General features: G+C 32.2%; 5 protein-coding genes and 1 long non-coding RNA gene across 8 annotated transcripts; 3 read left to right on the plus strand and 3 right to left on the minus strand.

The window, feature by feature from the left end:
- The first annotated feature begins 4,158 nt into the window (after positions 1 to 4,158).
- LOC130824011 (cyclin-T1-3-like) lies at positions 4,159 to 8,878 on the plus strand. The gene is made up of 7 exons (XM_057688874.1): positions 4,159 to 4,297; positions 4,519 to 4,745; positions 5,907 to 5,988; positions 6,118 to 6,252; positions 6,904 to 7,079; positions 7,162 to 7,313; positions 7,500 to 8,878. The coding sequence occupies exons 2-7, from the start codon at positions 4,519 to 4,521 to the stop codon at positions 8,543 to 8,545; spliced, it is 1,818 nt and encodes a 605-aa protein (XP_057544857.1). The 5' UTR covers positions 4,159 to 4,297; the 3' UTR covers positions 8,546 to 8,878.
- A 5,582-nt stretch (positions 8,879 to 14,460) lies between these two features.
- On the plus strand, positions 14,461 to 19,538 carry LOC130824206 (cysteine-rich receptor-like protein kinase 44). The gene is made up of 7 exons (XM_057689107.1): positions 14,461 to 15,395; positions 16,756 to 16,896; positions 16,992 to 17,110; positions 17,606 to 17,816; positions 17,904 to 18,135; positions 18,433 to 18,583; positions 18,969 to 19,538. The coding sequence occupies exons 1-7, from the start codon at positions 14,588 to 14,590 to the stop codon at positions 19,299 to 19,301; spliced, it is 1,995 nt and encodes a 664-aa protein (XP_057545090.1). The 5' UTR covers positions 14,461 to 14,587; the 3' UTR covers positions 19,302 to 19,538.
- A 5,334-nt stretch (positions 19,539 to 24,872) lies between these two features.
- Positions 24,873 to 25,724, plus strand: LOC130823454 (cysteine-rich repeat secretory protein 38-like). The gene has a single exon (XM_057688074.1). It carries the CDS (start codon positions 24,873 to 24,875, stop codon positions 25,722 to 25,724), a length of 852 nt encoding a protein of 283 aa, XP_057544057.1.
- A 7,633-nt stretch (positions 25,725 to 33,357) lies between these two features.
- Positions 33,358 to 33,876, minus strand: LOC130823455 (uncharacterized mitochondrial protein AtMg00820-like). The gene is made up of 2 exons (XM_057688075.1): positions 33,759 to 33,876; positions 33,358 to 33,686 (listed from the first exon to the last, which is right to left on the minus strand). The coding sequence occupies exons 1-2, from the start codon at positions 33,874 to 33,876 to the stop codon at positions 33,358 to 33,360; spliced, it is 447 nt and encodes a 148-aa protein (XP_057544058.1).
- A 24,429-nt stretch (positions 33,877 to 58,305) lies between these two features.
- On the minus strand, positions 58,306 to 61,151 carry LOC130824145 (uncharacterized). Its single transcript, XM_057689035.1, has 4 exons — positions 60,581 to 61,151; positions 59,718 to 59,823; positions 58,922 to 58,978; positions 58,306 to 58,420 (listed from the first exon to the last, which is right to left on the minus strand). The coding sequence occupies exons 1-4, from the start codon at positions 61,120 to 61,122 to the stop codon at positions 58,319 to 58,321; spliced, it is 807 nt and encodes a 268-aa protein (XP_057545018.1). The 5' UTR covers positions 61,123 to 61,151; the 3' UTR covers positions 58,306 to 58,318.
- Positions 61,152 to 65,614: 4,463 nt separating this feature from the next.
- LOC130824186 (uncharacterized) lies at positions 65,615 to 71,215 on the minus strand. 3 transcript variants are annotated; one of them, XR_009046685.1, is made up of 5 exons: positions 70,824 to 71,215; positions 70,597 to 70,721; positions 68,541 to 70,489; positions 66,919 to 67,126; positions 65,615 to 66,634 (listed from the first exon to the last, which is right to left on the minus strand). It is a non-coding gene; the product is annotated as an uncharacterized LOC130824186 (long non-coding RNA). The 3 variants fall into 3 exon arrangements; XR_009046686.1 differs by having other exon boundaries at positions 65,618 to 66,634; positions 66,919 to 70,489; positions 70,619 to 70,721; XR_009046684.1 differs by having other exon boundaries at positions 65,618 to 66,634; positions 66,919 to 70,489.
- Positions 71,216 to 72,089: the final 874 nt, after the last annotated feature.

Consider the following 72,089-nt stretch of genomic DNA (forward strand, 5'->3'; position numbering starts at 1 on the left):
CCAGCAAAATCCGTCCCTACAAAACAACACCGAATTGAATGCCGCTTTGGCGACCATGACACAACAAATCCATGATCTTCGAACTATGTTCGTTGACCACAAAAAGGCTACACCTGAACCTAAACGCCAGGCCCTGGAGGAGAGTCATCAATCTCACTCTAAGGCTGAAACTTTCAAAAAGACACTTTCCAGAAGAGAGACATCTCATGTCAACATCTCCAAAAAATCAAGGAGTAGAGACATGAGATCTCATCTTAACCAAATTCGGCGGGAAAAGAACAATAGTGTCCAAAGCTTTATGGACAGGAAGAGAAGTCGAAGGTCCCAAGGAATAAAGGACCATGACAGTTCATTCCATGTGGCGGATTTATCCGCCCCTCAATGTCTCATCCAAGGGAATGAAGCGCCTATGTTGCTGAATTCTCTTTTATATGCGAACATCCTAGCCACACCAAATCCCGCCAAGATTAAGATCCTGGCAATTACTCCCTTCTCGGGCACTGAGTGCCCCAAAGAACACATGATAGCTTATAAGAATCTGATGGTATTGATTACCACAGACCTTAATAAACGGCATAAAAGCTCCCAAATTGAAGTTTCAGCTTTTGGAAAATCAAGTTAAAACCTATTCCGAGGCAATGAAGCAAGCTAAAAGTTTTGTCACTACCTCCGACATCTGCCATCAACTGGATCCTAACTCCAAGGAAAGGAAGAGTAACAAAAGCTGCAATAGAAAGGAAATACCCACCACGAGAACTCAGAGATGACGAATATGACGCAAGATTTAACCGCAACAGAAAAGACATTTTCTATGCCATTAGAGATGAATTACCTCCTCCTACAGCAATCCCTACACCTCAAAACCGAAGAAACATGGATTTGTGGTGTGAATACCACAAGGAACATGGGCACACACTTCCTAATTGCCGTGAATTGAAGAGAATCCTTGATCAATATGCTGATGAAGAAAAATTGAATCGATTTCTCCACTGTAGTTCCTCAGAAAGGAGGTATAATCCTTAATAGTGATGTTGATCTTCCTATGCCTCAACAACCGGGTTTGTTTATTTGCACACAATACATCACACAACTTGAAAGCAATGAATCTACTCGCAAGTCTATACAACTATCATTGGTTTCTGATGATACTTCAGCTAATTGAATCTCTTTTTATTTTATTATTATATAATCAATGTATCCTGTTCATTGAAAATTTTAATTAGTGCTTGAGAAGAAAAGGACGCGGATAAAGAGTCTCTCGGCTCGATATTTTGTTAATAGAGATTCAATGATATTAAAAATATCATGTATTTTTACGTAAACAAATTAAGAACTTCATGTACTTTTTATTATTATTTTGGATAATTTGATTGAATCTTTAATTTTAGTATGAAAATTTCTTAACAAGTTATTAATTGATCATTCTTGTTTTCTTTCAATGATCTCGTTTTCTTCATAAAATCCATTTCAGTGTATTATAAAATGAAAATGTGGTATTAAATGGTAATAGAAATTTGTGAATAAAAAAACTATTTTATGACCAAGGTTTATTATTATGTCTATAAGATGATACATTTCATGAAAATTTACACAATAAATCATTCTCATTACCATAATTTAATACCAACAATAAAAGCGTGTAAAGTTTCAAATAAAAAATTATAAATGCTGGCCGAGTTAGAGACTTATATATATCTAGACTAGATGCTTTCACATACAAAGTTACAGTATATTAGTCGCCAACTTAATACTGTAGTAAAGTATTTCTGGAATATTATTTTGATTGTAATTGATTGTATATATTATTCTCTCATTATTTTGTTTCCTAGAATAATTCATAGTTCATGTATAAATAGGAGACTAAGTTTTACATAACAATTAATACAAAATCAATATTCACTGACCATACACTTTATTTTCGCATTATTATTTTCTTCAAATCTTCTATAAAATCTACTAATGAAGAAACAGGACTGACACGTGTCAGACTTTAAGCGAAAATTTTTCCGTTTATTTTTACGTTGACGTGACAGCTGAATTTGTAGTGAAAATCATCTCCTAATATAGACAATTTAGTGTGCAGAAGAAGATTTGGTAATCAGTATTATTTCAGTATTATTTATCTTGGTAAAATAGAATAACTTTTTCATATAGCAAAATAAAACGTGACTAAATTTGTAAACAAATATTATTTTTCAATATTATTTCCAAAATAAAAGAGAATAATATCTTGATATAACAAAATTATTTTTCAAGATTATTTACAAGCTGTAGAATATTTATATCTTCATAATTACTCTGACATGCAAATTCTGTAATTGCTACTTATCTACTTCATTTCCTATTTTCTTTAAAAAGTAGTTTTATTATTAAATAGTAATTTCACCTATAAATAAATATTTTTTAAAAAGTATTGTGCGAACGGTAATATTTTTTCAAGATCTTTAAAATGAGACCAAATTTGTAATATTTTTAACTCTTTTAAACACAGTTCAAAACATCATTCAATTATTTAAAAATAAAATAAAATTTAGCTTTATTATAAAACAAATTTATTTGAATTTATTAAAAAATAAAATAAAATTTATTTATGTAAATATAGTAATTAAAAAAATAATACAAGATCTCACTATTATACAAGTACAAAATTAACTCATTTTTTTTTTCAATCTCCGTGCATAGCATGGATATGTATCTAGTACAAATTAAATCGGAATAAATGAAAAATTGAAAGGGCAAAATAAGAAATTTAAATTAAGAAAAAATAACTTAAGGAGTACTAGGGGTGTGCAAAAAAACCCAATCCGAATCACCCGGTATCCGGTTTTCAAAATCGGATAATTTACCCGGTTTTGCAAAGCGGATAATCCGGATCCGGTCACATATTTTTGGAAACCGGGTACCCGATATCCGTTTTTTTTTATAAATAAAATAATGATGGTATCTATTAAGCTAATTTTGGGTTGAATCTTAATATAATTTTTCTCCCGTAGATAATTGTTTTTTGTATAATTGTTCTTACTTAAACCAATGTGTGACAATATTATTCTTTAATTTTCTTAATTTGTCTTTTATGACTAATTACGCTAAATATTTTTAAAGGGTTAGTATTTGAATTTTATATAAAAAAATATTTTAAATAAAAATAGAGATAAAAACGCATAGTTGAACGAAAAAAGACAAAAAAAAACATTCTAAGAAAACCGGGTATTCGGTTTCCGACCCGATTTAAACCAGATACCCGAAATTTTAAACCGGGTCGAACTGGATCACAATTTTAGTTACCCGAAAAAGCGGATACCCGAATTTCCGGATCCGGGTCGACCCGGTACCCGGTTTTTGAACACCGCTAAGGAGTACCCAACCCTAATAGATCGTACAATATTTTCGTCATCAACAATTGGGAGTTTAACCGAATGCTCACTTAATGAGAATTTTTCTAATGATTAAAATTTAAAAGGCAATATTCTCACCCAATGAGATTTTTAATTTGGTGGTGAATAACAACTTTTCAAAAATAAATCATAAATAATAATTCAACTAAGTCATAATATAATTATTAGGTATATTGTTTTAGTTATAAATTAGAAAGAAAATTATTTAGAATAATCCAAACTTTTTATGATTTTTCTATCATAATCCCATCTATTGATTAACCCCGAAAAATCTCAACTTTGATCGGTATTTTTCTGTAATAAACCCGGTACGGATGACTTGTTAGATAAAGTTTTATTTTTTTTTTTAAAAATAAACTAAAATAAAATGTCAAAATAAATAAAAAAAATGTTGAAATAAATTTTGATTTTTTTAATTATTCATAATTTTTTACGTAAATTTTCAAATTTTTTTCTAATTTTACATTAATTTTAAGTTTATTTTTTTTAGTAAATTATCTACTATAGGCTATAACAGGTTATCGGATTACCAAATCTTACTTTAGGCAAATATCCCAAAAGTTAAGATTGTTTATAGTTATCCATACTAAATTATTGTAAAAAAGTCATAAAAATATTGAATTATTATAGGTAATTTATCTTAAATTACCACAATTCTAAATAATAATGTCATGTACTTGATTTTTACATATTTTCCGGCTTTACTTGGCTTGCCATAAATATAAATATAAATAAGTAAAAATAGAGTAACACAACAATTCCACTCAAAAAAAAAAAAAAAGGACAAACAGTATAGTATATACATAAACATAAAAGTTGAAGTAATAGAATAAGGAGTGCCGCCGGCGCATTTGTTAAAACCCTAACGGGAATCTCTAAGTCTACAACCGCCATTGGCGACGGTAAGCTTTCTTCCTCTTTCTCTCTTGTTTTTCTTCTGCAACTTTTGTTAGGGTTCTAGTTTCTGTATTTTTTCTTCTTCTTAATACCAATTTTGGATTGCTCAAAAAGTTCTGATTTTTAATTTTTGATGGCGATCTGGGACTCGTTTCGTGTAATCATGAGCAATATACACTGGTTATTGGTCGCTTTGCTAATTTAATTGGTTCTGTTTTCGACCCAGATGGCCAGTTTACTTTCTGGAGATTCCTCGTATGTCGGACCTTCTGAAGTGGTTTCGCGTAGAATTTCCCAAGAGAAGCCTGAGGATGGTGGCCGGTGGTACTTTTATAGGAAAGAAATTGAAGAGAATTCTCCATCTAGGCGTGATTGTATTGATTTGAAAAAGGAAACCTACCTGCGCAAATCATACTGCACTTTTCTACAAGATTTAGGGATGAGACTCAAAGTGTGAGTTCTCTTTGTTTTTAGCTGTTTTGACCCAGGTTCACTATTTCTTGCCTTTTGTCTCAATCATGGTAAAAATTTTGGTTTTATTTGCCGTTATTGTTCTTAAATTTCTTGTTAATCGCCCATGCGTCCCATTGAAAATGCTACAATTGACTTTTGTATGTGAGAGCTTTTGGGGTCAATTGTAGCAATCTCAATCATCCTTCCATAGGATTTATTGATGCATTAGATCATATTTGATTAGGGTTATGACAAAAAGTAAGGATCAAAGGTTGATGAAGTAGAGTTCAGTGATTGTGACTGCAAAGAACTTAAGAGGAGTTAACTATATTTTGTGAACACTGCAATCTTATAGCCCTTTCTGACTTGTGATATTCCTTTTCTTGCAATAGAAACATATAAACCTTGCTAAGGATTAGTACCCCCCACTCGTAAAGTTGATTCAATTTTAGTTTCATGGCTATAAAAAACCAGCATTTATCTATCTATCCAGTTGTCTATATGCTTTTTTCTTATCCTTGTCAAATGCATGGTTTTCAAATGTTGTAAACTTGTAATTGAATTGGACTTTTAAAGCTTATTTTTAAAATGCTTTTGGATTCATTGCTGATATCCTGGGAGAACTGTTTATTCAATCATGTCACTTAGAAATTTTAGGTTATTGGATAAGTAGGTTGATGTGAACTTTAGAACTTCTCATACCAGGTTCCAAGAAAAAACTTATTAGTGAGCAGTTTATGAGGATACGAGGATATGGAGGCTAGGGCCTAGAATAGAAACTGAAATAAGTGAAACTGTAGAGAAGTACCCTGGTGAAAATCTTAGGGAGCTGAGGTAGGATACCACGAGGACAACATTGAGGTAAGTAAACTCTAAGGATTAGAGGTTGATGAATGTAGAGTTGGTGTGATTCTCATGTAAGTTGATGGTGGATGGTTACGATGTTGGTTAAAGGCGTTGATCATGGCGGTACCTCTTGGTGATGATGATTATTGCTAGTGCTAGTGGAGTGTTTACAATGAGATTAATGCTTCTTTATGGAAGGGGTATCACAATGTGCATTTTTTTATGTAGTCTTTATTATTGTAACTGTTTTCTTCTATATATTCATTCAATCATCCAATAAGACTAATCCTTCTTTGGTTTACATTATGAATATAGACCTCAGGTGACAATTGCAACAGCTATTATTTTTTGCCACCGGTTTTATCTCCGTCAGTCCCATGCGAAGAATGATAGAAGGGTATGCATCTCTTGATTTTTTTTCTTGCTATTCATTTAAGATTTTCAATAACCTGATAGAAAAATACATCTTTCGCTTCACTTTTAGTATTTGAGACTGCATTTAACTTGAACTGTCATTATGCTGCAGACGATAGCGACAGCTTGTATGTTTCTTGCTGGGAAGGTTGAAGAAACCCCACGCCCATTGAAGGATGTCATCCTTGTTTCCTATGACATCATGAATAAAAAGGATCCTGTGGCTGTCCAGAAGATTAAGCAAAAAGTACTGTTTGCAATTTTTTTTGCCTCTCTTCCTGTTTTTTGGACTCTACTAAAGATTTTGGTTTCATATTTTAATTATTATATGTACTTTGCCTTTCCTTAAAACTTAAATAAATCTTGTTCAGTAAGAAGCTCAGAGCCCTTTCTCTTATCCATGCAAGTGTGATTTTGGAATTCCTGTTTAAAACAAATGTTTTTGATCAGGGAGTCCTTTTCGGTAGTAACAGTTTGAACCACAAAAACCCATCTGGTATATTTCTTATGTGTTACCAGCTTATTGTGATGCGACTTTTGAATAGTAATTATTGTCCACATGATTTATGTACATTAAGTTTGGCTTGTATTTATCATTTTTAGCTGGTTTGGCTTCCTGTTTTCCTGCTATCTCTGATGGACTACGTGTTTGAAAGTGAATGACTTGCTTTTTATTGGCTATCCTCTAGAAGAATGGCATGGGCAGATATGTAGCCCTTGGTCATTAAGTGACTGTTCTTGATTATATTGATGTTTAGCTTCATTTGTATCGTATTCCTATAGTATTTCTATCCTCTGGCTTTGATCGAATTGTTTTCATATAGTAGAAACATCTAAAACTGGAATTTACTATCTATGAGTTATTGTTTTGATTCTTTTTTGTTTGATTAACATTCAGGAGGTATATGAACAACAAAAAGAGCTAATTCTACTGGGGGAAAGGGTTGTACTTGCAACTCTTGGTTTTGATCTTAACGTGCAACATCCATATAAACCTCTTGTTGAGGCTATAAAGAAATTCAAGGTTGCACAGAATGCTCTTGCCCAGGTTGCATGGAATTTTGTCAATGATGGGTATGATGCATTTGAAATCTTGTATTATGAAATGCATCTATTTCCTCCGAACCTGTATTTGACAATAAAGTTGGCCATGTAGGCTGCGGACATCTCTTTGTTTGCAATTTGAGCCCCATCACATAGCAGCAGGTGCCATCTTCCTTGCTGCCAAGTTCCTTAAAGTTAAACTTCCTTCAGATGGAGAGAAGGTCTGGTGGCAAGAGTTTGATGTCACCCCACGTCAATTGGAGGGTTGGTTCCTTTAATTTAGGTGCTATTGATTCATAGCAGATAGTTTGTAGTTTTTTTTTCTTTTCTTAATCTGTTATAGTTTGTAGTAATACCCCTCCCTTACCAAATATACACTCGCTGCAATTAGTTTGTCATCAAAAGACTATTATGGTTCTTGCATTTATGTTCTTTTTTCTACTTTTGCAGAAGTCAGCAATCAGATGTTGGAATTGTATGAACAGAACAGAGCACCACAAAACCAAGCTAGTGAGGCTGAGGGAAGCATAGCCGGAGGTGCTACAAATCGACCAATGACAAGAAATTCAACTGAAGAGCAATTACCAACTAGCAGTATTTCTCAAGCTGAAGTTTCCATAAAAGCAGGAACCTCGAAGCCTCCTAACACTCATCAGTTGTCTGATCATTCAAATAAACCCTCTGGACCCTCTACAGGCTCCCATAATCGGAGTAATGACTATGGAAATTCAGATCACAAGCTCCATGGAGAATCAAGGGCTGTGGAGCCCTCTGTGTACCGGGAGAACTTTATGGAGGGTCAAAATACGAAAACTGGCTCTGAGTGGAACAGTAGTGAGGATATCAAAGAAAACAACAATGGGGGAAATAGGGCAAGAGAAAGAGATTTGAAAGATAAATACCACATCAATAACGTAGAATCTAAAGAAGCTGGAAAAGCTCAGTCGCCATCCGAAATGATTGAGAAAATAGATACAAACAAATTGAAGGAATTGCGTGAAAAGAGAAGGAAGTCCCGGGGAGATGTGCTTCGCAAGAAAGACTTGATGGATGAGTATGATCCCATTGTGAAGGAGCTAGAAGAAGGGGTTGAGTTGGCAGCTGCTGAGAGCGAGAAAATAAAACAGGAAAAGAAGCAGAATTGGACTCAGCCCTCCACCCGACTAGATAGTGATAGTTCACATAATATTAAACCTCTTGAGACACCCGGAGACCGGCATCATTTGGGCTCAAAGAACCTGAAGTATCATGGACTTGATGTTGAGAATGTAGAAGAAGGTGAAGTGTCTACAATAGATGATTCTAACTGGGATTATGAATCACCAAAATCCAATGATAGGAAGAGAAAGGGTGGGAGCTCACCAGACAAAACAAGTGATGGAAAGAGATGGCGTGATAGTATGCCAGGGGATTTTCCTGAAGAGAAAAGGAGGATTGGCCACCTTGGTTATCCTGATAGGGATCATAAAAGACATGTTCCGGAAAACCATACCTGAATTTTGTTTATTTTCCATGAAGGTTGTTAGCCGGCCTGCATATTGTTTGTAGTAGAGGCTTAGATCAGCATGCAGCTACTTGATTGAAATATATGTACGTGCAAAATGCCATTTTTTTGTGCTGCTTCAAGTTGTTGATTAGGTTTCCAGCGAGCTTTATTTGTATTAAAAAAGAGAGAAAAGTCTGAGTCTCACTGGTCAAAATTTTGCTGTTAAGTTTATTATTTCTATGGCGTCTTTATCACATGTTTTCCTTTTGTTCTTTTGATTGGATGATTAACCATGGGTCACTATGATGATAATAATTGGAACAAGTTGTCTTGTGTGCTCAAATGTCCCAAATTTGTGAGAAATATCGGTTTGTTTATTTTGAGAACTTTTATAATGCGGTAGATGCTATGCGATGCGGTCTTATTTTTACAATATGAAGGAAAAAGTGCTAATGATTAAAGGCACTTGTAATCTACTTGGAAAATGAAAGTCATAAAATTAAGGAAAAATTTATATTAATTATTCAACATTTTACTCATCTGCCGTGAATAATTTCACTTTTAGATTTTTCTCGAATAATATAATATTTGCCCTTAGTTTAATGCGAATAATTCAATATTTGTTTTAGTTTGTTAGCAGCATACGTTGTTATCACTTATTATAGTAACATAGTATGTTGTGGGCAAATTTATCACAAGGGTTAGATTATTATAAAAATAGTCCAATAATATGATTATTTACAGCGAATGTGTAAAAAAATTAGATTATGCATGTCAATTTTTTCTAAGTTTAATTGTATCAATATTTAATTAGATAACTACACATATGATCTGTTCCTTTATAATTTGTTTCCATTCCATTTTACAGAGGCTTATAGTTTCCTATCTGAGACTCTTTGGTTCCTCTTTGTAGAACTTTTACTTCCCGTTTAAACTTCCTTGTACTGATTCTAATCATGTCATCAGGTGTGTATTGATTATTGAGATGTACTGTTTAAATAATGGCTTCATAGATTTTTAAGTAATGGATGTGTAGGATTAGAGTGATCACATTCATCAGCCACGGTACAAATCGTCGCAAATGTGTTGTTTTCTACTCTGCTTATCCGATTTTTGACCATACCCTGCTAATAATTTTCTATGGGCGTGATATTCTGGGTATGATGATAATGATGATTATTTGATGTCTGAACTTTTTCTGCTAGTTTGATGATTGATGCGGATGTAGTAGGTTTACATCGTTATACAACTGGCTGTTTACTTGTGCTCTCCAATTTGTGTTTCTTTTTGTTTAATTCTGCTGTCGAACTTATCTTGTTTCAAGAATGCAGAAGGCTGATCCATTAAGAAAAAATATTCGTTGTATTGTGGGTGAAGTTAGTCCCTTTTTTCATCATCATCCATCGCCCCTAAAATTGTTTAGTTAGCGACTGCATTAACTTTTAGTGTTACCGCAAATTAAGCTTTAACGCTTTCAATCAACAAAAAAGTTCCTAACTTTTGGAAAATTCGTTAACTAATTTTCTCAATTTAAGTGTTCATATTTTCGATGTCATCAATTACATTACAAATTATTAAAATTGTTTAGAAACAAGGAAAAATGAACTAGAATAATTCAATCTTTTTCTAATTTTTCTACAATAATTCTACATATTTGTTAACCATGAATAATCCCAACTTTAGAAGGTATTTTCCTAAAGTAAACCTGGTAACCGGATGAGTTGTTATAACAATTTTGATTTATTTTAAAAAATGATAAATTGTAACAAAATATAAAAAAAAAATGTTAAAAGAAAAATGTGATTTTTTTTAATTATTTAGAATTTTTTATGTAAATTTTTAAAATTTGTCTCTAATTTTACATTAATTTTCATTTTAATTTTTTTTGGTGAATTACCTATTGTAGCAGATTATCGGATTACCCAAGTTTACTCTAGGTAAATACCCCTAAAATTGGGATTATTCATGGTTAATCAATATGTGGGGTTATTGTAGGAAAATCATAAATATGTTGAATTGTTCTAGGTATTTTTTCATAGAAACAAAACCAGTCATAAATTTTGCACGCATGTACTTTACTTACTTGACGGATTAGAGTAGACTTGGAGTTTATAATTTTTAACATTTTGATCTCGTCTGTATCAAACCGTTTTATCAGGAGATTAATTCATATAATTAGTTTATTTTTCTATGTGATCACTTTAAAATTGTAAATAATCATTATAAAGCTATAAGTGATCACTTTAATATTATACTTTAAGACAATAATGTATAGTGAGCCAGCCTAATATTTAATCTCAATGGGAAACCGTTTTATATGAGACTTTATGAACTTTTAATTGAACCTCAAAAAGAATGCTCTACTTTATGGGTATGAGTTGTCGCCGTCCTTCTCTACCCAGACACTGTCCATTATTCTTCTTTATGGATAATATTATACCCTGTCCATTACATAAACTCGATGAACATGCTAAATTCTCTATATATGTGGTTTAACCATCTAATCAAGATCATTAGTAAGAATAATAAACAAACAAATATCAAACAATATGACTAATAAAACCTTCCGAACATCCCTAATATGTTTGAGAACAATAGTGATTATGAAGCGAATCTCAATACCTTGTTATATTATCTAGCCACCAACGCCATCAATCCTTCCAGTTATCATCAATCAAGTAATCAACCGTTAACGATAAAGTGTACGGTTATTTCCTATGTCGTACCTACCTTAGAACTTCCACTTGCCAAGACTGCGTAACTGCAGCCATCAACCAAGACATACCAATAAATGCCCGAATCGAAAAGTTGCAATCTCATGGTATAATGATTGTTTGGTAAGGTACTCCGACCAATCATTTTTCGGCATAATGGACGAACGCCCTTTGTATCAGCCTTTTAATTGGATTAATGTTTCGGGAAATGAGGTTCAATTTATGAAACGTCGCGAGCATTTGAACGACTTTATTGCTGTTCAAGCTGCCAAAGGTGGTGAGAATAAAGTCTCAGCATATTCTGTGAATTTTACGACTAATCAGACGATATATGGGATGGGGTTGTGTACACCAGATTTAAGGCCGGGTGATTGCATGGCCAACTAATCTCTTAAGAGATCGTCGCTTTGAAAGACATATCTCAAGCCCAACCCATTAAATATTAATGTCTATTTACCGTATTTTTAATGCCTACTTACATTATTTTTAATGCTTACTTATCGTATCCTTAATGCCTATTTTCAATATCTTAAATGTCTACTTTTATCATTTTTAATGTCTATTTATAATATTTTTAAAAATATATAATGAGCTGACCCAATTAAAAATATCTCATAAAGAGAGCATTTCTCACAAGAATTTGTATTATATGGCTTGTTTTGCAAATAAACTTTCAAAATTTGGAGCCTCAGAGGGTGCCAGAGCTATACAACCTAGCAGCTTCATTCAGTATGACATATCGCCTTTCTTTGATTTGTCTTTGTTGGCTCCGCCACCATTGTCACCACCATTGCTACCACGGTCTAGTGGTACGTCAACCTCCTTGTCTAAATATGGACTTAGTCTAGCTGTAGGCCTAAAGTTTTATTTTACTACTTTTACTATACCCTTTACCTGATTTTTTTATATACTCAACTAGTTAATAGTACGAAACGATTCGAATCGTTTAAAAATATTGGTCAAATATTAAAAAGAGGAAATGTTCGATTAATCCATAAAATAAATTCTATTTTTAATTTTTTTAGCGAAAAGATATATGTCGATATATTTCTATCCATCATTAATATTCCCAGAATTAATACACAACTTTTTCTTGAATCAACAAAAAACTGGATTGATAAATCCATTTACACTAATGAAAATGAAAAAAATCATGAAAGGCTTGAGAAAACAAAAAAAAAAAAATCGTTTATTTCGAATATAAAAAAAGCATTTTTGCTTTTTTTTAGTAATGACGAGATTAATAAGAATTCGAATATTTTTTCTAATTTGGCTTTTTTGTCACAAGCCTACGTATTTTACAAATTATCTCAAACCCCGATTTTTGACTTATACAAGGTAAGATCTGTTCTTTAGTATCGCGAAATGTCGTTATTTCTTAAAAATGAAATAAAAGATTATTTTGGAACCCAAGGAATAACTCATTCTGACAAACCCTTTTCATGCTTAATGCGAAATGTTTCATTTGAATTTGAAGGGTAGTTGAGATTCGAATTCGTGAAACCTTTTGTTATGTTGGCTTCTGATAGTTTCATACCATGTTAAGGAACTAACTCAACCAAAATCCTAAGCTGATGGTTAATTAGGTCTCAAAATATATTATATACTCTAATACAATCGACATAGATATTATATATTATAAACTAGTTAAGGTGCTTAAGGTGAAAAGATACAATATAACATGTGTTTGTGTTGGGGCTCAGGCCTCTAATGACCCCCTTTTAGCTTCGCCATGATCTAGACCATCTATTGACATTACAAGAAAAAGTTGTTTTTATGTGATCTTTCAAAAGACATACGCGTTTTAATTTATAATAGATGGTATTAACCAACAATAAATGACACAAAAAACATACAAATTGTTCATGTACATGTTAGTGTTTTAGAAAGAGACGTAAATTATGACAAAAAATTAAAAATATAACAAAATTATTAAAACAGAATAGAAAGGAAACTGGTGCAAATCATAGGATAGACAAATATGTTTACTCTTTGATTCCTCATCCATATTTTCCTTTTATTCGTTGTTGTAATCTAAGGCACATACGACCATGAAGAAAAAGCATCATCATCGTAGTCATCATCGCCATCATGATCATCATCATTAATACTGATAGAAGGGGGAGCAATTATATATGCTAAGGGATTTGGCTATTTGGTGTTCAAATAGTTCATGGTATCATTTATTATTATATAGCTCTATTATGATTTAAAGTTAGGGTGTATATGTTTAAATTTTAATTCTAAATAATAACATATTGTTTAAGTTATTTTTTGTAAATTTCTTTTTTTTTTTCACAATTGTCATTTATTTTTAAATATATAATAAGGTATCTATGCAACTTCAATCAAATAACAATAGATCTTCAAAGAGGTTTCCAATTTGAACACTCGAACTACAAAATATAAATTGGTTTAAAATAAGTACTAGCTTTTAAGTCAACAAGTGCATGCATTGACTTGGTCTTACCGTAAATTAATCTTTAGAAAAATCAGTCAACAAAATGTTCAAAACTTTGGAAAATTGGTTACCTGGCTTCTTCGGTCTTCTTATTTCGTTGTCGAAATTTAAGGCACTAATTGAAAAATTAAAACGATATATGCGCACATTAATGATGAAAAGTCAGTGAACAAAAGCAATGGAGTATCTTAGTTAGCCTAGTAGTTATACTATTTTTTCAATTTTGAATATTGATTTAATTTTTACAAATTATAGAAATAATTAAGTTTGTGTGAATAATATAGTCTACCTCTGAATAAAATAAATAAGTATAAATTTTTGACGGTTTTATATACTGTGTTGGGTTATAAGGGAGATTCTGAGCATGCTCAACATTTTCAACTGCACAGAAATTAAAAAATTTGTGAGCCATTAAAATATGTAGTATATGCTAAGTGTTTAAAAATACAAAGTTATTAGAAAAATATCATAATTTTTGAAAAAACACACGGTTATTAAAAAAATTTTCAATTTTTACTCCCCCCTTACTAGGTTAAATTTAGATTGCAGAACATACCTTTCAATAATTTTTAGTTTGATCGCTTAAGTTTGTCTTAACATTAATGCAAAATAAATCTCCGACCATATAAAAAAGATAATGAAACTTTGAATTGTTGTATTCAAATATTTAAATGTAATAAAAAGTAATGATAATGAAACTTTGAATTGTTTCAATGTCAAACATGACCCATCCTCATTTTGAAAGAATTGGTTTAGACCCTCGCTTCACGCCAAGATTAGATTAACCCAATCACCTTTGTTCATATATGTGGTTTTAGTATATCCAAGCAAATATTATAGACCAATATCATCAATCAAAAAATCAAAAAATTATCAAATGGCTAAAAAAATGATGCCATCTTCCTTAATCCATTCAATCTCCATCCTAATTATGTTACTAATAATTTCCGATTCAACATCAGCGTTAGATTTGTGGTGGAATTACTGCCCGAACACTACTATGTTCGGCAACAATACTAAATATGAATTCAATCTCAATAAACTTTTCAATTATCTAACAACCAATGCAACAACCCTTTCTCGCTATCACCAAGCAAGTGTTAACGATAGCGTGTATGGTCATTTCCTATGCCGTAGCGACTTGACCACTTCCGCATGCCAAAATTGCGTAACGGTTGCCACCACGCAAGACATACCAATAAAATGTCTGAATCGAAAAAACGTAATATTATGGTACGATACGTGTTTGGTCAGGTATTCTAACCAATCATTTTTCGGTACAATGGACGCATACCCAGGAATTGAATTTAATAATGTGAATAACATAACGGGAAATGTTACACGATATGAGGAAGTACTAGGGAATATGATGAATAATGTGATTGCTGTTGGAGCGGCGGCTGGTGGGCAGAGGAAATTCTCGATAGATTCGGTAGTTTTTTCAAGTTTTCAGAAAATATATGGGATGGGGATGTGTACGCCGGATATAAGTCAAATTGAGTGTAATGAATGCTTAGTGCGTGCGTTTGATTTAATAACAACGCACACTCAGGGTGGTAGAATTTTGGTGCCTAGTTGTTTCGTTCGGTATGAGATTTATCCTTTATTTGATTTGTCGTTGCTGGCTTCGCCACCACAGTCGTTGCCATCACAACAGCCACCACCATCACCACGACGGTTTAGGGGTATGTCATTATACTCATTATTTGACAAATTTTGTGATAGCCTATGCCAGGGGCGAACGAGATATTAGATTATATAACATATCCTAAGGCCTCAACTAAAAGTTTAAGCTGATGGTTAAGACCCAAGGATATATTATATACTATAATATGATGGACTTAAGGTGTTCCATAGTACATAGTTATATTACTTTTGCGTTAAATTTTAACTCAATTTGTTTACCTGTTTGGATCGAAGGAATTGAAAAAAAGAAAAGAGAGGAATTTATGATCTGTTTGGTAATCGGTATTAAATGGTGGGAATAAAAATGAAAATTACATGTATTTTGGTAGGAATCTCTTTACAAATTTAATGGTCATGTTTATTTTCCTTCAACAAATATATTTTCTTCACAAAATTCTTTGAAATTGTGATATTAGGTGCTAATGGAAAATTATGAACAAAGAAATTTTTTTAATAATGATACTTTCATTATACCATGGGAATTAAAGACATGATATATATCATGAAAATTTACACTATAAATCATTTCAATTCCCATTATTACATAGTACTAATTATCAAGTGAGTGATATAATTTTCATTGTATAACATATTTGAAAGGGTGAAATTTATTAGGAAGGGGGATGACCAAATTTCTCCAGCAATTGTGGAAAGGTTTGAAGGAAAATAATTTTTCTCTTCCATTTTTTTCTCTTCTTTTCATTTAGCTACTAAATTTTTATAGTTTAAGTGATTTTGTTATTATAGTTTAATATTAATATTATATTTTATAAATATATTTTAATAAATAGATGAGTTTTAATATAATTATGGGATGGTGTGTGTGCTGCTCAGACTCCCCTGCCCCCCGCCTCGCCCATAGTCCAAAAAATCAACTGATGGTCAGTTGGTCACGTTGCAATTAGTCTTGTTAAAGGGTTTGGGATTATGTATTCTTTTAAACACTGCCGGATTGATTTTGAGTCAAATTATTTTCAAGTCTAGTAGTTAGAAGTGGGGGTGTGTTGGCAGGTCTAAACAATTAAAATTGTTCCAAATAAATATACATATCAATTTTTGTATAGAAAATATTTTTTTAGAAAAAGGACGAATTTGTAATTATAATTGAATGCCACAACTAGAAAAATTGATTTAAAATATAAAAATTAACTAGTGATATAATGAGTCTAAACTAAAAAATAACATAAAGGAGAAACAAAATTAAAAAAACGCATCAAAATAATTAGGTTGATTTACGATTGAGTTTAACTCGATCTTTTTCAATATTTTCGTGTCGAGTCATTTTCAGAATGCCATCCAAAAAATTTGTACGCATAAATGTTGGACTGTTTAAATGACGTACAAAATGTTCGAGTGCAGAGAAGAAAAAAACTTCAACGAAGACGATGATCTTCTTCACAGTCATCCCTATAATGGCCCTCATACTAGCTTTTCTTTCAATCGCCATTGGTTATTTCAGATATAAGAACTCAAAGAAACATCAATTTTTGGTCGAACCAGGTAAGCTAATTAGATTAAACGCACATGATACACGAAAAAAGTAGAATTGATGATTTAATTTCCTCCTAAGCCATATTCTTTCAAACTATTTGTAGGTGAAGATTTTACTGATACGGAGATCTTTCAGTATGATTTAGAAACATTACAAGTTGCAACAAATAATTTTTCAGATGAGAATAAACTGGGTGAAGGTGGATTTGGCGGTGTCTACAAGGTAGCTTATAAATATAGTTTTCGACAAAAAATGAGATATAATTTTGCAACTTTAATTTTCCGTTTCAAAATTATACTTTTGGTAAATTTGCCATTTGAAAGGGTAGTTGACGTAAAAATGCGAAACTTTATTATTATTGTTGTGTTAAACAACTGTTTATAAATAATAATAATGCCACATTTATAATTATATCAATTGGAAGGGTATGTTAGGCAGTGACAATTACTCACGTAGGTTCAATTGTGTGGATATATTTACGGGGCACGTATATTCAGGCCCACAGACCCACGGTAATAAGCATCAACTTGCATTGACAATTGGTGAGGTTAGCTTTGATACCATGTTAAGGAACCAATTCAACCAAAAGCTTAAGCTGATGGTTAAAGTCTTAGGATATGTTATATACTTTAATATTACCAACCAAACATTATAAAATCGACAACCTATTATTTCAATGATGTGAGATATTTTTTATATGTGAAGTATTTTCAATAGGGCATACTATCAAATGGGCAGCAAATAGCGGTGAAGAGACTGTCTATGAACTCTACCCAAGGATTTGAACAATTCAAGAATGAGATTTCATTAGTAGCCAAGCTTCAGCATAGGAATTTAGTGAGAGTATTGGGATTTTGCTTTGAGGGTTCGGAAAAGCAACTAGTCTATGAATACGTTCCCAACAATAGCCTCGACAAATTTCTCTTTGGTAAATTTAACTTTAGTTCATTATAAGCGATCTTGTTTGATTCTATCAATTTAACATTTATAAGCTTCGTGATTATTATGATGTCAGATAATCGAGGACTATTAGACTGGACAAAGCGTTATAAAGTCATTAAGGGCATCGCTAGGGGCATGCTTTATTTGCATCACGATTCTCAACTTAGGATTATACACCGAGATCTTAAGGCAAGTAATGTTTTACTGGATGCTGAAATGAACCCTAAGATTTCAGACTTTGGTTTGGCAAGGATTTTTGGTATGGATCAAAGCCAAGAAAACACTAGCAGGATTGTCGGAACATAGTGAGCATACTTCCAAAACTCTTCCATGTTATTGAATTTTATGTGTCAATTCAAAGCACAATATCATACTTTACCCTAAATATTCTACATAATTGAGGTTTGAATAAGATCGAATTATATGTGTGACAGATTCTCTCTTAAGAAATTATCTTAATCAAACTTTAAGCTAACATTTTAGACTGCAAAATCGATTTTTTTTCTTTATTATAAGAAACAATGTTATCTATGACAAAATTAAGCGCTTTAATAATTGTTTAATTTGCTTTAATTAAGTTTCAAATGATATCTCTTGTACAGTGGATACATGTCTCCAGAGTATGCAATGCATGGAGAAATCTCTAATAAATCAGATGTATATAGCTTTGGTGTGTTGGTCTTGGAAATAGTAAGTGGTAAGAGAAATAACACATTTTATCAATCAGGCGATACAGAAGACCTTCTCTGCTTTGTAAGTCTTTCTGCCCTTTGTATGTTCATCCTCATCATTTATATATGGAATATAAAAGAAATAATTGATTTGACTCTTATGTTAACATCCTATTTAGTTCATCTTAAAAAAAAAAGTAATCAGTAAAAAATCAGTTTTAATAAGTAAAAATTAGTATTAGTCAGTAAAAATCAGTTACATCAATAAAAAAATAAGTTTAAATCAGTACAACTCAGTTATAATTTATAACTAAATTAGTTACAATCGTAAAAATCAGTTTCAATCAGTAAAAATCTTTTTTGATCAATAAAATTCAATTTAATTCAATTATTCTAAATCGGTTGAAAAATCAGTAAAAATCAGGTGAACTAAACAACGTATAATTAAATTGTTTTATAATTGATAGGCTTGGAAGAAATGGAGAGATGGCATGGTTATAGAATTCATTGATGAAACAATAAGGGAGTCATGCTCACATGATGAGGTTATGAGATGTATACACCTTGGTTTGCTTTGTGTTCAAGAATCAGCTGAAGATAGACCTTCCATGGCCACAATAGTGCTTACATTAGATAGCTACTCTGTCACACTCCCAATACCCGAAGGACCAGGTTTCTCTATAAGGTCTAGAGGGAAATCATCCTTCACTAAGGATACAATTAATTCAAACAACTCGTCGGGAAATTCAGCACCTTTGTCCGTCAATGATGTCTCAATCACCGAACCAGAGCCTAGGTAATATTTTGGCAAACAAATCACGACTCGAGTCTCGATTTGTTACACTTACCAAGAGGTGTTTATTGGGTCGGGATCAAAAAAGACCCTTGTTTTGATGATGTTAGAATTTACTTTTTACTTTGAAATTTGGAAAATATAACTTTACATCACCTAACCTATGTTATGATTGTTTGTGCTAAAACATCATTTAATACATATACTAATATGTTTGTTTTTGAGTTTGTTTATACGCCTTTGATTTTAATCCTTGCCTTAAAATCTATAGTTTAGTATACACCATTTGACCATATCTTCAATTTTGTCCACTTATATTATATTTGACAAGTTATATATATGAATTGGAAAAACTATAAGAGAATATTTGCTTCTAACATATAACATCAACACATTGCAATGTTGCATTATCAAATATAGAACATCATTCAATCAAAAATTTAACATTATTAGAAACACAGAATATTATAAGACATTATGAATTCTATCATCATATAATATCATGAAAGTTTCTCTTTTTATGTAAAATGTTAATTTATAATATATTACAAATAATGTGAAAGTAGAAGTCATCCACTTATCTGACACTTACTAGTATAATATTACTAAATGTTTAATATTTCTTTGATATTTTTTAGTCTTTTTTATTCATAACAATGACAATCTTATTAACATAAATCTCTAATTTTTAAGCGTGAGCCCTGAACGGTAGGCCCTTTGACATACTCTTTAGACCGACTCTGGGAGCATGTAACCTTTTTTCCTCAATTAGAAATAAGGTTATATCGGGTGCATGAGCTAATTTTATTTATTTATTTATTTATTTTTAACTGTTGATGTTTATTCTTGGAACTTTTGCTCTGAGTGAATCTTAAAAGTGAGTATTTCTCGGAATGCAATTTGGACTAGTTATGTTGCGATTTTTCTAAATAAGGCCATTTTTTCTGAAGTTAAACAAATCATTTTAGAAATCTGTAACCATTACTAAAATAAAACACGGCTGACATCATTATTTAATGAAATTGCTTACATGTTACTTTCTCAATAAAAGTTTTCCTTCTAAAATTCAATAATAATGTAATTGTTATTATGACTTATTTTTATATCTTTGACTTTACTACCATCTTATTATTATTTTTTACTTTTTAAGTAACATCATTTAATGTATAAGAAAATCATATATTTTATTTTATTTTTTTTAATTATTTATAAAAAAAATTTAATTTTATTTATTAAATATTAAAAAGTCATCGCAGGACCACTATCTAGTCTGTACTAACCCCAAATACAGGCTAAACTAATTAATGCTAAATTTCAAAATCTCACAATAACTAGAGCTTCAAGGAAAATTCCAATTTGCGGCCACTACTATTAAATAATGAAGTAATTAGCATGTCTGGTCAGCAATTGCATTGACTTAGACAATTAGTCTTACCGCAAATTAAGCTTTAAAACATTCTATCAATCAGCCTAGCTACGTCTATCTACTGGATTATCTATGTGAATGATAATTTATAATTAATTAAATAAATAGTTAAAAAAATTATTGATGATAATTCATAAATAATAAATCTATATTATCACTAATTCAGCACTATTGTCCCATTTCCATATTAGGTCAGCTTACTACTAATGTCCTATTTCCTATTTTAGTACTCTCTCTGTTCCTTTTTGTTTGTCCACTTTACTTTTTCACGTATTTCAAAAAAAATTTTGAGTCTCGATATCTCATAGTACGCATGATAAAAAATTGAAAAAAATTATGTATTAAAATTCTTTGCATCCAGATGAATCTAACAAGATCCCATATGAATATATTTTGTCTTGAATATATACTTCAAAACTCAAATTTAATTTCTCTCTCATAAAGTAAAAAAATTTAAAGTGGACAAACAAAAAAGAACATAGAGAGTAATAGGTTTTACTAAAGTTCTTCCTTTTGTTTACTTTTGCCTAATTATATCATCATCATCATATTCAGTATATCCCGCTCATAGAAAGCTATGGTCAGGGTCTGGGAAGGGAAGAAAGACGGCAGCTCATACCCATTTAGAGGCAAGTACAGTCAAAGAGTCTCTCGGCTATAGAAAGGTCTTCAAAGAGAGAGAAACCTAAAACTTACAAATAGAATAAATAGAATACGTACAAATAACTAAAAATAAAGATAAAAGTAAGGAAAGAAGTAAAAAGCGATAATTAAAGTTAAAGAACAGTAAATTGATAGGGGTTCAATTTTTATATTTTCAATATTTCAGGTTAGTAATTTAATTAAGGAAAAATTACCAGAAATAATACAATCTTTTGCTTATTTCCCTATAATAATACTAATTTTTCATTAACCATGAATAATACCAATTTAAAGGGGCGTTTTCCTAGAAAATTCCTAACTTATTAAAAATCAAACTATGCGTGATTATAAGACAAAAATTAGTTAATATACTAAAATTGGTATTATTCTAGAAAATTACCCCCTAAATTAGTATTATTCATGGTTAATTAATATTTAATATTATTATAAGAAAATTAACAAAAATTATATTATGCACGATAATTTTTGCTTTAATTAATCAGTGGACAAAGTTTTTCTATAATCAACTGAAAAGTTTGATTTTAGTAACTTTGTAAACTAGCTTTTCAGTGTTCATATTTTTGTTGTCATCAAGTCACGTTGAAAATTGATACAATTATGACTAGCTTACAATCCAATATCAAACAAGAAGAGCATAATTGTATCAAATCACTAGTTAAGTCCATTAAATCTTCATGCACTAAACCTACTAAACTTGCTGGTCATTGCTTGTATGAGGGAGATCATCCTCAACTTGGACTAAGCATGAACATGGAATCAAGGCAAAGACAAGTAGGAACAAAAGGAAGCCTCTCAACAGACATTAGGCTGAACAGAAAGCTGGTTCAACGCATTCAAGTAATAGAACAAACAGAACACCAACCTGACGACCAGCCCACCTTGCGAACCATGAAACGCCTAACCAGGTGCACGTATGAGCAAGGAAATCCAAGGGACGTCATCTTTAGACATGAAATAAGAAGCCAAGACTCAAAGGTAACACGGAGAGTCCTCACAGAGCCCACAAGAACAGCTGCAAGGTCATGTGCTCGCCAGTTTGTTGATAAGGGTTGATCAGTTGTATAATAGTGTATTTTTATGTTTCTGTTTAATCCTTGTATTACACACATTTTAATAAATAGGCACGGGGTAGTTAAGTTTGTTAGGCTCCCCAACTAGCCGTTAGAAAAGCTCTATATAAAGGGGCATTCTCATTGTATCAGGATTCAGTTTTGTTGATTAAGGAATTTTCATTCTAAGTAATTGTGAGCAATTACAATCCTGAGTGTTGTCTTTGTGAGTGAAGCAAAGGGAGTATTCAGTCATTTCCACGAGAGTTAAGGGAGTATTCATTCTAAGGAATTGTTCTTGTCACCCTTCTGTTTTCATACAAACAGGAGGTTTACTTGTTCTTTGTGTGTCAAGAGTGTTCTTGGCGTCAATCTTGAAGGTATTAAGCGGGTTCTTGGATTGTTCCACTCCATATTCGCATCAAAAATGATATTAGAGCACTATCTAGACTTTTTCAATCACGCAGGTGGTTAGCTTATTTGATGGGTTTGACGTATAGTCTGATTCAAAATAGATCTTTTTATTCGAAATTTTTAAATTAGAATCATTTCTATTACCTAAAAAAATTGAGAATTCATCATCAAATTTGTTATTAAAATATAATTATTTCATATCTTATTAGAAATTTTAATATAAAAGGAATATTTTATAATATTTTGTAAAACGTGTTCATAAATATTAACACTGTAATATAATAATTAGAAATCTTGTCAAAAAGTTAGATTTAAAATGTCTTCATTCAAAAAAATTAGTGCTCCTACAATTTAATGTTTTCTATCACTTAATCAAACACTTGTCCGCCGCCTATAATAATTTACTTACAATTATAGATGATTTCAATACTCTTTAGTTAAGCTTAAAAAAAATAAGTATTTTGTAAAAATAAGTTTTAATAATTAATAAAAAAAGCTTTAATCATTTAAAATCATCCACAATCAATAAAAATCACTTGGAATCAGGAAAAATTAATTTTAATTTATAAATAAAAATTAGGTAGATTAAGTAAAAATCAGTATCGTCAATTAGTAAAAAATCCGTATTTATCAGTAAAAATCAATATCAATCAATAAAAATCAATTATAATTAGTAAAAATCAGTTTTTAAGCCTCTTCAATTAATTCAATCAATTGAATAAGTAAATTTAAGTTAAACTAGACATAACCTTCATTAAATAGGTCTTGTGTTGGACCTTTTTATAGGCGGGCCGGGCCCTTCAAAATAAAATCTACTCGTATTACTAAATATTCTAATTTGGTCATTTAAAATTTATTTAATTAATTATTTAGGTTAATATTTAGTTAAAAATGACTGCATATATTAATATCCTAATGAACAAATAATATATTATATTATGCATGGTACACAGATTTATATGATAGCTAGCATACAATGTATACTACGAGTCTATTTTTAATTTAGTTGTTAGCCAGATTAAATTGATATGATCGATTTGCATTAATTAAGACTCTTATCATGTGACTTTATCATTAACGCCATGTAAGCCAGCAAAACGTCAGCTAAGTAATTAGTGAAGATCCTATTTAGCAATAATACAATTATTCGATCTAATAAATCTTAGTTGCTATATTGTACTCCTTGCTTTCATGATATCCTATGCATTATTTGTTGGAAAGACAAAAACCTTAAACTAATAATTTAAGTTTTTACATATATATATATATATATATATATATATATATATATATATATATATATATATATATATATATATATATATATATATATATATATATATATATTAAAAATGCTTGTAGTTTAATATATAGAGCATTTACATGTGGAGTAGAAGGTTTAGGGTTTAACTCTTATTGAGCGCAGGTATTAGTTGGGGGTTTCTTGACTGCGCGCATCTCTCTTTACTCCCTCCTTGGGGGAAGGAGTATAATTTGTCCTTTCATTACGTTGGGTCTGATACCATATCAAAAAATCAAGTCAATTAAAAGTTTTTTTTTTTTGAAGAAAGTCAAACAAAAGTTTATGATAATGGTTGAAGCTCCATTATATATTATATACTTTGTTTACTATTATATATTGGGCAAAACACCATTTATACACATGTGTGCTGAATCTATTCGATTATTATTCTCATGTTACACAATTCAATATGATTCAAATTTTTAATTAAATAGTTACTATTTTTTTATTTAATTATAAAAACTAAATTTAACGGTAGATACTTTACTTTGATAGTGAGGAATAAACAACATGTAATGCACATGTATCTAGCACATGGAAGTCAACCTTTGAGAGTTAAGCTTATTACACGACAATGTCACACTATGAAACGACATACCACGTTCCATCAAATGCATGTATTCTAAAACTTTCAAATCTCTACAAAATCCTCTTTTAGCTTCTTTGTGTTGACTTTTTCTTTCTCTAAATTTCTTAAGAGGCCAAAGCTTAGCCATGTTAACGATGGCATGGGGGCTATTTCTCCTTTTCTTTACCATTATAAGCCCAATTAGCAATCTCGCTAGCAAAACTGATGATTCCATTAGCGATTTTGCTAGAGTTTGCAACGATAACTTAACTTTTAAAACCAATTCCACAAATTTAAACTTCGAAAACAATGTGAATTTACTCCTATCAGTTCTTACTTCCGAGTCATCTCATTTACGACATCCACCATTAAAATTTTTCAATACTTCTGTGGGTAGAGTTTACGAAAGAGCTTATGGTTCTTATTTGTGTCGAAATGATTTAAGTTCTAAGCAATGTCACAACTGTATAGTAAACGTAACAAACTTTATGTTCGATCTAGAGTTTGGCTATTCAGATTGTATAGGATTTGATTTCACCATTCAATGTATAGTACGCTATGCAAAATCGTCGAAATTTTCATTATACGAGGAAGGTTTTGGACTCACGTATCAACCAATTGGAAACAATGTAACAAATTATAAAGAATACAACAAGGTGTTGTTAGATACAATGCAAAGTCTTGTTGAAGAAGCTCGTTATGGCAATTGGACAAAGGCTAATTTCACGACTAGAGAAGTTGAAGTCACAGGATATAAGGAGAAAATATATGTACTTGTTCAATGCACACCCGACATTTCTGCTATAAATTGTAGTAATTGTTTAAGCGAATTAAGTTCACGTGTTCCTAATTGTTGCAATAATTCTCAAGGTGGAGTTCTTGCCCATGCTAATTGCTTAATGAAGTATGATAATCGATCTTTCTTTGGTGAAGCATCAAGTAGTTTTATGCCAACATACATCTATGTGAGTTTCGTCTTGTTACTCAATATATTCTCATTTATATGAACACATCTTGTAAGTTTTAATTCTTTGATTTTGTATACTAAATAGTAAATAGTTCATTTATAAAATTATACATATTTTAATTAGGATGACAAGATATGAACTTTTTGCCTCTTTAGGATTGAAAAATTATAACAAGAACACTATGTAAATGATTAGCTTTTAAATAGGAGTATTAAAAATGTTAGAGCAACTAAAATTGGTGTGTAACTATTTATAGTAATCAATTACATTGGAAATAAAAATAGTTTAACTTTTGAACATTAATTAAAACAAAAATATACCCCTCTCCGTTTTTTGTTTTAATTTTTGCATTTTAGTGTCAAATTTTAGCAATGAATTCTTATGAATCAATATGCAAAAACATTCACGTGAAATACTAATAGATTTGTATATATTCTTTTAAATATTAACTTTTTATAATTTTTAAAAACTTACAATTAAAATTATTTGGCTTTTAAATTTACATCGAGATCTGAAAAAAGAGAATAAGAAGAACAAACGTAAATAAAGGCACAACAAGCGTGGCACCACCACTACCCAAGCCAATAAAAATACTACAAAGTTGATAATGCATTGTCAAGTTAATGAAAGAATCAATTCAACAAAAATCTTAAGTTGATACATGGTTAAGGTTGATTGAAATTCAAAATATGTTATATATTCTCAAACATTATAAACAAAGTCGAAGTTAGGCATACGCTTTTCCTATCCATCAATAATTTCGAGCAAATTTATCTAATAGAATACATAACATATTATAAATCTATAACAATAAAATTAAATACTCTTCGTTCAGGTTAGTTGACTCCTTAACATAATCTTGGAGCCTAATTTAATTTGGGCCTCTATAATTGATATTTATTTAAATTAGTCTCGCTCTAATACCATATTAAGTAATAAACTTATCGAAAAGTTTAACCCAACAGTTATAGCTTCATTGTAATGGTGAAATCAGATCATTTTTGCTAGCCATTATTATATATATAAGTATAAAATGAAACCTAAACATTCCACTCAATTTATATAATTTAGGTGAAAAAATTCTTACATTGTAATCATAAATTTTGCATAATTTACATAATGTTAATAATTAAGGGTTAATACAAAATTTTGCATAAATGTAGATAATGTTAATAATTAAGGGTTAATAAAGAACAATACTGTTAGAACTGTTTATTTTAGATATTTATCAATAATCTTTGGGGTTGAAACAAGTACTCCATACTATTTAAAGTAAACAATATTAACATTTGAGGCCACCTTATTTAGGAGAGGCCTTTGTGGCAATCCAACACCTTATACGTGCCTAAAATTAGTGTACCCTATCCGTGATTGAAAAACAGAAAACGAACATTTGGTCCTGATTTGTGTTATAGATTTGAGTGGTTTTGCTTTATACATGTTATTGATGAAGTGAAGAGCCATGAGTCAATAAAATTTAATCAGGTGTTTATGATCAGTTTATGCACAACAAAAATCAACTTAAAATGATCATATCTCCTAAACTAATTATCAAAAATTTGATAATTTTAAATAAAATAAAAAGAGAGATGATACTTACTCCATCCTATTCGTTCTAAAATTCAATAATTCCTTCTAAACCTTTTTCTAAGGACTCAATTAAACTTGTATACAACCTAAATATTTATTTTAGTACTAATGAAACCTTAAAAATGTAAAAAAGTTCAAATCTGAATAATTAATTTTAAATACGTTTTAAACTATTGATCTTCTTTCTAACTAAGTTCAATTTCCTACATTAACTTTTATTTATCCCTTTAAATATTTATACTAAATCGAAGCGAGCCTTAGTGTCAAACTCTTATCAATAAATTTTTATCAACTTGTGTATAAGAAAAAGAAATAGAATTATTTATAGTAATTAAGCATGCGATACAAAAGTTCTTATCATCATATTGTATTAGTACGAGCTTCTAAAACGTAGTCAATCTTATCACTGATTATTAATATAAGTGCCAAAACACTTAATAATGATGATGAATTTAATCACTTAATCGAACATGCCTTAGCTTGTACTTTGGAAAGGAATGATAAGGATGTGTCGTATGTGAATGACTTAAGGTTTGGGACGATCGATGAGGTGCTTAATGTGAGGCAAATGAGGCTTCACTAAAAGGTGGAACTATGCCTTGAACAAGGAAAGACATGGTATGAAGGTTGCTCAAACAAAGCAACATGAAAACTAAGTCAAAAGTGGACTAAAGAGATGTGCTTGTTCAAGGCACATTTTGCAGGTGGGTTCTGAACTAAGTGCTCATTCGAGCACATAGGGTGCTCGTTCGAGCACTTTGCCTTGGATTCCTTTTTGGTCAGTTTGGCCACTTGAAAGGCATTGATAGGTTGTGTAACTCCTTGTTTAATGCTTGTTTATTGTGATGTTTATTGTCATACTTAATTGGTATGTTAATTGTATGATGTAATTGTACTTTATGGTGCATTGAAGTGTGACTCTAAGAATGATACTCACCTTCCTATATAAAAGGGAGTATAATTCATAGAGCAAATGGCACCACAAATACATATTGAGAGTAAGCTATTACTTTGATTGAAACTTGAGCGTTCATCATTGTTTTAGCATTTTGTGATCTTGAGAGATTGTTCTCAAGATAAGGGGAAATTTATTACATTGTAATTGTTGAATTTCAATCTTATAAAACTACATTTGAGGGGGAGGTATCCAAGATACCTCATATACACTTGTATTCATATTTTGCATTTGTTTTTCATATGTTTTTCATTGTTGAATCTCTTCGAGGCTTTCATTTCACTAATTAATTCGAATTCTCTCGACAACTCCTTCCAAGTCACATGTTCTTAAGTGCTCATATGGAGGCTCTTGGTACTGCATTTTTAACACAAACCCTAATCAAACAATATACAATTATACAATTATAATACACATATATAGCATGATTATAAAGTGGAAATTTTATTTAACCACAAGCACGCGGTGTAAGTGTAGTCGCTGGTCGAACACAAGGAAGATAGGACAAGAAACATGCTAATTTCTACTAATTATATTGCTCAAAGAGAAAGATGTTTGGTTGGCTATTTAGCTAACAAACTAAAAATGCAATAAGAAGTGGGTTTAAACTATGTATGATGAAGAGATCTAGGGTGTCGGAAATCCCCTAAATTCTTGTATGATTAAACTCTTATTAGTGTCTATGAAATCTCGAATTAATTATGTGATTGAATATGATCTTGTTGAACTCAAACTCTCGCTCTGTTGATTAACTAATAGATTTAGACCCTACTAATTCAATTCTCACACGCTAGTTTCATTGAACAAATTAATAAGAATTTAACTAAAATTTACCCTAAAGCAAAGTTGATCCCAATCTCACACGCTAGTTCTATTGACTAGTCCAACAAAGCATATTTAATTTAGGGTTATTAGCACAATTTAACCACTTTAGTCCTAATTTCATAAACACTTTCAATCATTAGATCATACTTGAATTATAGGTTTAAACCCTAACCCTAGAAAATGGATCCACTCACTATTCATGGTGAAAGCAATGAGTACAAACCCTAAGATGATAATAAACATGAATAAGTATGATAATAATGAAAATTACAAGAGAAGCAATAATTGAATACCAAGGAACACAACAATTGAATCAAAGAGAAATAATCAAAAACAAAACTAATTATTATTAAAGGATGATTAATGACAATAATAAAAGTTCATTAATGGAAGATTAAAACTAGTACAAGGATTTAAAAGCAAAGAAAATTAAATGGTAAAGGAAAAATACTCACTGAAAGATTAATGGAAAAACTTAATGAAGAACTAAATGAAAGGATAAATTCTAGAGTAAAAACTAATGGAAAAGAGTTGAAAAAGTCTAAAGGACGATGGAAGAAGAAGGAGAGAGGAAATCCTAATCAGTATGTTAGGGCCTATTTATACTAATAAGGACTTAACCCTAAAAGCTAATTCAAAGATTAAAATGAACATCTCATGCAGCAAAACAGTGGCCCAAAGTCGAGTCGGCTGCCCAAAACTAGACAACAAAGCCGAGTCGACTTTTTGTGCTGGAAAATTGCAGCAACTTCAAACGGTCGCCATTTCTTGCTCAGTTGTCCGAATTGGACATATAATATATTGTTGGAAAGCTCTTGAAGTCTAATTCCAATGCCGCAAATCTTGAATTAATACGATCTTTCTATAAAATGTTAAAATCAAAACTTTTGCATTATAAACACTCTTCTACCCTTTTATTTATTTTATTTGTAGAACATCTTCAACGAAGCTAAAATCCTCTTACTAAACTACATCATCATTAAAACCATAAGAATTATGCTTAAAACAATCAAAACCACTCAAAATCAACATGAATAACCAAAATGAGTAATGTAGCATAAATCTTCAAAATAAGCACGAAATTACTAACAACGATCATCATTAAGGAGTATAAAATGATATAAATAAGTGCGAATAATTGCACTTATCAAAGTATATAACATATCTTGGAGCCTCAACTATTCATTAACTTAAGCTTTTGGTTGAGATAGTTTCTTAACACGATTGACCTGTCTGAAAAACTTATTACTACATCAACATATATGAGGCTTACCAGAAATTTCAGGAACTCTTCACCCTCCAAACTGACCACAAAACTTGCATTTTTTGGCTGAAAAAAAGTAGGAAGTGATTTGTGAGCATATCAACAATTACATTTTCTTTAAATAAATCTGTCAAATATATCAGGTTGAATTTAGTTTGTGTACAGATCATATATATAATTAACAAGATCATTATGATTTAAACACACTAAACTTAGTAACATTTTATATATAGTACTAGTAAACTCGTTCGTCTTATATTGTAACACACTCACAAACAAATTGAATCTAAAAATATGCAATTATACAAGAAAATTAGGCTTAACTTTTATTCTTACTTTCAAATTGGGACCATGCTGTTTCAAAGTACTCTATTTGGGTAAAATGAGAATTAAATTGGAAAGGAAGATTAAAAAAGTGAAATGATATAAATAAATGTTTAAGATGAAAAGAGATAATAAGTTCGTAGATAAAAAAACAATATATGACCATTGTCAAAAAAATGCAAAATCTAATGGGCAAACTAAAATAGAATGATGTAAGATCCACATACTTCCTACGTTCCATTTGCTACATTTAACTGTTTACGCAATTTAATGTGTTATATATATATATATATATATATATATATATATATATATATATATATATATATATATATATATATATATATATATATATATATATATATATTAAAAGAATTAGATTCATGCTGAAAAGGACTAACCTCCTTCATAGGGTTAACCAAAACCTTGATATCTACTTTAGGCTCGGCCATCTTTTGATTAGTCTGCAGCTCCCAAGCCATCATACGAAATATTATATCTTCAGTTCTGTAACATTTAACAAAAAAAGTCACGAATGACCCAATTGTTAATTCTTCCCCAAAACTAATATTATTACATTAAAATGAAAAACCCATAAAACTATTACAAGAATATGCAAGCAAAACCCACCAATATTATTATCATATAAAAATAACCCATTTTCTTTAAATCAAATATGAGTCATGACACAAAAAAATGATACAAAAAAAATCTTGGACATGAAAATACAAGCCCATGAAAATTAATTTACGAAACAAAAAAAAAAGAAAACAAATACAAGTAAAATACAAAACCCCAAAAATTTAGACAACAAAATGAAAAACCCGCAAAAACTAAAGATTTAAAGAACCCATTTAATTTCTTTAATTAAATAAAATATGAACTTTAAAAAAATAAATCGTACCCGTGTTCAATGATAAGTGTGGGTGTAGCTGAAGAATTTTCCGCTCGATTTTTTTTTTGTCGGACTATCAATTATTTGTCCATAGTCTTTACCTTGATTTGCTCTCTTTTTAAGGACTATCCGTCATTGGTACTGCAGGATTATCCATTGTTATTATTTCAAGAAAATGAATGAGTTGTACTTTGTATGTCGTTTTGATCGTATTTATATCCACATTCCTGCCTTTTTGGAAGATATACTTTTATTTTTAATGTTATTTTTTCTTATTTTCAGAAATTTAGAGGATGTTTAGTAAATGACTTGATAGCTGGTAATTGATAGCTGATTTAACGAGTTGATTTAGAACCTGCTGCTACGAGCAACTGATGGAGTGAGTTTGAAGGCTGATTTGCCGTGCCGCCTTTGATTGATTGCCAAAATATATTGTACAATAGAAGTTTCTGGATTACAATCATCTAGAATATTTGATCAATCAATTCCTATAATTAAGGAATGATTTTAGCTAAAGAAAATCTCCTAATTATGATAAGTAAATTATCCAAAATATTCCATAATCAAATTATCACATATAATATCCTAACACCCCCCTCAAGTTGGAGCATCCGGAGAGAAAATGCCCAACTTGGACAAAAGATTATCAAATTGTGACTTGCCGAGTGCCTTTATGAAAATATCGGCCAATTGAGTATGTGTAGGAACATATGTAGGATCAATAAGACCAGCAGTAACTGCATCACGAACAAAGTGACAGTCAACTTCAATATGTTTGGTTCGTTCATGGAAAACAGGATTCCGGGCAATATGCAAAGCCGACTGACTGTCACAAAATAATTTAATTGCTTTGGGGTGTTGAATTCCCAAACTCAAAAGTAGGCCCTTCAACCATTTTAATTCACAAGTAATTGCAGCCATGGAGCGATATTCAGCTTCGGTTGAACTGCGTGAAACTGTATTTTGCTTCTTCGTTTTCCAAGAAATTGGTGATTGTCCAAGAAAAACTAACCACCCTGTCAAGGACCTGCGTGTTATAGGGCATGCAGCCCAATCGGAATCACCATCCCTGCAAAGTCAAGTCACTATCAGATCTTAACAAAATGCCTTGCCCAGAAGTACCCTTTAAGTACCTAACAACCCGTAAAGCAGCCTCCCAATGCTCCGTTCTGGGTTCATGCATAAACTGAGACAAAATGTGTACTGAATAAGCCAAATCAGGCCTGGTAACTGCCAAATAAATCAATCGTCCAACAAGTCGGCGATAAGGTTCAGGATCCGAGAGGACTGCCCCAGTGGCTAGACCAAGTTTATGATTTTGTTCGATTGGACAATGAACGGGTTTGGAGCCTGATAAACCTGTTTCAGACACAATATCAAGAGTGTACTTCCTTTGACAAAGAAAAACTCCGAAAGTGCTACGGGCAACTTCTATACCCAAAAAATATTTCAAAGGACCAAGATCCTTCATATGAAAACAGTGAGAGAGATAAGCTTTAAAAGTCTGCAGGGCAATAGAATCATTCCCAGATAATATCAAATCATCAACGTAGACAAGAACATTAATTTGAATCGAGCCACGGGTATATGTGAATAGAGAGCAGTCAGAGTAAGATTGAAGAAAGCCGTAATCTTTCAAAGCAGAGACTAATTTAGCAAACCAACATCTTGGTGCTTGCTTTAGACCATATAACGATTTTTGGAGACGACATACCTTATTTGGATATGACGATTCAAATCCAGGTGGAAGTTTCATGTAAACCTCCTCATTAAGATCGCCATGTAAAAAGGCGTTATGAACATCCATTTGATGCAACTCTCAATGTTTAGAAGCTGCAATGGCAAGAAAGGCACGGACTGTGACCATTTTGGCCACTGGAGCAAATGTTTCATTGTAGTCAATGCCCTCCTTTTGATGATTACCCAAAACAACTAGCCTTGATTTGAGTCGTTCCACACTGCCATCAGACTTGTACTTAATGCGATAAACCCACTTACTGCCCAGAGCCTTCTTACCAGGAGGTAGATCTTCCATGTTCCAAGTACTATTATTTTCAAGGGCTCGTATCTCATCTTGCATTGATTTCCTCCAACCTGCATCCCGCATGGCCTCTTTAAATGAACGGGGCTCCTTGCCCGAAAGTATAGCTGCAATAAAGTTTCGGTAACGCAAAGAATAACTGTTACAATTTACATAATGTGCTATGGGATAGGGAGTACCTGAGGGATGCTGAGAAGTCAGAGTGGTCGGAGGAGATGAACTTTTCGTCAAGATAGTATGAGTGACAAAATCCTTATGTTTGACATTGGGATATTTGGTCCTGAAACCGCGGCCCATATTATTATGTTGCTGATGTTGGTTTTGTTGGTCGGTTTGGGCTGCTGGAGAGGTATTGGGCTGGTCCAATTCTTGGTGTTGTGTGTTAGGTGATTTGGATGCGCTTTGGAAAGAATTTGGGCCTGGCATATGTATTGGGGTGGTGCTGTTTTCTAGCGGGTGGTCTTGAATTGTTGAGTTAAGTGTGTTTTCTTGGTATGAAACAACTTGTGGGCCATTTGGTGAGGTAGTGGAAGAATTAGGAGGATTTTGTTGCTCTTGGTTGGGCCACGTAGTTTGGGTGGGTTGGTTTTGTGAGTTATTAATTTGTGAGGCCTCATTATTTTCAATTGTAGGTGGGGGTAAATGATTATGTAAACCAACATCATCAATAATACATTCTGAAAAGTCATAGTGTATATCTTCATAAATTGGCACAATATTTTCGGGATTAATGTTTGAAGTAGTTGGATCAAGAAAGGGAAAAATGTCCTCAAAGAATTTCACATCACGAGATACAAAAAATTGTTTAGCATCCAAATCAAAAAGTTTCCAACCCTTTTGGCCAAACGGTTATCCCAAAAAAACACATTTTCGACTTTTACTAGCAAACTTATCACCCTGTGTGTTTTTATTATGAGCGAAACAGAGGCAACCAAAAGTTCGGATTGTTTCGTATGAAGGTGGAGTTTGAAAAAGAATTTCATACGGGGATTTATTTTGGAGTAAAGGAGTAGGTGTACGGTTAATTAAATGAGCAGCAGCTAGAACACTTTCACCCCAAAAATAAATCGGTAAATTTGCTTGAAACCTTAATGCCCTTGCAACATTCAAAATATGTTTATGTTTTCGTTCAACTCGACCATTTTGTTGAGGAGTCCCAACACACGAGGTTTGAAATATAATACCATTGTCATTAAAGTAATCAAGTAAACAGTTAAATTCTATTCCGTTATCACTTTGAATGACCTTAATAGTCTGTGAAAACTGTCTACCAATCATAGCCACAAAAGACATAAACATACGAAACACCTCTGTTTTATCAATCATCAAATAAAGCTAAACAGCCCGAGAAAAGTCATCAACAATGGTTAAAAAATATCGTGCATCACAAGAAGAGGGATGTCTATATGGTCCCCATAGGTCACAATGGACTTTTTCGAAAATTCTAGAAGCTTTATTATCACTTAAATTAAATTTCTCCCTAGGGTGTTTAGCACGAAAACAAACTTCGCATGCTTTATTTAAACCACCCTTATAACTAGAGACAGGGGGAAGAAGTTTCACTACTTTTTCGGACGATAACCCATTCGCTTGTGCCATAAATCCAATGTTGAAGAAACTGCATTGACTGATATCTGTTGTGTGGATTTGTCACCGTCAAAGTAGAAAAGTCCATCCCTCCTAACACTCGTTCCAATCAGCTTCCTCGTCCGGTCCTGGATAACACAAGCAGTATTAGTAAATTGAACAGTACAATGTAAGTCATCAATTATTTGCGAAACCGAAATTAAATTGCAACTTAATTCCGGAACAAAAAGCATATGTTTAAGTAATAATTTGTTGGACAAATAAACGGAGCCCTCTTTTGTAGCTTGTATTGTTTTTCCGTTAGGAAGACCCACAGAACATTTAACATCATATACGTCAAAAAGCCATGAATTTGAACAAGTTACATGTCGTGATGCACCGGTATCGATTATCCACGAGTTACGATCAAACTCACCAGTTAATCTGTCATTAGAGACTTTGGTATTACCGATAAATCCGGCGGCAAGAATCTTCCATTGCTCTGGAGTAAAGATTTGTGAGAGAGGCTGTTTTGAATTATCGGGCTGCTGTGAATTAACCCCTACCGCAGGTTGTTGGAAATTGGAGCTGCTACTGGAAACTGCTGCGTTGGCCCTGGCGGAGGTGCTGCCGCGGCCTTTTTCGGTGAAGGTGGTCTGCTTTCCACGGCCAGCCTTGGATAAATTTGGCCACCAATCAGGGTACCCAATTAATTCAAAGCAACCAGAAATGAGATGACCTGATTTCTTGCAATGGGTACAGTGCAAGGTTGATCGATCGGGTTTGTCACGGTGGTCTGAAGCAGCCTCTGTTCTGCCACGGCCGGCGAACGTCCGGACAGCGAACCCAACGGCGTCAGCAGGCTTGTCTTCCGGCACAGTTCGTGATAGGCGGACTCGTTCATCTTGAACGACTAAATGGTAAGCCTTGTCGAGAGAGGGAAGGGGTTCTCTGGACAAGATATTTGCCCTGGATTGAGCGTGATATTCTGGGTATAACCCCATAAGAAATTGATGCAGTCGAGTGTTTTCCCTTCGCTTCTCATGTTCTAATCCGGCGGTGCAAGACTGGCAACACGAACAAGTAATTATAGGTTCGAAGTTGTTTAATTCTTCCCACAACGCGGTTAATTTACCAAAATATGTGGCCACTGACATATTTTTGGATTGCTCACACTTAGCAATTGTAGAATGAAGTTGTTGTATTCGCGGACCATTGACGATTGAATACCGTGATTTGAGAGTCTCCCATAATTTTCTAGCATCTTTATATTTGGAAAGCGTGGCCTTGACCTCGGGGTCAATTGTGTTCATAAGCCATGAAATTAATGGCATGAAGGGTATTCCAATCGTCTTGCGTACATGGGAATACAGGAGTGGTGATTGATCCGTTCAAAAAACAAATTTTCGTCGTGCTTCTAGAGCAGTTTGAATATCATTGGCCCATTCGTCATAATTATCGCCACGAAGACGAGTCGGTGTGATGAAATCTCCAGGACGATCATGGGGACCAAGATAATAAGGAGAAGTATGGTCTATGCGTGGTGGTGGTGGCGGCGGTTGAGCTTAATTACCGGCCATGGATGATTAACTGTATGTTTTGATATATATATATATATATATATATATATATATATATATATATATATATATATATATATATATATATATATATATATATATATATATATATATATATATATATATATATATATATATATATATATATTAATTGGAAGAATACACCCAAGCATCTAATACCATGATGGAGTGAGTTTGAAGGCTGATTTGCCGTGCCGCCTTTGATTGATTGCCAAAATATATTGTACAATAGAAGTTTCTGGATTACAATCATCTAGAATATTTGATCAATCAATTCCTATAATTAAGGAATGATTTTAGCTAGAGAAAATCTCCTAATTATGATAAGTAAATTATCCAAAATATTCCATAATCAAATTATCACATATAATATCCTAACAGCAACTTATTCAAAAACTGTTTATTCATATCAATAAGTTGATTTAACCAGCTAGTTCACCGCATTAGCTGGTTTGACCACTCAACCCTCTATTTATATCAAAATAAGCTAATATTGCTTAATAAGTTAATTTGCCAAAAACCCCCTTATTTTGTTCAAGTAAACTATTTTCAATAGTCCCGCAAACTATTATTAATTACTATTAATTTGTGTTATGTGAGATGTGAGTTATATTTCTTTATACCTGTTATTGATAATGAGACTTAAAACATGCAACTTTTTTATTTGTTTGATAATATGTGAATTAAGTCTTAATTAAGAACAAACATGAAATTAGTTGAAGTCTTGAAGCTTTTTTTTTTTTTTTAATTGATGACTTGTATTAATGAAAAACAATAAATATTTATTGCTAAAGTTTGGAATGAAGATTGGATTTTAAATATTCATACAGAGAAATGCATTACATTGCTATATTATATAAATTGAAGATGACAAGACTAAAAACAACATTTATAAAAAAGAAAAATGTACAAAGAGTCATAACAGAAAGTTGTTAGCTTTGCATGGCATGGCACAAGAAATTGAGGAAAAATCAGAAACTTGAGAAGAGCAGAAATCAAATGCATGGCAGCAGCATATCCTATGATGCACCTTAGCTTGTATATTATGAACATTTAAAAAAACTCAAAACCATGAACATAAAAAAACTCCAATGCGGAAAAAAACCATGATTCAAAGAAAAGTTGATTAGGTGTTTATGATGAGTTGATGAAACTAAGATCTATTTAAAATGATCATAATTGTTGAATTTTGGTGATTGTATTGAACCCAATTAAAATTGTGTATTGAAGTAATGGTAAAAATCTTTACTTAAATACATGTTTAATGAATTTAAATTAAAATCTTTATCAACCTATTAAATTTGGTTGGATTAATAATGATGTTGATTCAAGAAAATTAAACGCGAATTTAAATAAAATATTCTTATGGAGCTAGCTATGCAACACTTCTCGAAGTAAACAAACTATTCATACTTTTATTATTGATTTGAATTTATATTTTCTAATTTAATTAGAAATGAAAAGGTACGAATCAATTACAAGCTAATTAAGCTCTTTTCACAATAGCGAAATCCAAATATTTTTTCGCCAACAATTTTATTTATATCAAGAGATTTCAGTTCTTCATATGGATGCTTCAGGTCCTGTATATTAAATAATCATCAAAGTCAATTCACAAACCATCAAATAATATTATCATTTTCAATAAAAATACACAAAAAATTTCTAGAAAAGGGGACATTACTTCACACTATCTGATGCATTTATTCAGTGCTTAATATCTCTTATTATACATAACGAAATATTATTAAAAAATGGATATTAATAATCTTTGCATTGAGATGAATCAAACAAGATCTCACTTGACTATGTTTTAATTTATAGCTTGTGCAGTAAGATGCAAATTTACGGCTTTAACTTTACTTATTGTCTAGTATTGCAGAAATTTTTCTTTAGACGCATTCCTTTCTATAGGTACCACGATGATGTTGTTGGCTCTAGCTAAGTATTTATAATTGATAGTACAACACACTTACAAAATAACCTCAAAAAGCTTACCAGCAAAGAAACGTATGTCTTGAATGGAGGACCTAAGCTCTTGATCACGAAACTTTCTTTTCTTTTCTGTAACATACCAAAAGATATGAGATCTTCAATTTGACTCTCGGCTAATCCTCCAAAAGCTAAATAACCTCAACCATATATATATATATATATATATATATATATATATATATATATATATATATATATATATATATATATATATATATATATATATATATATATATATATATATATATATATATATATATATATATATATATATTCAAAACTAACCTTAATGACGACCTCAATTTTTTTACCACCAAAAGGTAATATCAGATCCCTTATCGCTTTTGCCATGGTCTCAAATATTGGATCTTCTGTACTATAACAATTAACATAGGGAAACAAAGGTAATTATATTGTGCAATATATCAATTCAACTCCAATTTAGTTTAGTCATCAACTCTTTTTTATGAAGGAGTCCGAAAACAAATATGTTGGAGTTGATCAAAAGTAGATAATATCATAGATATGCATAAAAATAAACAACATCATACTAATATACATCATTCACTATTTATTAGCTCAACAAAAATTTTGTTGAATCAACCAAGTTCACTTGAATGCATAATGAAAAATTTCTAACCCAAGAATAACATAAACTAGAAAATGCAAAACCCATATAATAACGTAAACTAGAAAATGCAAAACTCATATTATAAAAAAAAATGCAGAACTTATATAGCAATAAAAACTTAATAAATGCAAGCCATATAATAATATAAACAAGAAAATACAAAACCCATATAACAATATAAAATAGAAAATACATGACCCATATAATAATATAAACAAGAAAATATACAAAATCCGTATGACAATATAAATTGAAAAATACAAGACCCGCATATAATTAATAATATAAACAATGCAAGAAACACAAATAAAGTTGTAGTGTTTCTAATTCAAGATGCAAAACCCATATAATAAACACAAGAAAATGCAAAACCCATATAATAATATACAGTAAAAAGTGTAAAATCCATATAAAGTTCTAATTCAAAATGCAAAACCCATATAATAAAAACAAGAAAATGCAAAACCCATATAAAAATATACACTAGAAAATGTAAAAACACATAAAATATAAGCAAGAAAATGCAAAACCCATAAAATATAAACAAGAATAAATAAAACCCATATACTAGTATTAGTAATTATTAGAACAAAAATGCAAAAGCCATGATCAAAAGCAATAATATTATTACATAAAAAAAGAATTTAAGAGAGAATTAAAATAATAATATATAGATACCCGTGTTCAATCAAGACTGTTGATGGTAAGACGAATTCAGATTGAGGAGTTGAAATTTGACTAATAGTAGAATAACACGAAAGACAGAAAGAAATATTTTTGGGTAAAGATGGACCAGAAGCAGTCCAAGGCGTAAGATCATGACAATATTCGCATAAAAGAGTACGACGATGTACAGACATTATGGTGGTAGCCATATGAAGCTTTGTGTCGCAATTAAAACATATTGTATCATTTCTTGTTAGACATTGTTTACAGTTTATTGCCGCCGGCAAATTACATAAGTTGCAAACTACAATTTTCGACGTCGTCATTGTTTTGATTTTAGATTACAAAAAAATTAAATATGCTTTAGCACGAAGGTGTATAAATAGTATACTTATTTATGAGTGTGTTAAATGATAAAACGTCTCACCAAAAAATTCGTAAAAAAGTTAATCATATTTTTAATCTAAATAGACATTTTTGACCCATTTATAACATTTTGTAAGTCGTTTAATTCATTTTGTATGAGACCATTTAACCTTTAAATGGGTTTATAAAAAAGACTTATTAGTAAAAAAAAATAAAAAGAACAATGAGAATTGAATTTTCACTTGTACATGAAGAGTTTTTTTTTTTTTTTTAAATAGTTTGGACTAATTCAATTGTAATCGTATAACGGTGAGACGGTCGCAGTGTAAAATTAGTGTTTGTCATTTATTTTAATTTAAAGTAATGATTTTTAGTTTGAAAATGGCTTGTTTCTCAAATAATTAATGAGAAGTTGACTAATATATATTACATAATAGACTACTCCTCCAAATTAAAGATGAAATCTCATTGTATTTATGTCTAGTCAATTTTTTTCTTATGTGGGTCTCCATTTGTACAAGCCGCAAAATTATCATTCAAAAAATGGTTAACCACGACAGTGATTATAGCCGATCATTGATCCATTTATAAATTTTGTCATCGATTTTAATTCTAACTAATAATTTGTAATTAAAACCCACTGCATTTTAACTCAAATTTACTTATTGAGTTAGATTTTTTAATCCTTAAAGCGGTATGTTGATGAATTGATGATGATCATTTTCTAAATTTTTGTTTATATAAGATATAAGATCCAATAAAGCGCAACTAATATTTTTTGAAAAATAATATAAAAAATTTAAACTTTTAATTTGACTTGTTGAGTCAGTCCAAACATAGCTCGATTTGAATATGATTAGATTTGAAATAATTTGATAATAACTTAGTCTAAAACTTATCCAACCGACCATTTTTATTACATATTTGTTGATGGTGAAGTCAAGGTTGTTCATCAAATATGTAAAGGAAATTTATTAGTACATTCCATTCAAGCTATTAGTCTTATTTGATTTTTGATACTATTTATCAATCACTCTTAATTTATATTTTATTCTTAATCTATGACTATAAGTTATAACATAGTCAAATTCTGACCTTATTTGATTTATTTCAATGCAAAGATTAATAATATCAACTTTTAGCAATTTTTAATTATGCAAAATTAGAGATATGAGTGATAGGATTATTGGATCGGTAAATATGTCCAGTTAAATTGAACTATTAGAATGAATAGAAGAGAGTATGTTTTTTCTAGATTAAAGGTCAGTCTTATTAACAAGTGCTTCCAAGTCAATTTAACTAACACGATTCCTAGATTTTGTTGATTCTCTACGATTCCCTAATTTTATTAATAAGTACTTTCTTGTCAAGGTTTTTTAGCTCATCGTATGGGTGCTCCAGATCCTGTAAACACATAAATACCAAGGTCAATACATACCCATCATATCAAAATAACACATTAAAAGTAGCTTATAATATGTGATATTAAAGTTTAATTAATTATTAATAACTTTGTTATCATCAAGCAAATGTTTTAGAGTCCCATTTATTTTTACAATGTCTTTTAAAAATGGGTTTCTTTATTATATTAAAAAATAAAAAATATTTCACTTCAAGAAAAATAACTTAAGATGAATTATATTATAATATTATATCACTTTAAATATAAAAAAGGTTTACAAAACAAACACTTAAATTAAAAGTGTTACTCAAAATCGAGTTTAAATAGCACCCTTTAATATTTGAAAACTCGCATTTCTAAGGGCTTAAACGGTCGACTACTCCAAATATCTTAGAAACCGGCCATGCTTATCGTTATTACTAACAAGGCTAATGTTACATGCATTTCACTTTTTAATCCCTGGCCATCTAAGTGAAATCAATTGGGGCGCGGAACAGGCGTTGCCTCTAGAATATTTTTTGGGTCATTTATAAAATAAAAATATTTTATAAATCTTACAATAAAAAGGTGTCATATAGTGGTTAAAAGTATATATACAACTTAAAGAAGAGGTTTACAGTACTCCACCTAATTTTTGTATTTGAATCATAATTTTGGCTCAGTATAATTTAACAAGATTGGGCGCTGTTGGGAATCCGTTAAAAACATTTTGATGATAAAATTTTTTTGTTATTGTAATTTTAATTTTTTTAAAATTTTTTATTAATTAATTGATAAAAATAGTATACAACATAAATGAAGCCGATAGATAATAACTTACCAACAAACAGATGTATGGTGGACCCTCATTAGTACTGATTACAAAGCTTCCTTTTCTTGGCTGAAAAAAAAGTGTTGTGAGCATCTAAGAAACATATTTTTAATGAAATATAACATGTTAATTAAAATGATTAAAGTTTTTGCCTTATTGAAATATATGAAACTCCTCCTTTTTGAATAAATCTTATTGTTAATCAATATTTATAGTTAGTTTAGTAGCAAAAAAGAGATATTGTAATAACATGTTCGCTAAAGGTTGTTGCTAAAGATTGCACCAACTCGGTGACCTAAATTTTAACGAATTTTATATGAGACTAGTCATTGTGATACAGGTCTATATAACTATACTAGTAGTTTATTAATAAAAAAACATTAAAAACAGTAAAATCTAAATTTACGCGTATACAAATTAAATAATAGTTTTTAAATAATTTAAACTGACCCAAATAAAGTCATTTCAAGGAAAGACGAACTCAATAAAGAACTTGTGAAATTTCAATTCTATTTCACAAAATATTTGATAAAAAAATTCTCGCAAATTCAAAGGCACTAGTTATAACCTATATTTTTTATTATTAAGTACACTTCACTAAAAAAAACTCTTACATACAAGAATCAAGAGTAGCTATTAATAAAAAAACACGCGGTGATATTAATTTTTTTTGTTAACTTACCTCTGACATAGGGTTAATCTCGACCGTAAAATTATGATCAACAAGGAGGTATAAGCCGGTGGTTATCTCTTCGGCGGTTATCTTGAATATTGGATCTTCATTGCTGACAATTAAACAAGAAATTTAATCAAATCCAGATTCCAGATTAATTAACAATATATCAATCCATACAATTTCAACTTTAAAGGGATTTACGTAAACTCGGGTTACTAGATAACTTGTTATAGTTGGTAATTTACCAAATAATTAAACTGAAAATTAAAGTAAAATTAGAAAAAAAATTTAAAAATTTACATAAAAAATTATGACCAATTAAAAAGTCAGATAAAAATTTTATTATTTTATTCGACATTTTATTATAATTTATCTTTTTTTAAAAATAAATCTTATTATGAGAATCATCCGATTACTGGGAAGCAAATACCTCTTTAAGTTTGGATTATTCATAGTTAATTGAAAGGTAGGACTATTGTAGAAAAATCGTGAAAATATTGGATTATTCTAACTAATTTTTCCATAATATATATAATTAAGATAATTATATATCATACCCGTGTTCAATGATGATCGTTCTTGACGGCATATCATGATCATCAGTATCCTTTGTATCTAAACTCTTGATTAAACCTGAAAGTCTCTTGGCTTCAGCAGGTGAAATTTTAGAATGATCAAGATCAAGCAACGGATGACGATCTTGATCTTTAAGCAAATCAATTAAATCTTGCTTGGATGTTTTGAAATAAGCCATATTAGTCTCATAACTTTCTTTTACCCGTTGTGTAATAAAATCAACATTCCCTTGGGTTTTGGGATCACAAAAATAGCAGCAGGCCATAGATATGGGAAGTTTCGGACCGGAACCGTACCAAATCGATCTAGTCTGGCATTTATGGCATAGAACTTGTCGCATATGTTCCGAAACAGATGGGTTATCCTTGTGAACAATGGTGTCACAATCCCAACAGAAGTGAACTTTTTCTGATAGACAGTATGTCCATGCCGCTGATTCGCAATTCTTGCATTTTGTATCATACTCCATTTTATTATTTGTCCCACAAATAATAAGCTATTTCGACCTCTATATATATATATATATATATATATATATATTAGAGGTGTTCATGGGCGGGCTTGGGCGGGTATACCCGCGGGTATTTGCCATAAAATCTACCCGCGGGCAAAAATTTACAAAACCGCGCCCGCATTTGCGGGCATAATTTTTTGTCGCTACCCGCCCATTTTTTAAGCGTGCGGTACCCGCGGGTAGGCGGGTATTTATTACATAAATATCAAAAATATAATTGAAAATATAAAGTTGGGTTACTGGAATCTGGAGGAGTACCGCCGGGAAGCTTTAATGGAGATTGGAGATTGGAGATTGGAGAATGGAGAATGGAATTGAAAATGTGAAGAAATGAAGAGGGCAAGAAGTAAGACGGCGTACTGGAAAAGAGGGCAAGAGGCAAGACGGCGTACTGGAAAAGAGGGCAAGAGGCAAGTGAAATTTTAGGGTTACTGGAAAAGTGAAAGTGAAGTGACATTAAAAGAGGCGCTTAGCCGCTTACTTCCTTTTTATTTTTTTCTTTTTTTTTTTCTCTTTTCGGTTACTTAAAATTTAAAAATTAAATTGATTATTAAATATTTAATATATATTAAAGTAAGCGGACGGACGGGTATACCCGCGGGTATTTTTTACGTGTCGCTACCCGCCCAATTAGCTTGGCGGGCGGGTATTACCCGCCCAAACTTAAATTTTTTTTAAAAAAAGCTGTCCATGCCCGCCCGTTTTTCGAGCCGAGCAAACCGGGCCTGGCGGGTAGCCCGCCCATGAACAGCTCTAATATATATATATATATATATATATATATATATATATATATATATATATATATATATATATATATATATATATATATATATATATATATATATATATATATATATATATATATATATAATTGTTTTGACTTTTGACCGTGAATTATACATTCATTTCTAATTCTATTGTAACTTCAATTTATTTGCGTATTTCAAGAATTCATTAATACAATACGATTTGAAGGGATACAATGCCCAAGGCTACAGTTGTGCAAAATTAGATCCGACCGGTTCGGATCGGAATCGGTTGAGATAAGACCTAAGTCGGATCGGATCGGATCGGTTGTATTTGGTCCAGGCTCCAGGTCTTACTTATTATTCATTCTGATTTTCGATCCTATTCAGTCTAAGCCCGAAAAAATCTAGATTAGAGGGGATTAGACTCGATATATATATATATTTTAAAGAGGAATAATATTTACGATTTTTATGTATTTACTTTTCTAAAGGGCTTTATATTTCTTACTTCTAACACAAAATAATTTTTGCTAAATTATTTTAAATCTTCCATTTTTTAATTTATTTTTGGTATCATAAATTGCTTTCGGTTTAACTGGTCTTAACCCAGACTGAACCGGGAGAAAATCGGATTAGACTTGGTCCGGACCGGATGGAACCGGTCCGATCTTTGGTCTTAGCATATTTAAAAATCTGGTCAAACAGGTTCTAGCTGATCTGGTCCGGGTTTGAACCGGTCCAAAAAGTTTAGAATTTCTATAATAAATTATGTAGTACATATTAAGTGTTTAAAGATATTAAATTGTTAGAAAAATATCACAATTTTTAGCTTTCTCTCGTGTTGAAATAATAGTTTAGTGGCCGAGCGATAATGAGTCGTCGCTTTCTGCGACAGACAGCGATTATGTGTTTTGTTTTCGTTTTGCTTGTTCTCTTTTTAACCTTATTTCTTTGTAAAATGAGAGTTACTTTGTAAACCCTTCATTAATTAGGGTTAGGGTTAGGGTTTTTCTTGAACGGTGAGAAGAACAAGCTAAGTAAAGTGGAACTGTGAAAATTCAATATATTGAGAGCCACAAAATTGAGCGTTTTGATCTCAGATTTATCTTCTTTCTGTAATATTCATTAATTAATATTGAAATCTTGATATCTTATATTGTGCATAATTATAAATTATAAAAAGTTGATATTAATAATCTTTGCACTGAAATAAATCAATTAAGATTCCACTTGACTATATTTTAGCTTATAGATTAAGAAATAATATATGAATTAAGAGTAAAATATAAATAATGTCAATAAATCAAATGAGACAAAGACAAAATAAAGAGAAAGTATAAAAAGTTTAAACTAGTATTTTCTTAATTTACTAAATTATATTATCTTTCGTACTTCTTTCAATGAATGTGTGAGAGTTCTGTGTTGTTGACTCCCTTAGTCTTTTAATTAATATAATTAAGTAATGAAAGTCAAGGTTGTTTATCTAATATCAAAAGGAAATTTATTATTCTGTACAATTCAAGTTATTATACTATGAACATCCAAGAGGATATCTCTTCCTTTTAACGCTCTCTTTTCTTTTTAGAGCATGAACAATAAAAAGGATAAATATATCCTTTTTACAATTTTATCTTTTTTCTCCATTTGACACATTATTTTTTCTTTCTTCCATATTATTTTTCACTATTTATATCCTCTTTCTTATTTTTTTCCTTTAATTTGTCCAAAACATTCAAGGGTATACTCTTTCATCCTCTTTTCACTTTCTCTCTCCTACTCACATATACCCCACTACACATTATTTTTTCTATCCAAATTTAATAATTGTAATTTGTGTAATTATTGAATGATAAATATTATTTACTCAATTTTTGTATAATTAATTAATTAGCAGATTATTAGTCTTGCAACCCACAAAAAAATATTCATCATTTCATATTTTATAACTTAAAGAAACAAAGTACATACATTAATTAAATGTTCGGAAAACATAGAATTAAAAAAAAATACTACTATGTTTTTCTATTCGAAAATTAGTATGCATAAGAGCTTCTAAACTTTTCCCACATATGCTCTACCAAATCACTCTTCAAAGACATATGTATATGTCTATCATGAATCTCTTCTTTTGTAGCTAAGAGTGTCATAAAATTACGATCATCATATCGTCCGGGTGTGACAAAAAATGTTATACCATTTAAGCTTGATGATCCTGCTATATTTTCAGGTTGTTCTTGGGCGAACTCTTGTGGATCTTTATAATTAACATAAGTATCGCGCTCGTCTTCCACAATCATATTGTGAATAATGATACATGTCATCATAATTTTCCATAGCATTGGCACACTTCATGCTAAAGCAGGTTTTCGAATTATTGCAAATCAAGCTTGTAGTACATCAAAGGCACGTTCAACATCCTTTCGTGCACTTTCTTGACGTTGAGTGAACAACCTTTGTTTATGGGTTTGGGGAGCGTCTATGGCGTCAATAAAGGTTGCCCATTTTGGATAAATTCCATCTGTGAGATAGTACCCTTTGTTGTAGGTATTTCTATTCACGTCGAACTGGACTTGTGGAGCTCGACCGTTGAGAAGGTCATCAAAAACCAGTGAACGCTGGAGTACATTTATGTCGTTGCAAGATCCTGGTATTCCAAAAAAAGCATGTCAAATCCATAAATCTCTAGAAGCAACGACTTCTAAGATTACAGTCGCAATTCTTGATTTTCCTTGATACATCCCTTTCCATCTAGCGGGACAATTTTTTCATTTCCAATGCATGCAATCGATGCTTCCTAGCATACCTGAAAATTCTCTATCTTCCCCTTAAGAAAGAAAAAGAGTGCTAAAAGGAAGGGATATCCTCTTGGGTGTTCATGATCTTAAGGTTATCCTCTTGAATATGGAGAGATTATCTCAATCCTCTTGAAGACCGAGAATCAGCAAACGACCGTTTCAAGAGACACGCCTTATTTTAAGTTAAATAATTCGCCAAATATATATATTATAAGATCATATGAGCTCGTTTGTTGAACTTGTCTCACTGAAAAACAGTTTCTTACAAAAGTAATTGACTTTACATTAATTGACCTATATCATAAATTCATAATTAATCTACGCTTTTTACTCTCTACTCCACTAGCCTATCATTATGTTAAGGTTGCATTATTGCCTTTGCCTCTACATATGATTTTTTATGTACAAGAGAGGGGAATTGTATTTGATAATTTGATGAATTCTGGTGTTGGTTTTCGTGGAAAAAATATTCTGATATATTATTTCATTCCTTAGAAGCATATCATATATATACATGAGCATTTGTTCAAAATGTAGTAACTTCTAAGAACATGGGTAACTGCCTAATATGTAACTACCTAAAACAAATTAACTGTAATGAATAAAGAAAGTAACTGTAAATAAACTGCTTTCCAATACTCCCCCTCAAGTTAGGTCGTGGGATCACCGATGCCTAACTTGCATAAAGTGCTATTGAAGATCTGTGATGAGACTGCTTTTGTGAGAATATCAGCTAGTTGGTCTGTAGATCTAACAAATGGAAGGCAGATGACCTTGCTTTCTAGTTTCTTCTTGATAAAGTGTCGATCAATCTCTACGTGTTTCGTTCGGTCATGTTGGACTGAATTTTTGGAAATGCTTATTGCTGCTTTGTTATCACAATATAAAGGGCTTGCCTGTGCCTGGAGGAAGCCCAGCTCTCCTAGGAGTTTCCTAATCCATAGGACCTCTGTAATTCCTTTTGCTATCCCCCTGAATTCTGCTTCAGCACTGGACAAAGCAACCACCTTCTGTTTCTTACTTCTCCAGGTGACTAGATTACCCCCTACAAGGGTGAAGTATCCCGAAGTTGACTTCCTGTCGTCCCGATCACCAGCCCAATCAGCATCTGTGTAACCAATAAAGTCAAGGTTATCATTCTTTGCGTAGAAGACTCCTTTATTACTAGTTCCCTTTAAGTATCTCAGGATCCTCAGAACTGCTACCATGTGTTCCACTTGAGGTCGATGCATAAATTTGCTTACAATTCCTACTGCGTAGGCAATATCTGGTCTTGTATGGGATAGGTAGATCAGTTTTCCCACTGTCCGTCTATAACGATCTTGATCTGTTGCTTCTGCCCCTTCAATAATTCGTAGACCATGATTAGCTACCATAGGAGTATCTGCTGGCTTGCAATCTAACATGCCTGCTTCTGCTAAGAGATCTAAGATGTATTTCCTCTGATTGATAAAAATCCTCTTCCTTGATCTTAGGACTTCTATTCCTAGGAAGTATTTTAGTTGTCCCAAATCCTTCATCTCAAACTCTTGGAATAATTTGCTCCTAAGACGATCAATTTCCTTGGAATCGTTTCCGGTAATCACCATATCATCTACGTAAATCACGAGGCATGTAATTTGTTTTCCACTTCGCCTGAGAAATAGAGTATGATCTGAGTTGCTCTGTTTGTAGCCAAATTTCTTCATTGCTGTAGTGAATCTCCCAAACCATGCTCTAGGGGATTGTTTTAAGCCGTACAGAGCTCTTTTAAGTCGACACCCTTCTCCTTGGCTATACTCATTTGAATACCCTGGTGGTGGCTTCATGTATACCTCTTCTTCAATCTCTCCATGTAAGAAGGCGTTCTTCACATCAAATTGAAACAGAGGCCAATCTTTATTTGCTGCTACTGAGAAGAGGACTCGAATGGTATCAATTTTAGCCACAGGTGAGAATGTTTCCGAGTAGTCTACCCCGTAAGTTTGTGTTACCCTTTAGCAACAAGCCTAGCTTTATACCGCTCTAGGCATGGCCACGGGGCGGGTTACCCGGAACCGAACCGGTCCCGAACCGCTTGGAACCGGATCCGGAACCGGAACCGTTTGCAACAGGTTCCGAACCGCCTCGAACCACGAAACCATGAAACCGCCGGAAAAAACCGTCGTGAACCGGGTAAAAAACCCGCGGTTTGGAACCGGAACCGGTCCAACGGTTCCATGGAACCGGTTCTGGAACCGGAACCGGAACCGGCTCAACGGTTCCGTGGAACCGGAACCGGGACCGGTCCGGTTGAACCGGCCCACCGGTTCCATGGAACCAGTTCGCCAAAAGTTATCGTTTATGACCATTGAACTAGCCGTTGCATTTTTCATTATAAATACTCATCAATTTCAATCATTTTCATTCACAACTCATCTCTTCTCCTACTCTCTCTACTTAATTCTTTAATTACGCAATTATTCTCTTAATTAAATAATTAGTCTTTTAATTATTTCTTAATTTAGTTAGTTATATAATTAATTATTTATTTATTTCTTAATTCTATATTTCTATTATTACTTCAATATTATCAATCATGTCTTCATTTTTGAAAAAAGCCACAAAAAAAGTTACTAAAGTGGCAAAATCATTGGGAGGTTCCAGTTCATCCAAAAGAAAGGCCACTTCTACTCCGTCGGTATCAACAACACCTTCCATTAGTAATTATAATTATGAACATAATTATCCGGAAGGGTACGACCCGGAGTTACATAATTATGCAGAAGAAATGGAAAGAGAAATACAAATTGATGAAGAAGAAGAACAAGAAGAGGAACCAACGACCCCAATTGGGATAAATATATCTCGACAGTCATCAACAAGATCACATGAAGAACAAGGAGAACAACAACAACAAAGACAAGCTCGTGGTAAACGAGTCAATTTCCAAACTATCGGTTAGTTTTATAATTTTATTCTTCAAATTAATTAAACTTTAAATTATTTATTTATTTAATTATAGTTTTATAATTTTAAATTATTTATTTAGATGAAGATGAACCAGTAAGACAACCTTTTCCGGCAATGCCACCTCCCAGTGGTAAAGCTGTTTCACATGTGTATATTTCACAAAAGAACCAATCGAGAATCCAGATATTTTCTTATGCACTTGTCAAATTTGTGAAAGTCAAGGAGTAAAGCCCTTAGTTTCATACAGTTTCGCCAGAGGTAAATACTTTTTAAGTTTTTTATACATACTGACATACATAATACATTGATACATTATATATTCATATTTTATAAACATTTATTTATTGTGTTTTGTGAATACGTGTTAGGTGGTGGTACGGGATCTTTTAACAAACATTTGGCAAAGAAGCATGGAATCACAAAAGAAACTCATGCAGCAAGCGGGAGCGGGACCACAAGTGGAAGCCGACAGACACAATGGGACATTCCCATCACAGGTATGCCTTTTAGATACAATCGTAATGACATGATTGATGAATTTTCTAGGTATGTAATTTGTGATGAATTGCCTTTTAACCACGGTGAAAGTAGGGCATACGAGCGTCTCAATGGAAAAACTTTGCAACCACAATATAGAGCAATCCCTAGGAGCACTCTTAAAAGACGCACAATTAAATTATACGAATCAATGCGCTATGAATTAGTTGAAATGTTTAAATCGTTTAATGGTAGGGTTAGCATAACAACTGATATTTGGTCTGCTCCCCCACATTTAGAACCTTATATGTGTGTAAGAGCACACTGGATAGATCGAAATTGGATTATGCAAAAAAGAATAATTGCTTTTGAGACAATGCCAGAAAGACATACCGGTGAAAACATAAAATATAGATTAGTAGAGATATGTAGAGAATGGAACTTATTAGATAAAATATTTTGTTGTTCAACTGATAATGCAACCGCGAACATTAAATGTATAGAACTTTTGTTTAACGAACCTGCTTTTAGTTTAATCCTTGGGGGTAGCTTATTACACATACGTTGTTGTGCGCATATAATTAACTTATCTTGCCAAGCAGGCATAAAACAATTAAGTGATTTATTAGAACCAATTAGGGATATATATAGTGAAATGGCTTAGGATCGGAAAGATAAAAAGACGATATAAACAATTATGTGACCAATACCAACTTAAAAAAGTGTATTGGTCATTAGATACTCCTACACATTGGGGCTCAACCAACGATTTATTAAGAAAGGCGATTGCTTATCGCCCAGTAATAACACAACTATATAGTGAGTGTACAGATAGTTTCATAGCTGATGACACTTGGGAATTAGCTATAGGTGTACATAACATATTAGAAGCGTATGACCACGCGACTAAGATTTTTTCTTATGTTTATGAACCGAACGTTCACTTAGTAATAAGTGAATGTATTACTATTTTTTATCATCTCCTTAAATATACACATGAAGATACTAACCCAAAATTGAGGCCGATTCTTGCAGATATGATGGAAAAATGGCAAGCATATTTTACCGATTTTCCTTATATTTATGGAATCGCAACCATTTTGGACCCACGTTTTAAAACTGAGGTCCTTACTAAAGTAATAGGATTTTATTACCAATCGTTAGATCGCCCGTCTACTGATGTACATAATTATGTAGGAACATGTAAAAAATATTTAGCAGAACTCTATGATTTTTACGCTAGTGTATATAACCCGAAACGCGATATGTCTAGGCGTGCTAGCGTTTCGGCACGTCCCTCTTACTATAATTCGGTAATAGCTAACATAATGACTCAAGATGATAGTTTTGTAGGATCATCTTCTTCTTCCTCGACCTCATATTTAGAACTAGATAGTTATCTTAAACACCACTTTGAAATAGACCAAAGTATCTATGATATTTTGGAGTGGTGGAAAGAAAATCTGTTAAATTTCTCATTTTATCGAGAATTGCAAAGGATATCCTTGCAATTCCCGCGTCAACAATTGCGTCGGAGTCTGCTTTTAATGCAGGTAGAAGAGTTTTGGACGAAAAGCGATCTCGTCTTGCTCCACATAGTATTCAAATATGTGTTTGCAAGAAAGATTGGGATCAAGCGGAGATTCAAACACAAGGACTAAGGAATGATGATGATCAAGATGACGATGATGATCCATGGATGATGATGGATACATCTGCATCATCGTCAGGAGGAGAGTCAGCGGAAGCATCTAATCAACCACATGATGATGACGAAGACGAATAGGATCAATCCGACAAACGACAACGATAAATCAACATTCAACAACTATAAATAAAAGGTATGATAAAGAACTACGTGGGCTTTGATTCCTTCGGGATACGTAGGCAGCTTAGTATTCATTTGGGTACTAGGTTCAAGTCCATTTTCTCCCTCTTTTTTTATTAATCATCTTTATCGACATTATCATTGATTCGTTTCTTATTAATTTATTTTTTTCATTCTTTTTAGTAAATATTTCAATAACGATGACAACTTGACATGCAATGAATTTCGCTAATAATCAAGTAATCATCAAAGGTACGTTCGCGATATTATAGTATTTTTTTATTATATAAATATTTAAAGAAAAAATAAAAATGGAACCGATGGTCCGACCCACCCGTCCCGTGAGTTGGAACCGCCGGAACCGCCTCATGAACCGCCAAGGAACCGTTTGGAACCGCCCGGAACCGGAACCGTTCGCGACAGGTTCCAAATGGAACCGGAACCGGGTGGAACCGGAACCGGATGGAACCGGAACGGAACCGGACCAACCCGGACCGTGGCCATGCCTATACCGCTCAATGGATCCATCAGCATGATACCTGACTGAAAAAACCCATTTACAGTCAACCGTCTTCTTGTCACCTGGTAATCTGCAATTTTCCCAAGTTCGGTTTTTCTGGAGAGCCATGATCTCTTCATCCATAGCTTGCTTCCACTTTGGTTCTTGGAGGGCTTCTTCAATGGTTTTCGGAATGGCACTGGAGTAGAGAGATGCATTGAAGGCAACAGCTGTTTGTGATAGTTGTTCATCATCCGGTCTACCGATAGGATATCGGGATCTCTGGGATTCATACTCAGGATCATATCTCTTTGGGGGTATTCCTCTTGTACTTCGAGGGGACAAATTAGATTTCCTGGGAAAAAAAACCCTACTTGGCACAATAGAGTCAGTGGATACATCAATGAAAGGAGAAGTAGAACTCGGTGTCACCTCTCGTTCGGCTGGATGCTCGGGGCCAGGATGCTCAGGGACTGGAGTAGTAGTCTGAGGAGATGATTCAGTAACAATGTCAGTAGCAATATCGGTGGTAGTGCCTACTTGCTCCTTGGGATCTCGACTGTCAGCCAAGGGATGAGTCAACCAACTGAGATCCTCACTCATACTCTCCCCCTGAGATCGAGGTTGGGTGTAGTAGGGGGAGTGTTCTAGGAAGTCACAGTCCATGGTGGTATAAAGCTTGTGATGGATAGGATCATAACAGCGATAGCCCTTTTTCGTAGTGCCATACCCAATAAATACACATCTTACTGCCCGGGGGTCGAACTTAGTGCGGGCGCGTGATGGAAGATGGACATACACAACACACCCAAAGACGCGAGGAGGAAGGGAGTGAGAAGAGGGAACAGGAGTATACGAATGGAGTGTGGCAAGAGGGGTCTGGAAGTGGAGGGTTTTTGTAGGGAGCCGGTTGGTAAGATAGGTAGCAGTAGCAATGGCCTCAGGCCAAAAGTGTACAGGCACATGAGTGTCAAACATTAGGGCCCGTGCTACCTCAAGGAGGGTACGGTTTTTGCGTTCAGCCACCCCATTTTGTTGTGGGGTGTCGGGGCAGGAAGTTTGGTGGATAAGGCCATGGTCAAGAAAAAATTGTTTCATTGCCATTGAGATATATTCACAACCATTATCCGAGCGAAGAATTTTTGGTTTTGCATGGAACTGAGTGAGAATCATGTTATAGAATTGGACAAAGACATCAAAAACCTCAGATTTGTGCTTCAAAAAATAAACCCAACACATTCGAGAATAATCATCAATAAATAACACAAAATATGAAAAACCATGATTGTCAGTATGTGGTGCTGGGCCCAATACAACAGAATGTACTACATCAAAGGGTTTGGGAGCACGAGTATTTCCAGGAAAATAGGACTGCTTATGACTCTTCGCTAAGATACAAGTTTCACAATCGAGGGATGCAATACAGTTCTTGAGAGAAGGAAAGAGTTGTTTTAGATAACCTAAGGATGGGTGACCCAAACGCCGATGCCAAGTACGCAATTGGTGAGCAGGAGATCCATGAGCAAGCATTGCACCACCTTTTTGAATTACCTCATCAACATAGTATAGGCCACCTCGTTCAGTACCACGCCCAATGATCGTCCCCGTCCGAGCATCCTGTACAACACAATGACCAGAGGTTAAAAAAACAGTACAGTTTAAGTCCTTTGTTAACTGACTGACCGACAATAATTTATGAGACAAATTTGGAATGAGCAAGCAATTTTTGAGATGAAGGGAGGGAGAGATATTGACAGCTCCAGCCTGGGCAACCGGTACACATGCCCCATTAGCAGTTTGGATGTGGGTGCGGTTAGTAGGATGGGTGTATACAAAGTCACTGGGGTCGAATGTCATCGTATCTGTTGCCCCACAATCAAAGATCCATTGAGAGTCATTGTTATGTCCAAGAAGACATTTGGGATTGTTAGTTTGTGGGCTGGAAGTGGAACTGGGCTTGGGTTTTGATTCTGGGCCGGATTGTAAAGAGTTGGAGGGGTTTAAGGGGGGTGTTAGGGTTTGAGGGCTATAAAAGGGAGGTGGAGGGGTATTTTGGCATTTGACCTTCCCTTTCCCTTCCCTTTGGCTGACGGCTCTTCTTTCTCTTTCTTCCCACTTCTGATTCTCACCATTTTTAGATCTATCCTCTGATATTACTGTTGCTTCTCCTTCCTCTGTGCGCCATTCTCCTAGTTCACCTGAGTTTTGACATGATGTCGGCTGATCTGTGGTACTGAGGTTAGCCTTGCCGCCGGTCCGGCTAGCCGGTGCCTTGGTGGCGGCTCTCCTCTTCTGTAGATCGTCCCACCACTCGGGGTATCCCACAAGTTTGAAGCACCCCTCCTTGGTATGCCTGGAACCGCCACAGTGAGTGCATCGGAGTTTTCTCCGGTCATCATCTTCTCGGGTTCTTTGGAAGGGTTTGTTTCTCGTGGATAAACCCGAGCCAATCTCTGAGGGACTCGTTCCCGATGATGAGACGCCGGTCATGATTTGCCGGCGTGTGATTTCTCGTCTGATTGATGCGTATGCCGTTTCCACCATCGGTAAAGGTTCACTATTGAGAATGTCCCTTTTTTCTTTGTCAAGACTATCATTAATCCCTGTAAGAAATTGATAGAGCCTCTGTCTTTGGATGTATTTGTTGAATTCTGTTATATCCTGTGGGCAATTCATCGGATTTGGCATTCTTCTATCTATTTCTTTCCATAACATGTTGAGCTTACCGTAGTAAACCTCGATAGTGTCGTTGTTCTGCTTTAAGGTTGCTGCCTTTGAACTCAAATCGAAGATTTGTAGTTCATCCCTACCACATCCTAAGAGGCCTTCGATCCCTTGCCATAGGCTGTGTGCTATTGTGTAGTCCAGGAATTGATTGACGATGTCTCCATCTATGTTCTCGATTATCCACGCGATGACCATGGCATCTTTTTGTGCCCATTGGTTATAATTGGGGTCTGATAGTGGTGGGGGTCTGGCAGTGATGTGACTGAGCCGCCCCCGGCCTCCAATTGCAACGTGCATTAATTTGCACCATTTTGTATAATTGTGGTATGTGAGTTTTTCTGAGATTTTGAATGATGTTGGGTTTTCGGTTTGGTTGGTTGAGTTGTTCATTTTCTGGAACATCTGAAACATTTGTTCCATTTGTTCCATAGACATTAAGGTTTGCTGTGTTTGTTTTTCTGATGAATCAGCCATTTACAAGGTAAGAACAGGTAAATGATGATGCCTTTCCGGATTCGAACCCTAAGGCTCTGATACCATGATAATTTGATGAATTCTGGTGTTGGTTTTTGTGGAAAAAATATTCTGATATATTATTTCATTCCTTAGAAGCATATCATATATATACATGAGCATTTGTTCAAAATGTAGTAACTTCTAAGAACATGGGTAACTGCCTAATATGTAACTACCTAAAACAAATTAACTGTAATGAATAAACAAAGTAATTGTAAATAAACTGCTTTCCAATAGTATTAAATTAACCGTTAATAATAAACATTTACAAAATATTAAATTTAATTTAATTTTGTGATTATTGTGATAATTAGAGAATATTCCCTGTACCTTTAAGATTTTGTTGCATTTTACCTTTTTATTTATTCAATATATAGATTCAATCGTGAATATCTTTAATTAAATTATTATATAAAAGTTATTAAAAGTTAATATCAATAATTCTTGCATTGAGATGAATAAACAAGATTTTACTTGACTATTTTTTAACTTATTAATCAAGAAGAAAATACAAATCAAAACCAATAATTGATGAATATTGCCCAAAAAGCAAATGATGCAAAATGTTTAAAATAAAGATAGTATATATCGATCTATGTAAAAAATTAAACTTTTTTTAGTCTTTTGCTATTTCTAAATACTTACTTTGCATATTAATTAATTTTTAGTTAGTAAAAAAATAAATGACACAAATTTTAAAGTAGCATAATCAACTGCATAGCTTGCATGATTGTGATGGTGGGCTTTAAAGAATTTTCCATACTTAGTCCATAATAGAATGAACGGTTCAACATAAATTTTTGTGTGAAACGCTTTATATATATGAGTTGAATAGTCTAATTATTACATTATTAAAATATAAACTCTTTATTATAAATTTGTTTCACCGAGAACGGTCTCTCAAAAGTAGTTTGTCACTCTTAGGCAAGTAGTAATTGGACTTTTTACTTTTTATTTAATGTATGATGCTTGTTAATTTTGCTATTTGTTTTGGTTCCTATCAAGGGAAGATTAACTCAATTTGTATTTTAGTTTATTTTAATAATTAGTGATGAAAGTCAAGGTTGTTTATTAAATGTCAGTAGTTAATTTTATGTAAATGAAATAATTTTACATTGGTTTTATTACTTTTAATGAAATTATATGATTGTTTTCATAAGTCGATAAGCAAACAGAATATTTCAAGTGCCAAGCTGTGTTTAAGTTTCTGTCTAAATAAAATGAGAAAATGTGAATTTAATAAGTTTATATATGTTGCTAATTTAATTACAAATTTTTATAGTAGTTTTCAATTTATAATGCTTTTTCATACGAATCATTAATCGATCAAATTTTATTTATAAACTTTGAAAATAGTCAAACTATAAAAATAAAAAATAACGGCAAAAAGTCACTACTACGTATGTTTTATTACATCATTCCTAGCTTATTCTTCAAGTTAAAGCCGATGATTTTAGCAGCTATTGAGTTCACATCAAGATGGTTTAACTCATCAAATGGAGGCTCCAGATTCTGCAAATGTATAACCATCCAACTTAATACAAACCCATCATACTACAATCAGTCAACCACTATTACATAATTCTTATGAAAGACAATCTCTTTGAGAAACCAATTTTAATTAGACCGGCCAATAAAAGAAAATATTGAGTAAAAATAGGTGTTATTTTTAATGGGTTAGACATGAGAGTTGTCTCTCAGAGAGTCAGTCTCTCAAGAGACCAACTGTTGATAAAAATTGAATGATCAAGATGTCTAAAGTTGTTACTCTTTTTATCTCATGAAATTTGCTCAAATTTTTTTTAATTTGTTTCACTAAATTTATCTTACTTATATTTTTAGACATAACAAACTCTTTAGTTCACATTACACATTTGATTAACTTACATTTTTTTCATCCCATTCATGCATTCCAAAAAATACCAATATATGATCAATTTACATGGTTTTTCCACAAAGTGCCTATGAAGTAAATTCAAGGGACATTAAAAGTAATACTCATCAATGGCTTACCAGCAAACTAATGTATGTAGTATCCCCATTTGTGATCACAAAACTTCCTTTTCTTGGCTGAAAAAAAAGTGATTTAAGAGTATGTCAGAAATTTATTTTAAATGAAAATTGCATGTTAACATGAATAAACTATCTTAATTACTAAAGAAATATTTATCAACTATTATAGTGAGAGACTATCTCTCAAAGAGACGACTTCAAAAGGAATAGTCCACATTCTTGTTTTCTCTTTAATTTATATTAAATAGGCTAGTTAGTTCATATATCTAATGCCTCTCTCGAAGAGACCGTCACTCACAACAATTTGTGAATATATAGTCACTACTTAGAAGTCTTCATAAGCAATTATAGGCTATAGCAATTACTTGATCAGTATTCAGTACCAAGGAAATATATAGTCCCTACAACATAATTTGTTTTTAGTAGGATATATTTAATGTCATTACTTTAAGTTTTTAATATATCTATTGAATTTAGAGACATTTATCAGACCTGTTAGCAACATAATAAAAAAACATACTAAAATTTTTTGCGATATAGAATTTAGTGATATTTCTCATAAGTGTTACTATAGACTGTAGTAATATTTACATATGCTACTAAAGGATAAATAAAGTGTCACTAAATTACTTTAAAGTGGAACTTAAAATAAAAAGCAACAATTTCTATACTAAAAATATAAATTAGTAGTATTTTTCTAGATCACTAAATTTATTATTGCGAAAAGTTAAATTTATTGTAGCTAGTTTTTATTTAGTGAAAGAACAAAATATAAAGTATAATTTTTCCAACTAACCGAGGACATAGGGTTAATCTCCACTGTAATATAATCACGAACACCAATAAGCCACAAGTATTCCTTTACATGTTCGGCAGTCTTCTGGAATATTGGATCTTCAGTACTGTTAACAGTTAACACAAACAAATAGAATTAACAACATAGAACATTAGAACATGATAAGCACAATCAATTGGAGCTACAATTCTAGCTAGAATGTACGTCAGGAGCGGATGAAAAATTAAAAAAATTTTAAAAGCATTGTACAATTTCAATGATCATAATATTTTTTTAATAATTTCATATTTTTAGATACTAAATATATGCTATAAAATTTAATATTGAAGTCTCTAATTTTTTAAGGTCTTGTGCGGTCGAACATATTGAACATATTCAAATTCTATCAAATAAGTTCAGATACTTAAATACGTTTTCTTTCTGAATAGTATTTTTTAATTATGTGTTTAAAAGGACAGAAAAATAAAAAAATCACACAAGAAATTAATAAGTTTCATTATCAAAGTGATAGTTTCATCCACTAAGATTATTTCATCATTAATGAAGATTATAGAAACAAAATGAATCAAAGAAAACTCTCAATTTTGTGTCTCTCAATTGAATTCTCCCTTTTTTCGCTCTACTCGTTCTACCGTTCTAAACCCTAACCTATTTCATGACGGCTGACGCCCTCATTTGCAGAAATTAGGTTAAAAACAGAACAAAAAAGGAAAAAAAAAAAAGCGTAACAGATCAATGAAAAACCCAGAAAAATTTTGATAAAATAAATAATACAAAATACATCAATAATAATAACCAAGAATTAAAAGACCCAGATTTAGATCTTAATCTTTAGTTTATTAAAGGAGTTAATTATTTCATACCCATGTTCAATAACAACGATCTTTCTAGGCGGCGTACTAGTAATGTTAGAAGTAGAATCATCATCACCATCATCATCATCATCATCATCATCATCATCATCATCTTCATCATCATCATCATCTACATTAGTGATAAGTACTTTCTTAATGCGATCAATTATAGATGACATGACAACTCCAGCATTCTGATAAGACGATGAATGTTGATTTTCATAAAGTTGAGATTGATCATCGTCTTGATTATCATCAGTTGTTGATGAGAATTGATTCATTTTAGTGAGGATATTATTAAGAATCCCAGACGTTTTAGGGTCACAAGAATAACAGTAGGCCCTGCAAGTAGGGAGATTAGGACCGAAGGCAGACCATGGAGTAATTTTTTGGCATTTATGGCAGAGAACAGATCGAATATGGTTAGAAAGATCAGAGTTGGTTTCGTGAAGAATGGTGTCGCATCGCCAGCATAAGCTGTTTCTGTCAATTTGACAGTATGTCCATGCCGTTAATTCGCAATTCTTGCATTTTACATTCCACTCTTCCATTTTAATTTCTTTCTTTTTCTTTTCGTTGATTCTTTGATTTGGGTTTTAGAGAAAATATTTATTTATTGAGAGAGAAACTGAGCAGTGGAATGAAGATTAGTAAATACTACGACCCCTCTTTATAGATTTAGCAATTGATTTTAAAAATGGAATTTTATTAATAACTACTTTTTGTGAGATATGCTCTCTCAATGAGATAATCTCAACATAAAAATACCACATTCTTATTTTAGCCTGTTTTGTATGAGACTGTCTAACAGTGAGACGACCTCAAACAAAAAGTCCATAAGTTAAAAATTTCTATTATTGGCTATTTAACCCAAATACGAGGCATGTTTCACGGTGAGACCGTTTCATACAAGAATTTGTGTTCTTATTTTTCTTCACAAATTGCTGTGAGAGACGGTCTCTCCGAAAGACGCACTATTAGATTCATGGGTCAAATAACCCAATTAATGCAAATTAAAGAGAAACTAAAAATGTAAGCTTCTTGTTTTGAGGTTGTCTCTAAGAGACGGTCTCTCACAAGAGTAGTTGTTTTCTCTTTAATTTGTAGTAAGTGAGCTATTTAGCCCATATATTTAATGCGTCTCTTGGAGACACGGTCTATTTTTCTTCTATTTTGTTTGAGTCTTGTGTATAAACCTAGCCAAAATATATAATGTTAACAGAGCTGAAGATTTTTTATGAACTGAAAATAAAAAACTGGTTCTTCCATAACAAAACAACTTCCACCATGTTAATTAATATGCTCTAACTCATATTAATTGATCCATTTGCAATATCTTATTGTAAACAATAAGAAAAAGGATTTAATTGTGTTGTTTCAACTTAATTAATGATGCTCAATTTATGATATATCTTTAAAAGGTACATAGTGAACAATTCAATATCTAAGAATACTCTCTCATACACCAATTATACAATATATACAAGACTTGGTAACGTTTTGACTTATGAAAGTTGGAGGACATCTTAACACCTCAGTTCTTGAAAAGTTCTTCCCTAGTGATGGGTCTACTAGTTCCAAAGTCTACGTGCCTGTGGGATTCAGAAATTATAATTGTAACTGATCTTTTGATTGGTTTTTGTTTTTTGCTTTCAGTCGGTTAATATTGAAAAAAGTGCTTATATGTCAAATGATCTTTAAGCTTGAGCATACTAACAATCAACAATCAACAATCAACAATCAACAATCAACAATCAACGTACAAATAGTTTCTTACCAAATATTTTCATTATAATTGACATAAAAAAGAATTGACTTATCATCCAATACTCTCAGTAAGTAAAAAAGCCAATAATTTCAGTCAACAACTCTAACTAAAAGCCATTTGTTAAGATGACTTTTTTTTTTTTTTGAAAATAAAGCAACATATTATAAAGGCTGTCCTGCCCTAGAATTACATCAAGCTTTGAAACACTTACTGTAACATCTCGGAATAACTCGGATCGTTTGAAAAGAGAAGACGACCTTTTTAAAGAAAGGTAAATATAGTCCGAGTCAAACCAGGATGTTAGAAGGCAGTTATAAAACGGATTTGAAATCAAGGAAAGCTTGCGGATCAAGTTCTATTAGTGTTATTATAAACTACTAGATATAAGAAATTCTTAGCAGCGGATAAGAACGAAAAGTTAAATCCACTTATTACAACTTGAGAACGATGGTCGCCTCATAAAACCAAATGTTCTTTAAACTTAATTTTGAAGTTCTTATCAAGACTTCTCTATCCTAATAATTTATTTCTTCAAGGGACAATCCTCACTCCCCAGACCTGCAACTTAACTTACTGCTAGTCATTGCCCAGATAGGTAACAACATCATCGCAGGGTCGTTAAGACCAAAAGTACACGTCAGCAATCGTCGCATATCAAATAAATAATAACACAAGAGTAAGTTTTAATTTAATAGCTGACAATTCACAGAACCGTACGCTTCAATCATGCTAATTAAGAATAATTATTTTCATGTAAAGATTAGTCAGCCATACTGCTGTACTATCCAGCCATACTGCCGGTACACTCCAATCTCCATAAGTGAGACAATACATTAGGGGGAGCTAACCCCTAAGCAAGTCTCTACCATAGACACTCGCCTTACTTCGGTGCCTATGGTTAAGTATGCATACCCCCGCGGTGGCTCATAATGCCCCCATATACCGCGAGTAATTCATTTCCACCAATTGACGTCATACTACGTCCACTTTAAGGTTAGTGAGGTCATACTACCTCTGCTTATCAAAACAATGTATCAAAATTATTTATTCGGAAAGATAACAATATTCATACTATATATCCATACTTTACTTTTGTTTACCATTATTATATGATACATCGGACTAAATGCGAACTTCGCTGCGTGTACATACCTTAAGCAAGATAACCACTCACAAGCGTCTTAATCAATTCCCGGTCACGAATCGACTTCCTACAAGGTTCAATCGTATTCGGGAAATAAGCACACATACCCATTTTTCTCAAACATCCATAACACACACATACAATTACATCCATACCTAGAATACTACACACAACATGAACATCCATCACATACTATAACATGGCAAATACACAAAACAGGACAGCCTACACAATCTGTCCAGAAACTCAACTTAAAACTGTCAAACTGAAAATTCGACTTCACCGTTGCGTCCGGAAGGCGTCAAAACCCCCGGGTACCAATTTTCATAATTTATAACATAGTATAAGTATTTTTAACTTAATTTCAAAGCCAAAAATGTTCCAAAAACAGATTTTTTTTAACATTTTTATAACCCTACGGGATTCACCAAAATTTCATCAACAAATGAATTCCAAATGGTACATTGCCTATTAAATATCAATGACCAAATTTATATAATTCTTATGAACCATCTTTGAGATTAAATTCATTGTTCAACAATAATTTCTTTAACCACACACATTTTTTTTTTACATGAACATTCATTTTTATATATAAATTTCAAAATTACCCATCACACAAACCAATCATATTCTTCACATATATGCATATCTAAAAACTCTAAAAAGAAACATTCTTCATCAATTTAGATAGAAAAATACATTCCAAAATCATACATGAAATTTTAAATTCTTAAATTAAACATGAATTATAAGATAAAACATATAATAATCATAGAATTTTAAATTAAAACTTAAGAATCAACATAGATTAAGAATTACACTTACAATTGTAAAGGAAAACACCTAATGATCAAGTGTAATGGAGTTAGGAATGTGGATTAGGAGGAATTTTGAAAGGATATGTTTTTTTTTTTTTTTTTGTCTTTGGAAACTTTAGAAATGAAAGGATGTCAAAATGAAAATGATTAAGGAATTAAGAAGGGTTAATTATATGGGATTAATGCCTTGATCCTTCATTACCCTAAGGGACTTACAAGCTCCACCAAGAGTCCCTCCTATTTTTTTTTTTTTTTTGAAAATAAAAGATGGGTTAAGGAAAAGTTTGGGCCCAAATAATTCTAATTGCCAAAAAGAATTGCAAATCTCATGACCAAGCCCAATAATAAATAATATATATATATATATATATAGAAATAATATTACTAGTGAATTATTAAATATATCGGGAAGAAAATATCGGGAAAATATTGGGGTGTTACACTTACATAGCTTATAAGGCTGTCCTACCCTAGAGATCGTCCAAATAAATTATTGCTTTGCCCACTTATTATCTCTAGAATCATAACCCCTAAACTGTAAACATCTAACTTGCTAGAAAACACTCTCGTAGTTGCATATTCTGGAGTCATATATCCGCTGTAAGTAGTAATCATTCAATAAATGTTTAGACATATCATGAGATCGTACAACTTTTATTTAGTTTATATTAATAAAACGTACATTATATTAATTGGTGACTTGAGTACACTATTTATGACTATGCACTATTGTGAGCATAGAGTTCGAATCCTATAATGAAAGATTTAATTAAGATGGGTCAATAGGTTAGTTAAATTTGTAACTTAATGTGTGATTGATGATAGTGTTTATGTGCTAAAATTAATTCATGAAGTTATGGAGGAATTAAGGAGTAATTTAAACATAAAATTTGTGGCATGATGAATGATAGTTAATGAGAAGACTAAAGGGTGATGAATAGATGCTTTGAACAAGGCACAAGAAGCATGACCATGCCTTGAATAAGCAACCAGATTAGAAAAGACAGAAGGCTGCTCGAGTACAGTGCTCGGATGAGCACAATTTCGCTCGAACAAGGAACTAGTCCAGAACTGATCAAAAGCTGCAACAAGTGGCTACTCGAACTAGCACATCTATGGCTCGAACAAGCAGCTTGTTCAGAGGCAAGCATAAGATCCTGTTTCGACACTTGATGTTCTTTGAAGTTGTTTTTTGTGCATTAATCCTTAGCCTTAATTATGTAATACTCATTAATGTACAAACCTCTATAAATAGAGGTCTCATATGCCATTGTAACACATCCACAATAATCCCTAAACCTAAACACAAACGTAGTCTATTCTCTATTGTAATTCTCCATGGAGAGTTATTTAAACTCCTTTGTGATAATATAAGTGAGATACTACACACCGGAGGACATAACCTTAATTGGGTGAACCTTATTAAATCTTTGTGTCATTCTATTACATTAGTTTCGCTTACAAACATCGTTTTCATTGAAAGTGTAATTTGTTCGTCACAAGACTTCATACACTCGATCTTGGTAATTTTGAAGTTTGAAAGACATTGTTTAAACTCTAATATAGCATCATTTTCAATAATCAAACAAGAAATGAAAAGAATATAGAGCTTACAATGTTCCAAAAATTTTGCTAGCATTTGCTTGTGGATGGTCATGTGGCGGGTCTAGAGCGGGTCTGGCCAGACCCGAAAACCCGGAGCCGGACCCTTTTATTTTTTATAGATCCAGACTCGAATCCGGACCCTAAGGGTCCAAAATTTTCAGACCTAGACCCAGACCCCCCAGATTTGACGGGTCTAGGGTCTTTGATGAGTCCTTAATGGGTCTTAAACAAAATCTCTTTGATTGTCAAAATTGAACCTTTTTCGAGTCTTTTTGTATTTTTGTAAACAACTTATTATCGTATTACAAACATTTGTTCGATTTCATGAAATTCAAATACAAAATAATTACTAAAAAGTAAAAAAAATATTTAATTGTATAGGGTCCGAGTCCAAGTTTGAGGGGCCAGTCTAAGGGCTGGGTCTCGAGGTCGGGTCTGGGTCCGGGTCTGCACCTTGAGATCCGAACTCGGACCCGTCAAATATTTCCTGGATCCAGATCCTACCCGAATCCAATGGGTCTCAAAAAATAAGACCCAGACCTTTAAAAAAGGGGCGAATCTGAGACGGGTCCAACAGAATCCTGCACCCATGACTATCCCTACCTTCAAGTCCCTATGCACAATTTTGAGACGAGAATCTTCATGAAGGTAAATTGGTCCTCTCGAAATTCCTAGAATGATTTTAAGCCGTGTTTCCCAGTCCAAATACGTACGCTTAATTGGATCTGCAAGATGTTCAAACACAATTAATTGTTAGAATATAGGGGATAGAGATGAAGCAAAAATTGACAAATTCTTTCAAAATTCAGTTCAATTTCAAAAATTATAATACTTTGTATTCTAACTTTGTATCTTTAACACTTAACACATACTACGTAATTCAATATTGAGGCCCTAATTTTTTGGTGCCTTGTATGATTAAACATATTGAACATGTTCAGAACCTTTCTAAAGAGGCAGATTAGTGCTTTGATGCAAGAATCAAGATAGGTATAGTTAAATGTAATACCAAATAGAAATCTGTCCAAACTTAAGTTGGGTACAAATTCATAAACAAGTAACGTTTCTTCTCCTTCTAAGCAAAATCTGAGGAGTTTGACTAAGTTTCTGTGTTGTAGATTTGGTACTAATTGGACTTCAGTGCTAAATTATCTGTGACCTTGACGAGAGTCTTCTGAGAGCCTCTTAACACCTTGTTGCCCATCTTTAAGCCTGCCCTGTATATTCAGAATAGAGACTACTACATCAATTTTTAAATGAAAAATTAACATTAATACTCAAACTTTTCTTCCATACGCTATGAATAATCTCATATTTGAATTATTTTTTTAAAAATTAAAATTTTTTCAAAAAAATTAAAATTTTTTCCTTAGCTTGCTATCAATATAGTTATAAGGCATGTTGATAGAAAACTAAGGACAAATATTGGATTATTGAAAAATAAAAATTATGCTGATAACAGACTAAAGGTGAAGGTTGAATTATTAAAAAAATCCAAATATAAAATTATTCTCACTAATAAATTTGTCATAAAACCTGTACACAACAATATCCAAACAAGAGGAAAATGACCTGCACACAAGCCGATGACCTTTCATCCTAATTAAACCGATTGGTAATAGAATAGCCCTTTACGCTTATATGTTAGTCAATCTCTCTTTAATTTTACGATGTGGGATGATATATGTGTTATTTTTCCAACACATCGGACAAGTGAATTAATGGTTACATTGTTGATGCCAAATTTCCATTTTTCCATTTCTAACAACACTCTTATATGGCCTTTTCAGTTGGTATCAAAAAGTGAAAATGATAATAAAAATGTATACTCTGTCACACTCATCACATAAGAGCCTTTGGGCTATGCTACCCTCATCCGTTATGCCAAATATCATACTTGTAATAATGAGGGTCTGTACCGTTAGCATCTGAAACCATATCAAAGAACCAAGCTAGCCGGCCAATATCTTGAGTTGATGCATGGTTGTAGCTCCATGTATTAAATACTCATGATCTATTACCACTTGCAAAATGTGATAATAGATAGTAATAAAATTATGAAGAAAAACATAGTTGAAGATCGGAGCTTTTTTACAAAAGATGCATCATGACTAGGGATGGGCATGGGTCGGACTCTAAGGGTTTAGATTCGACTCGACCCTAATTTAAGGGTCTAGATCCACCGATTTTTTGATATTATGGAGCTGGGTCGGATCTGGGTTCATGAATCATGACCTTAGGGTTTAGGTCCGATCCGGTCCGGGTCCACACGTTTGAGACTCAGATCCGACCCATGACCCATTTACATCTTTTTTAAAATTATATATTAGCTATCGTGAGTAATTAATTATTTGATTTGGAATTTTCTTTTATATTTCTAAACATTAGGTGATTTTGACCTTTGTCAGTTTATGCAATTTGAAACGTGGTTGTTGTATCTATAATTTAAAAATTAAAAGACTTAATAAATATTTTGTAATAAGAACTTGAATGTTTTTCAAATATTTATTTGCTCAATTAGTATAAAATATTATAACATCCTTGTTAGTAGAAAATGTTTAAATAATTTTTTACGAATGGTCGAAAATTATATAATACTTCTATATTTTTTTTACGAATGGTCGAAAGTACCTTATAAACAGCTCCAAATCCTCCTTCACCAAGTATATTCTCATCGGAGAAGTTCATTGTTGCCGATTTAATTATGTCAAGGCTATATTGCAAGGACTCTTTACTGTTAGCTTTATTATCCTTGTAATCATTGCTTCCAATTAGAGGAGGAGGTTTGTTTTCTAGTTAATGAATGTATGCACATCAATGATATTACTGCATGTATGCTACACAATATGGGATACAAATTAAAAGTAATAATTTATAAGAACATTCAACTACTGATAATCATGAGTTAATTTAGGAGTTGAAATTTATTTCAGTAAAAATCCAGATCATATAATAGAATAACATCCAAATTGAAATATTTAGCACAAATTAGTTTTTAAAATTAACCACTTACTGTTAAGATGCAAGTTCAAAATTTAGTTAAACAAATTAATTAAAAAGTTTTAAAATCACTTTTTCTACCTGTAGGTAACGAGAATAAAAAACCCAAGTTCAGTTAAACAAAACTTTTTCTACCTGTAGGTAACGAGAATCAAAAAACCCAAGTTCAGTTAAACAAACCAATTAAAAATTAAAAAAAAATTGTCAAGAATAATACCATTTTTTGCCTATTTCCCTATAAATACCAACTTTTGATTAACCATTAATAATATTGAATTTGGGGTGTTTTTCTAGAATATCTCTAATATGTTAAAAATAAAACTATAGGAGATTATATGACAAAAAAAATTGGTAAATTAGCTAATAAACTAAAGTTGGTATTATTCTAGAAAAAACTCCTTTAAATTAGTATTATTTATAGTTAATTAAAAATTAATATTATTATAAAAAAATTATATTATTCACATTTATTATAATGGTGGATTTGACTCAAATTCAAAATTTAAATTTTCTTGTTTGCCAAACACTAAATTTGAGTTAAATCTATACCAATTTGAAAAAATCAAAAATAAGTTTTTTGACTAATTTTCGGTGAAAACTCAAAAAAGAAGACTTAATTATCTTATATTTCTTCACCTCTTTTGTTATTTATTCTATTCCATTTGATTTGCTTAAACTTTTTTTTATCTTAGTGCATCCTAATAAATTTACCCCTTTTTTATTTGTATACCAATCTTACTAGCAATGCATATATGAGAAGGTGCTGAGGTAGCTAATAGTTAACTATAGTGACTGATTTTGATTTTATTAACTGGTTTGATTAGCTGATTTTAAACCCGCTGCTATGAGCAGCTTGTTCTAAAACAACTTATTCATATTAATAAGATGTTTCAACTAGCTAGTTTATCAAACACTAGCATAAACTGGTTTGAATATCAAATTTTTTATTTCCATCAAAATAAGCTAAAATTACTTACCCGCTATTTTTTTTAAAATGATTGGTTGAAGTTGCTAGCTTGACAGCTGTTATCTGTGTTTGGCCTCTTTAAACAATTCAGAGATTGATTCTTATTTAGAAAGATTCATTAGAGTTGACTTTTTTTAAAATAATTCGGTCAACAAATTGGAACTTAATTTTCATTAGCTATTTCTAACATATATAAAGAAATGAGTTCATGTAAAATACTTGGAAAATAAGCTTTTGTAAAATTGTTGTCTCTCATAGCATTTTAAATACACTGCCGTTACTGGCATATTTTTGGGTCTTAGGCAAAATAAAAATATAACATATCGTCAGGCTCGATTTTGAGGGTTGTTTGGAAGTGCAAATGCCTGGGGCCCATTAAATATAGGGGCCCAAAAATCACAAATTTATCAAGAACTCCTTCTTGTGATTTTTGTAACTCTTCTTCCCGTTTCTTTTTTTTTTTTTTTTTGAGACTCAGACAAATGCTTTCTAGTCAACATAGCATTTAAAAATAGAGCAAGTATATAAAATATTTAAAAAGAAACAAAAGCACCTGATAGATTATCAATATCCAATTTTATATTTGTAATCCTCTTGAAAAAATATTAATATTCTGTAAAATGAAAGAAAATAGGATATTTAGTACTCAATTAAGCAATTAGAAACTGCTTTTGGTGAGAATAACTAAGTATTTAGTCTATTTGCAAAAAAAGTACTAACCTAAAAAAGAAAAAACAATTACCAAGCTTTGAACATATGAGATCTTCGATCTTCCCACAAAGCTTTGAACTTTCAGATCTTCCCTTGCTATATTTAACTCCACTTTTATTTATCTCCACCTTAATCTTAATTGAATAAATTTTAGAAAATAAAAAATATCAACGAAAAAAAATAGGAAAAACATATATTTAAAAAAATAAAAAATAGGAAAGAGGAGAAATAATTACCAGATTATTTGCTTGATTGCTTCAATTGTTTAATCCCCACATAACTGCTCTATATAGATTGAAAATCCATTTATACCGTTGCAATGTAAATTGATAGATGTAATATTTATTGGGGAAAATTTTTCATTTTTGTTTAATTGGAAAATTAGATTCATCATTAGCAAATTGCAGGTGAACGTGAATTGGACTGAAATGAAAGAATAAATAGAGAAGACAAAGGGAGAGAGAAATTAGAACGAATGGGTTGAAAATTACTACTCTATTAGTACTGACTACTCTATTAGTATAGATTCATCTATTTACAGCAGTAGAGTAGTACTTATTACAGTATTATTTCTATAGCCTTTAGGTTTTTTTTATCTTTTAAATTACCCATATAACTTTTAGCTTTCTCTTTTCCATGTACACTTATGCAAAGATTTTTTTTTTAAATTACCCATATCACTTTTATGATTTTGGGCCCCTATATTTAATGGGCCTTAGGCATTTGCACTTCGAAAATTTGAAAAACATAAGTGAAAAAATAAAAAAAATAACAAAATAAACTAAGAATCAAACTTATTGCAAAAGTAAGCGTGAAATTCCCAAATTTGAGGTTTGGGGCTGTTCGCAGTTAGTAACTGCGAACAGGTCAAAAAAGACAAAATAGTTGTTCGCACTTACTAACTGCGAACAGCTATTTGACCTAAAAAAAAAATTTTTTTTTTTTGCTGTTCGCAGTTAGTAAGTGCGAACAGTTATTTTGTCTGTTTTGACCTGTTCGCAGTTACTAACTGCGAACAGCCCCAAACCTCAAGTTTGGAAATTTCACGCTTACTTTTGGAATAAGTTTGATTCTTAGTTTATTTAATTAATTTTTTTTAGCCTACAGATTTCAATTGTTCTTTAGTTGTCCGGCTATAAATTCGGCAAGAATATTAGGGTCTCCATAGGGCTTTGCAATTCTTGTAATAGCAATGTTCAGTTTTTGGTTCACACAATTCAATTCTTTTTGAACATTTATTTTTAAGTCTTCAACCCCTTTTGGTCTATTTTCTATTAAGAACTTCGGGAATCCCATATGAATTATCACCTGTATCAAATCGATTCTTTTTTGAATTTCGATACGTGCAATTCCTTCGACACCTGAGGATGTTTTTGTATTTTTTTGTATATAATTTTTGATACAATCCCTTATTTTTTGATCTTCTTGTAGACCCTTTGAGTAGTTTTTTGGTTGTGAAAACCAAAGGGAATAATGACTTTGGGTTGTTCCAAGTCTGAAAC

The sequence above is a fragment of the Amaranthus tricolor genome, chromosome 9, assembly GCF_026212465.1.
Source record: "Amaranthus tricolor cultivar Red isolate AtriRed21 chromosome 9, ASM2621246v1, whole genome shotgun sequence".
Lineage (NCBI taxonomy): Eukaryota > Viridiplantae > Streptophyta > Magnoliopsida > Caryophyllales > Amaranthaceae > Amaranthus > Amaranthus tricolor.

Bases quoted from the DNA above. Each gene is read 5' to 3' on its own strand.
- LOC130824206 (XM_057689107.1), top strand. From the start codon at position 14,588: ATGGCTAAAAAAATGATGCCATCTTCCTTAATCCATTCAATCTCCATC. The intron at 17,817-17,903 runs GTAAATTTAACT...TTATGATGTCAG, and splicing joins CCTCGACAAATTTCTCTTTG to ATAATCGAGGACTATTAGAC. The intron at 18,584-18,968 runs GTAAGTCTTTCT...TATAATTGATAG, and splicing joins CAGAAGACCTTCTCTGCTTT to GCTTGGAAGAAATGGAGAGA.
- LOC130824011 (XM_057688874.1), top strand. From the start codon at position 4,519: ATGGCCAGTTTACTTTCTGGAGATTCCTCGTATGTCGGACCTTCTGAA. The intron at 6,253-6,903 runs GTACTGTTTGCA...ATTAACATTCAG, and splicing joins TCCAGAAGATTAAGCAAAAA to GAGGTATATGAACAACAAAA. The intron at 7,314-7,499 runs GTTGGTTCCTTT...CTACTTTTGCAG, and splicing joins CACCCCACGTCAATTGGAGG to AAGTCAGCAATCAGATGTTG.
- LOC130823455 (XM_057688075.1), bottom strand. From the start codon at position 33,876: ATGGGCCGCGGTTTCAGGACCAAATATCCCAATGTCAAACATAAGGAT. The intron at 33,687-33,758 runs GTACTCCCTATC...ACTTTATTGCAG, and splicing joins GACTTCTCAGCATCCCTCAG to CTATACTTTCGGGCAAGGAG.
- LOC130824145 (XM_057689035.1), bottom strand. From the start codon at position 61,122: ATGGAAGAGTGGAATGTAAAATGCAAGAATTGCGAATTAACGGCATGG. The intron at 59,824-60,580 runs GTATGAAATAAT...AACTGTTAACAG, and splicing joins ATCGTTGTTATTGAACATGG to TACTGAAGATCCAATATTCC. The intron at 58,979-59,717 runs GTTAGTTGGAAA...CTTTTTTTTCAG, and splicing joins AGATTAACCCTATGTCCTCG to CCAAGAAAAGGAAGTTTTGT.
- LOC130823454 (XM_057688074.1), top strand. From the start codon at position 24,873: ATGGCATGGGGGCTATTTCTCCTTTTCTTTACCATTATAAGCCCAATT.